At 46.7% G+C, this 71,249-nt stretch overlaps 2 protein-coding genes across 2 annotated transcripts in view; both read left to right on the forward strand.

The window, feature by feature from the left end:
- The first annotated feature begins 1,083 nt into the window (after positions 1 to 1,083).
- Positions 1,084 to 40,425, forward strand: LOC123345261 (butyrophilin subfamily 1 member A1-like). Its single transcript, XM_044982011.1, has 10 exons — positions 1,084 to 1,276; positions 3,680 to 4,295; positions 14,104 to 14,215; positions 17,534 to 17,881; positions 20,347 to 20,628; positions 26,933 to 27,037; positions 28,446 to 28,466; positions 29,975 to 30,001; positions 37,229 to 38,395; positions 39,422 to 40,425. The coding sequence occupies exons 3-9, from the start codon at positions 14,137 to 14,139 to the stop codon at positions 37,750 to 37,752; spliced, it is 1,386 nt and encodes a 461-aa protein (XP_044837946.1). The 5' UTR covers positions 1,084 to 1,276; positions 3,680 to 4,295; positions 14,104 to 14,136; the 3' UTR covers positions 37,753 to 38,395; positions 39,422 to 40,425.
- A 15,410-nt stretch (positions 40,426 to 55,835) lies between these two features.
- LOC123345267 (butyrophilin subfamily 1 member A1-like) overlaps positions 55,836 to 71,249 on the forward strand; it is a 17,514-nt gene continuing 2,100 nt past the window's right edge. Inside the window, exons 1-6 of the mRNA XM_044982017.1 lie at positions 55,836 to 56,199; positions 59,784 to 60,065; positions 63,994 to 64,098; positions 65,866 to 65,886; positions 67,532 to 67,558; positions 70,486 to 71,249. The exon at positions 70,486 to 71,249 is cut by the window's right edge and continues 2,100 nt beyond it. Coding sequence (XP_044837952.1) covers positions 55,836 to 56,199; positions 59,784 to 60,065; positions 63,994 to 64,098; positions 65,866 to 65,886; positions 67,532 to 67,558; positions 70,486 to 71,009 — 1,323 coding nt within the window. The 3' untranslated portion in view covers positions 71,010 to 71,249. The remainder of the gene's footprint in view (positions 56,200 to 59,783; positions 60,066 to 63,993; positions 64,099 to 65,865; positions 65,887 to 67,531; positions 67,559 to 70,485) is intronic.

A 71,249-nucleotide genomic window follows, 5' to 3' on the forward strand; every position in this document is an offset into this window, starting at 1 on the left:
TAGGGTGAAGAGGGCACAGTGCAGGGATTAGGGATGCAGGAAGGAAGTACAAGGGTAGGAGTGAAGGGGGTGTAGGGATTAGGGGCACAGGAGGGGAATGCAGGGATTAGGTACAAAGAGGGCACACATGGTGTAGGGGTTAGGGGTGAAGGGAGGGTGGGGAGCCCACTGGGACTAGGGGCAATGCGGGGAACGCCAGGCCCACACATGCCAGGGGCACCAAAATGCAAGTTCACCCAGGGTGCCATTTTCCCTAGGCCAGCCCTGATTGCCCATTCCCAGCTTCTGGCAAACAGAGGCTAGGGACACCATCCCTGCCCGTCCTGGCTAACAGCCATTCATGGACCTGTCCTCCATGAACTTATCCAGTTCTTTTTTTGAATCCAGCTATAGCCTTGGCCTGCATCAACATCCTCTGGCAAGGAGTTCCACAGGTTGACTGTGCCTTGTGTGAAGAAACACTTCCTTTTGTTTGAAACCTGCTGTCCGTTAATTTCATTGGGTGACCCCTAGTCAGGGCCAGCTCCAGACCCCAGCGCGCCAAGCGCGTGCTTGGGGTGGTGTGCCGCGGGAGGGCGGCAGGCAGCTCCGGTGGACCTCCCGCAGGCATGTCTGCGGAGGGTTCGCTGGTCCCGCGACTTCGGTGGAGCATCCGCAGGCGTGCCTGCGGGAGGTCCACCGGAGCCGTGGGACCAGCGGACCCTCCACAGGCACGTCTGCTGGAGATCCACCGGAGCCGCGGGACCGGCGACCGCCAGAGCGCCCCCTGCGGCATGCCACCGTGCTTGGGGCGGCGCAATGCCTAGAGCCACCCCTGCCCCTAGTTCTTGTGTTATGAGAAGGAGTCTAACACTTCCTTATTTACTGTCTCCACACCCGTCATGACTTACTAGATCTCTATCAGACCCCCCCCTTAGTCCTCCCTTTTCCACGCTGAAAAGTCCCGGGTTTCTTAACCCCTCCTCAGGTGGGAGCAGTGCAGGGCGCTGGCTGGGATGCAAGTGAGGGCAGCGGCTTCAGCGGACGTTACTGAGCATGTTCCGGTCCCTGCAGCCGGCTCAGGAAACAGCGAAGCTGTAAATACCGAACTGAGGGGAATTCTCAGAAATCACGTGACCGCCGCGCAGCTGTTTTCTGCTCAGCCACAACTGCAAGTAGCAACCGGCCCGGCCCAGCCTCTGCTGCGTCCCGCAACGGGGAGAGGGGACCCCACTGCCCGCCCCAGGCCTGGGCTGGGGAGGGGTGAAGAGCCCCAGGCGCTGCCGCAGGAGCAGAGGTGAGGCTGGGAGGCGGATGTGGGGGTGGAACTGGTGGGGGGGTTGGGGCAGATGTGTGTGGGGGGGCAGTGGTGCAAGTAAAATTACCCCCCCTTCCTCACCCCACCTCACGTTACCTGGGGCCGGCGGGAGCTGGGAGCGGTAGGACAGACCGTGCCTGGAAGGGCAGGGGACGGGTCCGGGATTTTGCTCCTTTCCCCGCTAGGAGGAGCAGCAGCAGTACCGTTCCCAGTCCCCTCCCCCCCACACCTTCTCCTGACGGTCGGGGGGCGGGTCGGTGTCTCTCCTGTGCGGGCTGCTGCAGCCTGACCGGACCGGCCAATCGCCCTGCTGTGGGGGGCTGGGGAAAGGGTAGAATCAAGGTATCAGTTTTGGGGACAGAACTGCTGGGGGGGATTGATTTGAGGGTCGGGGGCAGGTTATTTGCTGGGCAGGGGGCCGGGCAGAGGAGGGGGTGGGAGCTTGTGCCCTGGGACAGAAATCACCTTGCTCGGTAAAGGTGTGTGTGGGGGGGGGGGCAGCTAACTGTGACCCACGCACCCCAGGCCTGGCAGGGGGAGTTCAGACATTGACCGCCCCCCCAAAACCCAGCATCAGCTTGTTTTATTAATCTCGTGCTCTGGGGGGCTTATTACACAATCCTTGGGAGACGTGGGGCTGACTCGTTAGTTCTGAGCAGTGCGGGTTACCAATACTGCACCTTTTATAGAAGCCTCCACTTCTCTAGTCCCACCGGCTCAGCGTTTCAGGAAGGGAAACACCTACCTGGCCGCCTTACAGGGGGCTGGGATAGGGCTGGAGATCCAAAATTGGGGTCATTTGACCAAGATACAGCCCCCGCTCTCCAGAAAAAATAAGCACTTTTCTTAAGATTGACAGATTCTACCCACAAATTTCTGCACACACATGGGGATCAAATCATGGCTGTGAGCGGGCTCTAGAGAGTCTCTTTGACAGTCAGCCCCAGCTAGTGTGTGGCACCCATCAGGAAAAGCTATATTAAAAAATGTTACATTCAATAAAGAGTTAATTTCTCCTGGTAGGCGGAGCCTAATGACCACACAGCAAATGAATTACTCTGCACACATGCAGAGTACGTATGAGAATTGCTCACCATCTAGTTTTCATACCCCAGGACAGTGGCTCTCAACCTTTCCAGACGACTGTCCCCCTTTCAGGAGGCGGATTTGTCCTGCGTACCCCCAAGTTCCACCTCATTTAAAAATGACTTACAAAATCAGCCATAAAAATACAAGTGTCACAGCCACTAGTACTGAAAAAGTGCTTCCTTTCCAATTGATTTTATAATTATATGGTAACAATGAGAATTTAAATCTTGTATTTACATTTCAGCGTATAGTATATCGAACAGTATAAACAAGTTATTGTCTGTTTATTTTAGTTGGCATTGACTTTGCTAGTGCTTTTTATGTAGCCTGTTGTAAAACTAGGCAAATATCTAGATAAGTTTGTTGTACCCCCTGGAAGGCCTTTGCATACCCTCAAGGGTATGTGTAACCTCAGTTGAGAACCACTGCCTTAGGTGGCTGAGCAGAACTTAAAAGTGGTTAGTAAATGGAAGTAACACTTGTGTATTATAAATTCAACACCTGCTGCTGGCAGAAATCTGCAAATGAAATCTAGGTGGGTTGTCTGTATAAAAAGGGGCTTTTTTTATGGAGTACAGCAGAAGGTGCACATGCTATTTTAGAAAAGAAAAGAAATGACAGATGTGTCTCCTGACCGTTCTGTATATGTGGATGGGCTATTCTATACGTATCGTGCGCACACGACATTCTGTCTCCTCCGAAGAGTAAAACTCCCCAGCCTGAAAAGAGTTCTTTCCCCTCATTGTTCTGCTTGTTGCCTTGTTGGGGAGCTGGTGGGTATTCCCACTGATTCAGTGTATTGTTTTCCAGAGACATCCCTGCATTGTGCCTGGTGATCAGTAGCCTTTATTTCAGAAGTTCCAAGACTGGGGGCACACACCCCTAGTGGGGCATGGAGGAAAGTTGGGACAGGGGGGCATGGCAGGGTCTGGGCCAGCCCCCAGGGGGCGGGGAGAGAGCACCACCTAGCCCCACTCTGCTCCCAACTCTGCCCCGGTCCTGTCCATAGCTACATCCCTAGCTCCTGGCCCCGCCCCCAGCCTTGGCGTGGTCCCACCCCATGCCTCAGCCCCTGGTTCTGGTCCTGCTCCTGGGGGGTGCAGACAGAGGTAAGGGAGGGGCATGGCCCTCAAAAGTTTGGGGACCTCTGCTTTATTTGGAAGAATGCTGATGTTAGACATGGGATGTAGTTCATATGAACAGTAATTGTTCCAACCTGTGTTGTCTTATGCCAAGATCACTCTATAGCTGACTATCCTCATGTTACTGTATAATTTCTCCTTTTGGTTACAGATTGACTCCTGCCTGAGAACAGATATGGGCTGGGCTTCGATCTTTAGACCTTGCAGTAATAAAAATATGTCCATAAATGCCAGATGAGGAACAAGATTATATTTTTATGGGTTTGCTAAGGGAAGTTTTGTTCTGGGAGTGAGGTGAAAAAAGAGTTGAAAAACAAAAGAGTCAGTAAGGTTTTGAAGAAAAGCAAAAGAGGCTCCTCAAACCTGTTCCCTTCATCTGACGAGGGATACCTGGAAAAGAGCCTGGTGGATAATCAGCTGAACATGAGCTCCCTGGAAAATAAGCCTGTTGCCGTCATGGAAACTTACCTTTCGGTAGGACTGTGTGTGCATCTTTAAGGGCTGAAGAACAGGACAGTCACTTCTCCGTGTTTATTTTCTGAGTGGGTCGGAGCATCAAGAGAGACACTTCTGTTCAGTGGAAATCAAACCAAACCCTTCAATTCAATCTGCGAGGAGAAGTGGCTCTAAATAACTAATTACGCAGGCTCATAAACGAAAATATTTGCTTGCAATGGGAGAGAAGAGATGAGGATTTAAGAGAAGCTGTAAGAACCGATGAGATCATGAAAACGCTGGGAAACGTCTGCCTGGGATCCATCAGATAGGTGAGCTTTGGTTACTTCTTAGTTTGTTTGTTTATTTATTTATTTATTTGTATTGTAGTAGCACTGGTGAACCCCAGTCATGGTCAGGACTCATAGTGCTAGGTGTAGTCAGGGGCGGCTCCAGGCCCCAGCACTCCAAGCGCGTGCTTGGGGCGGCATGCCGCGGGGGGCACTCTGCTGGTCGTCGTAAGGGCGGCGGAGGAGGGTCCGCTGGTCCCGTGGCTCTGGTGGTCCACCAAAGCCGCGGGACCAGCGGACCCTCTGCAGCCACGCCTACGGGAGGTCCACCGGAGTCGCCTGCCGCCCTCCCGGCGACCGGCAGAGCGCCCCGCGCGGCATGCCGCCCTGCTTGGGGCAGCGAAATGTCTAGAGTCGCCCCTGGGTGTAGTACTAACACCGAACAAAGTGATTCCTTGTTCTTTAGGGTTCAGCACCCCTGTTCTCCCTCTGGGGTGTCTGGACCCTGATTGTCATCATACCATCTTTTTTTTTTTCTTTTTCAGTCCCCCCCCCTTTTTTTCTCTCCCCCACCCTAAAAGAAAACCTCAATAGAAGTAGTTTGCATAAAGACAGATGTTCAAGCAGAGTTGAAGTTCTCAGGGGAATAAGGAAAAGCGTGTATTGATTTATCATTATTATTATTATTATTTTATTATATTATTGTGGACTAAGGTTTTCAGGAAGCTGAGGTGTGAAAATTTCAGTTCTAGGGGTTTTTTGTTTTTTGTTTTTTTTTCCCCCCTGGTTGAATAGTGTTGGTAATAGCTATTTTAAAAATATATTTTATCTCTTGTCATTAAACACAAATAAACTTAAATACACACATCCCAGGGATTGTCACTCATAAATGTCTCTTCCTGTGAAGGCAAATCCGTTAGAAATGGCTGCCCCTCACCATGGCTATTGGAGAGACATGACCACTGGATTCTAATGGCTCCACCTTAGAAATTGATGCTTTCTCCTGTTCCACAGTTTTGGGGGGTCTGGGGTCCCTTTCCCTTTAAAGGAACTGGTACCTCCCAAGTCTGGGCAGCTTCTACAGTAGACAATCTGATGCCCTGGAAGTGTGATGGAGAAGCCAGAGGGCCCTGCACACCAACCTCACAGTCAGCAGTGACTCTCAGCCAGCAAGTAAAACAGAAGGTTTATTAGTGGACAGGAACATAGCATAGAAGAGATCTTGTGAGCACAGAAATCAGTGACTTTCAGCAAAGTCCATCTTGTGGGGGATCCCAAGCTGGATGCCTCAGACTCCCCCTCCCCAGCCCTTGGAGTCCCCAACAGCAGACCGCCCAGCTTCCAACCAGGTGACCTCCCACATACTTGTTGTCCCTACTCCTGGTTTTTGTCTCGCTTCCTGGGCAATGTGTCACCTGGTCACATCCCCTTCCTGGTTCTCAGATTAGGAAGGGCACCGTCCATCGCTTATTTGCAGGCAGCTGGAGTAGCTTCACCTGCCACTGAGGGACTCAGCAAAAACCACACACCCTTATTCCCACCACCTAGGCATTGGTGTAATACACAGGGAAACTGAGGTACACACAGTGTTCATGCAGAACAGTAAGACTCTCATACAACACAACAAGGGGGAAACTCCACTTTGTCACAGGGAGTTTTGCTGTAACCCTTTACATTTTCTTTTGGCTGGGGTAGGTGCCTGCACCTTAGAAAGGTCTGGCACTGGCATGGGTTTCCGTGGAGATTTTGGTTTTGGCTCTAAAGTGACTTGTTCTTTCATTATTGCTTCTGGCTCAGTTGAATTCAAGATATCAAAGTTACTTGCTGGAATTTCAGGTTGCAAAGACTTTTGGTCTGTCCTGAGAGATACTGATATTTCAGATTGCCTCCTTACGGGTCGTCGCAGCAACTTCGATAGTTCCCTGGGCTTCTTGTAATAAGTGGCACAATTGCGAATGGGTCTGTGACATGTCTGGCTTACTGCTTCTCTGGTGAACTATTTGTAACTGATTTTCCTTTTTCTTGCTCTCGTGACAGCTACTAATGGCTGTTCTTTCCATTCCTTGTTTCAATCTTTCAATATTTAATCCCTCGTCAGAATGTTCACCAAGATTGCCTGTGACGGTCTCTTTCCTTGCCTCACTGCTGACTGTGGGGTTTTTTTTCCACCATATTCCCCTTCCTCCCCTTGGCCCCGAATCTTCTGTGTCTGATTCTTCCTCTATTCCTAACTCTCCAGATTGTTCAATATTTCTTCTGCACTTCCTGTCTGATTTTTTCGCTCTCAATCTGTAAGTGGGGGTGAGATTCTATCTCTGCTTATTGCGAGACCTGGGGAAAACCAACCCACAACACCATAGCTACTGGAATATTTGGAATTATATTCACAACATATACAGGTGGCAACTCCATCTTTATACAGGCATCCTCCCTTATTTTCTTGGGGTTGTTGGCCCATTCTCACCTTCAGTATTTATTACCTGACGACGGTACATGTCCTCCAGAATGTCACAGGTTTGTTCTAATACCTGTGTTCGGTGAGCCAGGTCCACTCTTCTCACTTCTTGCCCCAAGGAATACTCTTGCCCCCATTGCTTTGTCTCTCCAAATGATAATTTCATAACCAGCCTTTTGTAACTGTTTAATGTAAGTCAGGTCTCTTGCAAGACCATCCCTCTGACAAAGGAGTATGGAATTTGCTTCCCTTGTTTGACAAAGCTGCTCTTATAATGTTTTACTGGTTTCCTGCTCTTTGGATAAGGCTTGCCTCGCCTCCTCCAGTGGCTCTACTTTTCTCTTAAATCTTCTTCCCCGAATATTACATGCCACATATACACAATCCATGGCTAGTCCTGTCACCTCTTGAGCTTTTTTTAAAAAAAGAATTCCGTCTCAAAGAAAATTCCGTGGATCTGTGTGTGCCCAAAGTACTCAATTACTTGCTTTTCTCACTACCCCTCCCGCATGGGTTTTAATGTAGTTTCGCACAAAGGCCTCCAAGGGCGTTTGTGGGTCTGTCACAGCAAATGCCTGAATGGATATTTTATTCTGTTCCATGCGTCCCTTAGAAAAATAGTAGAACGCGTCCCGTCCTTGCTCCTATTAAATATTTCATAGTGATTTCCTCTGCTGAGAAGGGCTTGTGGTGCTGTCCTTACTTTTCCTTCAGCCATTTACAGCTGGAATATACCGAGACAGGAGCCTAGCGACAGGTGGGTCTGAGTGGGCCGCGGCCCACCCGCTTAGCATCCAGGCCCACCCACATTGGGGCCGGAGCCCCCCAAATCCATAGGCTGGGACTCCTGACCCAGTGTCTGTCAATCAGGCCGTGTCTGCCTCCTGCCGTCCCCAGCGCTAGTTCTGTGGGGGGTGTACCTCGTGGGGGCAGGCTAGCACTGGGGCAGCAGCTCCTGGCCACGGTCAGGAGGGGGGTACAGCTCCATGGGCACATCCTGCTTTCGCCCCCTGGGCACACCCCCCTCCACCCCACAGGTGCACCCTGCAGCCTGTGTGCCCCAGGCAGCCTCATCTTCGGGTGCCTGCTAAGAGGTATGGAGGTAGGGGGAGGTGGGTCCCCCCCTCCTCCCCAGGGCACCAGATCCCTCCTGTGCCCCGATCCTTCCTGTCCCCTATCCCCCGTCATTGCCTGTTCACCCGAAAGCTGGAGCCCATCCACTTTTCCTGTCCTAGCTACGCCACTACACCGAGAGGAGGGGTGATGACCAAGGTACCCCACAGAGTTTTCCTTGATCCGCCGTCGGTGGTGCAGTCCAAAGGAGTCCAAAATTTGGGCGCTTATTAACAAGTTTGAGGAGTTTATTAATGACGCCAAACCACCTGACTCACGCTGCCACGCCTGATAGGGTTTCTACCCACATGTGAGTGCTGGGACCCTCCCACACAACTCCTATTTCCTTATTTTGGTACTCTGCGCAAATTTTCCCTGAGCTCAGTGCTTACCACATCACACAGACAGACAAAACGACATAAAATGAAAGGCAGCATACAAGAAGTGTCCCTTTTTGTCCATTATGACTTTTGATCTATTTTCTCGGACTTCTCTTTCCGTTGGTTTTCTATATTCTTTATGGCCCCACTTGTTGGATGCCAATTCTGTAGCCTTTTTATTCTATTTCATGTTAATTTGATTATACCACCATAGGTGTGGCTCTGGCAGCTTCAGTCTCAAGTTCAACAGACTTCTCTGTTTGATCTAGAACTCATAGGAACACCTGACACCAGAGGCAAGTAAGACATACAATCACAAGTACAAGGTCCACTATCTTTTAGCAGTTGTCAACAAAGTTATGAATGTCACAGCATATACAATTCCTAAATATATCCATGCACCAGGTATAACTACAGTCATCCTCCTAGATGGTGTTACAGTCTGATGGCTCTCTCATGGATTGATCATCAGTACGGGGCTGGTTCCTGCTGGAGTTTTCCCATAGGAAGCTCAATTTTCCTACCCTGGGCACCCTTTTTTTTTTCTTTTTAGAATGTGATTCTATCTATACCTACATTCTGCACATGTACATGACAGTGTCAACTCTCTTTTCCTTATTGGTCTGTCTCTCCTAGAAACACAAGGGAACCTGAATTCTACAGGATGTGTAGGTTCTCTTTATTTGCATTAGCATTGATGCACCACCTGTATTCTGTGGTAAAGACACATTTTGGAGACCGAGATGTGCTTTTATAGCATTGTTATAATTTAAAATTAATCTTCCAGCTATTACCACTTGGTATCTCTTTTCCCATAATCTTAGGGCATCGGGTTATTTCTCGGTCATTTATTTATGTTAGCATTTCTTATCTCCAAGGCCTAACGTAGCTAAGCTAAAGTCTTACAGGCCTCAGCCTACTAGTTCTTGTGTTTCAGTTTGTCTGTCTTGTATCTAATACATTCCCTCTAAATACTGATCAATCTTATATTTTTATAATCCTACAAATTAACTCTATTTAATGAATATATAATATGATGTCGATTAATCGTAGCATCACACAATAAATGGATAATAAACTAAAATCATTGGCTGCACTGGGCTGCAGGGAGGTGCCTGTCTCTGCTTAACTCCATGACTGGGAACGCCTCTCCTGGAGTCTTGTGTCGTACGTGCCTGCGTCTGTTCTTCTGAAGAAAGCATTAGGCGCCTGCCTCATTCCACACAGAATAAACAGAGGCTTATAACTTTTAACCCAGTACTTTGAGCACTCAACTGGGTTGACATAAGGCTTCTTCAACCTCAACTGGTGAAGCTGTTCCACCTCCAATAAATAAATAGTCATTGGGCCATAGAAAAATGATTTTTAGCCCAATGATTAGGGCACCTACCTGAGAGGTGGGAAACCAAGTCCATTCCCCCTGGTCCAGGGACTCTAAACCTAAATCTGGGATTAATGCACCTAAGGACCTTTGTGGATGTGGGCCATAGTGCTTCACTGGGTACGTCTACACTACGGGATTATTCCGAATTTACAGAAACCGGTTTAGTAAAACAGATTGTATAAAATCAAGTGCACGCGGCCACACTAAACACATTAATTCGGTGGTGTGCGTCCACGGTCCGAGGCTAGTGTCGATTTCTGGAGCGTTGCACTGTGGGTAGCTATTCCGTAGCTATCCCATAGTTCCCGCAGCCTCCCCCGCCCCTTGGAATTCTGGGTTGAGTTCCCAGTGGTTGATGGAGGGGGGAGTGGGAAATCATTGCCGCGGGTGGTTCTGAGTACAGCCTCACCCCTCCCTCCCTGAAAGCAGCAGACAACCGTTTCGCGCCTTTTTTCCTGGGTGAACTGTGCAGACGCCATAACACAGCAAGCATGGACCCTGCTCAGCTCAATACTGCAATCGTGGATGTTTTAAACACCTCGCGCACTCTCGTGCAGTATATGGTGAACCAGGACCTTCAAACCGAGGCGAGGAGGAGGCGGATACGGCAGTGTGGCGATGACAGTGATGAGGACGTGGACACAGAATTCTCTCAAACCGCGGGCCCCTGCGCTTTGGAGATCCTGATGGTAATGGGGCAGATTCTATCCATTGAACGCCAATTTTGGGCCCGGGAAACAAGCACAGACTGGTGGCACCGCATTGTGTTGCAGGTGTGGGACGATTCCCAGTGGCTGCGAAACTTTCGCATGCGTAAGGGCACTTTCATGGAACTTTGACTTGCTTGCCCCTGCCCTGACACGCCATAATACCAAGATGAGAGCAGCCCTCACAGTAGAGAAGCGAGTGGCGATAGCCCTGTGGAAGCTTGCAACGCCAGACGGCTACCGGTCAGTCGGGAATCAATTTGGAGTTGGAAAATCTACTGTGGGGGCTGCTGTGATGCAAGTAGCCAAAGCAGTCACTAAGCTGCTGCTACGAAAGGTTGTGACTTTGGGAAACGTGCAGGCCATAGTGGATGGCTTTGCTGCACTGGGATTCCCTAACTGTGGGGAGGCGATAGATGGAACCCATATCCCTATCTTGGCACCGGAGCGCCAGGGCATCCAGTACGTAAACCGGAAGGGGTACTTTTCAATGGTGCTGCAAGCACTGGTGGATCACAAGGGACGTTTCACCAACATCCACGTGGGATGGCCGGGAAGGGTTCATGACGCTCGCGTCTTCAGAAGCACTACTCTGTTTAAACGGCTGCAGTAAGGGAATTACTTCCCAGACCAGAAAATAACAGTTGGGGATGTTGAAATGCCTGTCGTTATCCTGGGGGACCCAGCCTACCCCTTGATGCCATGGCTTATGAAGCCATACACAGGCAGCCTGGACAGTGGTCAGGATCTGTTCAACTACAGGCTGAGCAAGTGCAGAATGGTGGTAAAATGTGCATTTGGCCGTTTAAAGGCGCGCTGGCGCACATTACTGACTCGCTCAGACCTCAGCCAAACCAATGTCCCCTATGTTATTGCTGCTTGCTGTATTCTCCACAATCTCTGTGAGAGTAAGGGTGAGACCTTTATGGCGGGGTGGGAGGCTGAGGCAAATCATCTGGCCGCTGATTATGTGCAGCCAGACACCAGGGAGATTAGAAGAGCACACCAGGAAGCGGTGCGCATCAGAGAAGCTTTGAAAACGAGCTTCATCACTGGCCAGGGTAGGGTGTGACTGCTGTGTTTGTTTCCCCTTGATGAACCCCCACCCCCCTTGATTGACTCATTCCTTGTAAGCAACCCACCCTCTCCCTTCAAGTACAGCTTACTTATGCAAATAAAGTCACTCTCGTTTAAAAATCATGTATTTTTTATTAATTCATTATAAAAAGAGGGAGAGAAGTAAGTGTGTGGTTTGGGAGGAGGGATGGAGAAGGCCACTTAAAAAATTTCACAGTAATGACAGCCTTCTGGTTGGGCTGTCCATGGGGGTGGATTGGGCGGGTGCACGGAGCCTCCCCCCACGCCTTCTTACACGTCTGGGTGAGGAGGATGTGGAACATGGTGAGGGTTGAGGGTGGTTATACAGGGGCTGCAGCGGCACTCTGTGATCCTGCTGCCGTTCCTGAAGCTCCACCAGACGCCGGAGCATGTCAGTTTGATCACGCAGCAGCCCCAGAGTTGCATCCCGCCACTGCTGATCTTCCTGCCGCCACCTCTCATCTCGGGTGTCCCTCCTGTCCTCACGTTCACTGGCATCTTTCCTGTAATTTGATACCACGTCCTTCCACTCATTCAGATGAGCTCTTTCCTTGTGTGTAACTTCCATAATATCCGAGAACATTTCATCTCGCATCTTTTTTCCTCCGCCTTATCTGGGCTAGCCTTTGGGATGGAGCAGGGAGGCTTGAAAAATTTGCAGCTGCATGAGGGAGAGAAGTATTTAAAAAGATACATTTTACAGAACAATGGTTATACTCTTTCACAGTGAACAGCACTATTCACCTTACATAGCACATGTGATTTCCCTACAAGGTCGCATTTTTCATCTTAATACTGAGTGCCTGCAGCTCTGGGGTTATAGATCTCTCAGACACAGGTCCGGGCATCAGAATTCAGCTTGCATGCGGCCATCGTAAGCCACTGTCTTTCGGCTTCTGCAGTGATTTACCCCTCCCCCCAACGCATGGCTAATACCATGCTAGCTCCCTGCTAATCAACACCCTCCCCCCCCCCCCCCCCCACTGCGTGGCTGGTAGCTTGGGGAAGATCCCTGCTGACCAAACACAAAAAAGATCATCGGTATTTCACTCCTCCCCTCCCCCCGCTTGGCTACGTGCAGGAAAGGATTTTTTTTAAGCTGCTGCAGTCCACGAACCCAGTAGGAAAATGGCCATCCCCCTTACTTAAATTCCTGATTTTCAACCAGGTTACCCTGAACGATATCACTTTGCTGAGGATAACACAGCGAGATAAAGAACGGATGCTTCTTGAATGCCAGCAATCACCGGGACCATACGCAGCTATGCTTTGCCATGCAATGATACCTGATTACTTGCTACATGCATGGCGTGGTAAAGTGTCCTACCATGGTGGGCGGAACAAGGCTGCCTTGCCCAGAAACCTTCTGCAAAGGCTTCTGGAGTACCTCCAGGAGCACTTCATCGAGATGTCCCTGGAGGATTTCCGCTCAATCCCCAGACATGTTAACAAACTTTTCTAAGTAACTATACTGTCTGCGAATGCATCCCAAGTCCTCAGGGCAAATCAATCATTAAAAAACGCTTGCTTAAAAAACAATGTTTGATATTTGCAAAGGTACACTCACCAGAGGTCCCTTCCATGGCTTCATTGTCTGGGGTAGTGGCTTGGGAGGGTAATTCCGTCAGGGTGAGAAAAAGCTCCTGGCTGTTGGGGCTCACGGAGTGCTGGGTGCTGTCTGCTAGCTCGTCCTCCTCTTCTTCATCTTCCCCATCCACATAATCCTCAGCCATGGCAGAGATTACAACCCCCACCTCGGAATCCACGGACAGGGGTGGGGTAGTTGTGGCGCAGCCCCCTAGAATTGCATGCAGCTCAGCGTAGAAGCGGCATGTTTTTGGCCCTGCCCCGGACCTTCCGTTTGCTTCTTTGGTTTTCTGGTAGGCTTGTCTGAGCTCCTTAACTTTCACTCTGCACGGCAGTGAGTCCCTGCTGTGGCCTTTATCCGTCATAGCCTTAGAAATTCTTTCAAATACTTTTTCATTTCGTCTTTTGGAACGCAGTTCTGTTAGCACTGAATCCTCTCCCCATATACCGATCAGATCCAGTACCTCCCGTGCAGTCCATGCTGGGGCTCTTTTTCGATTCTCAGGAGACTGCATTGTTACCTGTGCAGATGAGCTGTGCGTGGTCACCTGTGCTGATGAGCTCTCCACACTGGGGAAGCAGGAAATGAATTTCAAAAGTTCGCGGGGCTTTTCCTGTCTACCTGGCCAGTGCATCAGAGTTCAGAACGCTGTCCAGAGCGGTCAGTGGTGCACTGTGAGATACCGCCCGGAGGCCAATACCGTCGATTTGCGGCCACACTAACCCTATTCCGATATGTTAATCCCGATATTAGCGCTACTCCTCTCGTCGAGGAGGAGTACAGAAACCGATTTAAAGAGCCATTAAAATCGATATAAGGGGCCTCTTAGTGTGGACGGGTGTGGCGTTAAATCGGTTTAACGCTCCTAAAACCGGTTTAAACGCGTAGTGTAGACCAGGCCACTAACTTCTGGTTCTACTGCATGGAGCATTGTTAAGGGTCCTTGCTAAGCAACTGTGGGGAGATGCAGTTGATGACAGTGCTATAAAAACGTCAGGACATTTGAATCAGGATTTCCATATCCGTGTGTCCAATGAGCTGTTTACGTGCTGCACGAGATTTATTTAGTTATAACATAATCCTTATTATGCACACTCTGTTTATTCTCATTTTGTCTTCATCAAGTTACAATGAAAATGAAATTATCGTCTCTCCACCATGGTTCCACAGCAAGAGTCTCTCTGCCTGGTTTCATCATTTTTCTTCATTAATTTACCGATTCACAACGTGGTGTCAGGTAGGCAATACCACTCATTCATTGCCCCCCCCCCCCCAACACACACCCATTACTTATTCCTTTGCTTAGCTGTTAAGGTGCATATAGGGACAAAATTATACAACAACATTACAAGTATCGGAAAAAGAACATCACTTTAGCCTACTTAATTCTACCACTTGATCAATGCCTAGGAGAAATCATGTGCCAGATGCGATCCCATTTCCCTTTATGGTTTTCTGGTCTTCACTGAAATCACCAGCCTTTTATTGAGGAATACCTGGAACATCACACAACCTGAAGACACTAACAGGGTTTAAAAAAAAAAAAAACCGAGATAAGTTCATGGAGGACAGGTCCTTCAATAGCTAGTAGCCAAAGGCTGGGAGTGGGCGGCAGGGCATGGATCACTTGATGATCACCTGTTCTGTTCATTTCCTCTAGGGCACCTGGCATTGGTCACTGTCAGAAGACAGGACACTGGGCTAGATGGACCGTTGGTCTGACCCAGTCTGGCCATTCTTATGTTATGTTAAGCCTGCTCTGTTGCCCCTGCACCCGGGATGCCAGTACATGAAATTGTGTGGTAGCTCTGTAATGGTACTTGGGGAAGAATTTGGTGCTGAGTTATTCTGAACACACACAATAGCAGTGCTTGTCAAAGAAGACTAAGGTGCACTGATTGAAAAGTTCCTCTTGTTTTCTCTCTGGTATGAGAAAATGTGAAATTTTGCTAGAGGAGGATTAGATGCTGTGATGTGTCTGTAGCCACCTGCAGAGGGCAGAGAAAATTATATATGTTCAGATTGGATGAGTAATCTAGGGCATCAATTTCTAGACAAATGCAACGGCAAATCTTCTGTTTTTCACCTCTTAAAAATATTTAAATTTCTGCTAGAAAGAATGACCAGCTTTTCTTTAACCTGTACTGCATATTTTCCCTGTAAGTACAGCAGCTGCAAAAACAGAATCAAAATCATTGCAGCACAGAACAATTGGAGGTACAGCGATGAGAGTACCTAGGTCCCCCGACGGAACAATGAAATTCCATCAGAAGGAAATATTTGCTAAATCAGTCTCTCAGAGCCTCTCTTTGCCCATTTGGAAAATGAGGACAGTAATACTTACCTAGCTGACAATTCATTCATGCTCCTCTGGAGTACAGCTACCATAGCCGGGCTGGGGGGGGGGGGAGAATCTAAGTAGATGGACACCCACCTCCTCCGCATCAGCTGCTGCTGTCTCATGAGTGCAACTACCAACTAAGTTGAGGAATAGCCGCAGTGCGTTCACCACCAGTTCCTGAGGGCCAGCTGAGTTTGCTGAGTCTGCTCGGTGCTGTCAGGTGACTGCAAACCACACTTGGCTCAGATTGCAGAGTCAAAACCAAACTAACAGCATTTTAATATTTTGGTTTCAACCAGGGGTGAAAGTAACTTACAGGACTTACCAGTACGCTGGAGTCCTGAGCAGGGATGGGGCCTCAACCGGAAGGGCTGTGGTCTTGACCAGAAGAGGCGGGGGCTCCAGCTGTGGTAGTGGCGGCTGGAAGCCCTGGGCCCTTTAAATTCCCGAAGGAGCCCAAGGGCTCCTGGCTTGCTGCCACTACCCCGGGGCTCTGGCAGCGGAGCTTGGGTGGCCGTTTAAAGGGCCTGAGGCTCCGGCTGCCGCTACCACCCTGGGCCCTTTAAATCTCTACCCAAGCCCCACTGACAGCGCTGGGGTAGTGGCAGAGGGGCTCTGGCAGTGATTTAAAGGGCCACGGGTGCCCAGCCACTGCTACTGCAGTGGAGCCCCCGGCACTTTAAATTGCCTCCACTACCCGGGGGCTCCAGCAGCGGGGCTCTTGCGGCAATTTAAAGGGCCCATACAGGCTTACTTTCACCTCTGGTTTCAATGCTTGAAACCTAGTGGTATAAGTTTTGGGTGGATCCTCCCTCCTATTTTTTGTCTCTGCAGAAAAGCCATTGTACAACTGGTTGAGATTTTAAGGACAGGTCATTGTGCGGGAGATGAAACTAGGAAACCGCTTGAGAAAATGAGCACCAATTAGCACCAAGCCCCGAAGAGCCATGGCCAGTTCCAAGTTGACTATGTACAGCAGAAGCTCAGAGTTGTGAACCCCTGGGGAACGGAGGTTGTTCGTAACTCTGAACAAAACGTTATGGTGGTTCTTTCAAAAGTTTACAGCTGAACATTGACTTAACACAGCTTTGAAGAAAAATGCTGCTTTTAACCATCTTAATTGAAATGAAACAAGCACAGAAGCAGTTTCCTTACCTTGTCAAATCTTTTTTATAAATTTTCCCCTTGCTTTTGTAGTAGTTTACATTTAACACAGCACTGTACTGTATTTGCTGCCTTTTTCTTTTTTTTTCTTTGGGGGGTGGGGGTGTCTCTGCTGCCTGATTGTGTACTTCTGGTTCCAAATGAGGGGTGTGGTTGACAGGTCAGTTTGTAACTCTGGTGTTCATAACTCTGAGGTTCTACAATATGTAAATTTTAGAAAGGATTGAAAATTCAGCTTGAATCAGAAACCAAGTGGCTTCATAATATGAGGCCAGCTCTGATCAAATGTAACCATTTATATTTTTTTAATCGATCACCTTAAGAACATAAGAATGGCCATAATGGGTCAAACCAAAGGTCCATCTAGCCCAATATCCTGTCTTCCAACAGCGGCCAAAGCCAAATGCCCCAGAGGGAATGAAGAGAACAGGCAATCACCAACTGATCCATCCCCCGTTGCCCATTCTCAGCTTCTGGCAAACAGAGGCTAGGGACACCATCCCTGCCCATCCTGGCTAATAGCCATTGATGGACCTATCCTCCATGAATTTATCTAGTTCTTTTTTGAAGTCTGTTATAGTCTTGGCCTGCACAACATCCTCTGGCAAAGAGTTCCACAGGTTGACTGTGCGTTGTGTGAAGAAACACTTCCTTTTGTTTGTTTTAAACCTGCTGCATATTATCTTCATTTGATGACCCCTAGTTTTTGTGTTATGGGAAAGACTAAAGAACACTTCCTTATTTACGTTCTCCATGCTAGTCATGATTTTATAGACTCAATCATATGCCCCCTTAGTTGTCCCTTTTCCAAGCTGAAAAGTCCCAGTCGTATTAATCTCTCCTCATACAGAAGCTGTTCCATACCCCCTAATCATTGTTATTGATCTTTTCTGTACCTTTTCCAATTTCAATATATCTCTTTTTGAGATGGGGCGTCCTCATCTGCATGCAGTATTCAAGATGTGGGCGTGTCATGGATTTATATAGAGGCAATGTGATAGTCTCAATTTGTTAAAGTTTATTTTCCTTGTGTCGTGGTACTTTTCACAGCCCAGTTCACAGTCATCGGACCGGATCAACCTGTCATTGCTATTGTGGGTGATGACATTGTGTTACCCTGTCACTTGTCTCCCCCGACGAGTGCTGAGAACATGGACGTGAGATGGTTCCGGTCCCATTACTCTTTCCTTGTGCATCGCTATCGTGATGGAAAGGATCAGACTGAATCTCAGATGCCAGAATATAAAGGAAGGACAGAGTTTCTGAAAGACGGCATCAGAAATGGAAGCATTGCTTTGAGGTTACATAATATCCGACCCACAGATGAGGGACGATACGTGTGCTATTTTGAATCAACTTCCTTTTATAAAGATGCCCATATGGAACTGAAGGTGGCAGGTCAGTAGTTTGTGCTTGTATTTCCTTTAGCAATAGCATTTGATTGTTCTTTTTTCTCATTTGGAGCTCAGTACCAAATAAGCTGTAAGCTTTGGACATGTGTGTTTCTAAACTTAAGGTGTTCTTTCTACTCATTTTGGTTCACCTAAGAGAGGAAGAGGTACATCCTCCTGGGTGGCTAGCCATGAGAGAGTTGCTATATCTTGAGAACCCCAAGGACAGCAAAGGAGCCAGCATGAGCCTCACACCACAAGGCCCCATTCCTCTAAAGACTTCTCCTGGTCAATCAGCATTGTGTTAGCCTTTCACTTATTCAGCCAGACCCAGTTCTCTCTGTGTCCCAAATGCTGTCAGAAACTGAGGCAGCAGAGAGACAACCGAATAATCATTCAGTGAGAGGTGCAGACGAATATAAAAAGCAAAGTAATGGTGCATCTCTTAATCAAAATATCTCATATCACAGTCAAGTCCACTGTTTTTACGTACATGCTGAGGGCCTGATCTAAAGCCCTTAGAAATCAACGGGAGGCTTGCCAATGTCTTTCAAGCTGAGTGTAACATCTTCAGTAAAGTTTGGCTCAAGCCTCGAATCAGGCGAGGTGAAAATAGTTTAGTTGTCTAGGACAGTGGTTATCAACCAGGGGCCCTGGGGGACCGCAAGCAGGTTTCAGGAGGGCCACCAAACAGGGCTGCCAGTAGATTCGCAGGGGCCCAGGGCAGAAAGCTGAAGTCCCACTGCATGAGGTTGAAGCTAAAACCTGAGCAACTGAGTGTTGCGTGGCCCCATGTGGAGTGGGGCCCCAGGTTATTGCCCTGCTCCCTACCCCCTAACGCTGGCCCTGGCTTTTACAGTATATTCAGGAAAACAGTTGGTGTGGCAGAGGTGGGCCGTGGAGTTTTTATAGCATGTTGTTGGGGGGCCTCAGAGAGAAAAAGGTTGAGAACCCCTGGCATAGGTTGCTTTCATTAGGCAGGAAGAAAATGACTCTGAACTACGCTATAGGAACCTGTTTACCCATAAGAAGCAGCAGAGATGAGCTGTGGTCCCTGATCATAGAGGCCACTGAGAGATCTATTGAAATCTGCAGGACGCCTTCCTGAATACGTCATTAAAAGAGATTCAGTCACAGATACCACCACTTTTTCCATCACCAGTCTCATGCTCAGCTGCTACAGATCTCAGGAAATTGTGAAATCATGATGTGACTGTAGATGTCTCCTCAGCACTTTCTCAGTAATTTACCCTCTACAATGGAGTTGAAAATGGGCACTGATGGATAAGATTGTGAATACTAAGACTCCCGTTATGAAGAGAGGTCTGATTTCTTTGTGGAAGAGGGATGGCATCAGAGACGACGCGTGCGGGGTGGGGCATGTGAGGTCGCATCCCCCCCCATTTGCTACTTGGCTTGTACTGAGCATGCTCACACAGACTGAGCATGCTCAGTAACACTGCTGAAGCCGGCTGCCCTTACTCTGCCCTCCCACTATTGGCAGGCATGGGTCGTCTCTGTCTGGCATCCTATTCTTTCAAAAGAGTGGCCATCAATAAGTGGCCTAATGGCCCCCATTAGTTTGGCATCATCCAAGAGCAGGTGTTTGTTCACTGCTCTCTCAGCACATCCTGAGCATCTGTCAGCAACAGTGGATGAAACTAAGGGGCTGTCTGCATTGCAGCCAGGGGCGTTGATAGTTCCTCATGTAGATATACCCATGCTAACTGTCCTGTAGCTAGCTTGCTAAAACTAGAAGTGAGAATGCCAGGGCCCGGGCTTTAGAGCAGCTTTCACCACCCTGGGAACATACCTGCTGGAGCAGGTGGCAGTGAAGCCCATGTTGTGGCATCCTCGTTTTTACTTTTAGCGAGCCAGTTAGTGCTGATCCAGCTACCTGTCCTGTTCTAACCCTGTCCCCCTAAGCCAGACAGGTGCCTTTTTAACTAACTTAACTTATGCACTTTATGCCATGTGGCACAGAGGGCCTTCACCGCTGCCATGCATCTTTGTTGGTTTATTGCTTCAATCTGAGCTTCTTCCCAAGTCACTTTGGCTTTCGATTCTGCTTCTGTTGAGCATTCCCATGCATTTGTTGTGCTGAAGGTTTAAATACTTGATATAAGTTCTAATGTTAAAGAGACAAGTTGGGCCAGGTAATATCTCTTACTGGACCAACTTCTGTTGGGGAGAGAGCCAAGCTTTCTAGTTTGCACAGAGCTCTTCTTCAGGTCTGGGAACCTAACTCAGAGTGTTCCATCTTGTATTTACCTGTGACACTCTCGGTTAGTTTCCCAGACTTGAAGAAGAGCTCTGTGTAAGCTCAAAAGCTTGTCTCTCTCCACAATGGTAGTTGGTGCAATAAAAGTGTTACCTCGCCCGCCTTGTCTCTCTAATATCCTGCAGCCGACATGCTACAACACCACAGCAGAATATAAAATTGAAACAGTTTTTTATTCCACTCTCCTCCAGCTCTAGGTGCTGCTCCTCTCCTCTCTGTTGAGGGTTATCAGGATGGAGGGATCCGAGTGGTGTGCCAATCAGCTGGGTGGTACCCAGAGCCTGAGGTTTTCTGGAGAGATCTCACTGGACAACATGTACCGTTGCTGTCTGAAACAAAATTCCAAGGGGCTAATGGCCTGTTTGAAACGCAAACTTCTATAATCATAACAGAAACCTCAAACCAGAACATCTCCTGTTCTATTAGGAGCACTCTCCTCAAACAAGAAAAGGAATCAAGAATTTATATAGCAGGTCAGTTGCGGTCCAAGCCATAATGTGACCATCAACACGCACACCCGCAATTGGCTAACAATGTTAAAGTGTCTATACCAATGAAAACTATCTTACAAACAGCCACTAAGCATTATCATGTATGTAAATGAATAGTGTCTGAATGGTACATAAATATTCAAACAGAGGATGTTGTGCAGGCCAAGACTATAACACGGTTCAAAAAAGAACTAGATAAGTTCATGGAGGATAGGTCCATCAATGATAGGACAGGATGGTGTCCCTAGCCTCTGTTTGCCAGAAGCTGGGAATGGGCAACAAGGGATGGATCATTTGATGATCACTTGTTCTGTTCATTCCCGCTGGGGCACCTGGCATTGGCCACTGTTGGAAGACAGGATACTGGGCTAGATGGACCTTTTGGTCTGACCAGTATGGCTGTTCTTATGTTCTTATTGTTCCTAATTCCTTCCCAAGCTATTGTCTCCCCACAGCTGAACAGTAGCAGATTTCATGGCCTCACAGGTTTGCTGCCCATTGGAGGAGAGATCACCCAGACTCTGCCTTGGTGATATTCTTAGTGCAGCATGTTTTATTTATGCTACATACATGAATCCTTGAAGTGAGATGGTCACAAACAGCATGCAGGGTGAAACCCTCTGTCAGAAATTTCAGCTGCCTTGTTCCCCGAGAACAGCTCTGCTCTAATAATTCACTCTCCTTAACCATGCGTTCAGGTGACTCCAGCTATAGCAGATAGCTTACCTCCCTTCTGTGCTTCAAAACAAATAAAGTTCTAACCTAGTTTAATCAATGCAAACAACCTACACAGAATGTGTGGTGTGGATTCACTAAGAGTGGGTATGTGTCTGGAAGGTGGGGGCCACTGACACACAGTGACTATGGCAAGAAGGGCGGCATTTCCAGTCTGTACAAGGAGCAGTAGGTGAGACAGAGTGCCTTTTGGCTTCATGGCAAAATGGAGGCATAGCAGAGGGAACACTCGCTGCCACAGCACCTCCTGCTGGTTACCTCAGGAATTAGCTCAATTCCAGCTCTTGGAGTGCCCTCTGCTGGCTGGTGTTTCACCTGCTGCAGGCCCCGTGTCCCTCCTGGACCCCTGTGCCCCTTGTCTTGGGGTGCTGCCCCACACTTTGCGTCTTCTTTCTAGGGGAACCCATTCCCTTGCCTCAGTGGCTACTGCCAGTTGTCATCTAGCCCCCTTTCTCTGGGACAAACTGCAGTCTGTAATGGCCACTCATCATTGGCAAGGCAGTTGGACTCTCTGCCTCTCCCCGGGCTGCCCCTCTGCAGCCCCAGTACCTGCTTACGCCTTCACTAAGGCCTCATCCTGGGGAGTTGCCAGGCTGAAGCTCCTTCGATTCTCTTGCCCTTCCCCAGCAGTGCTCTGCTCCAGGTACCCTGTGCTCCCAGGCAGCCAGGTCCTTCCCACTCCAAGGCTGGAGTCAGACTCCTCCAGCTCCTGCCCCCCAGCCCTCTTATCAGGGCCAGCTGGACCCTGATTGGGCTGGCCACACCTGTGGTCAGCTACTCCCTCAGCTGCTCTCACTCCTTATCCCAGCTGCATCCTTCTCCAGGGCTGCTTTTAACCCCTGTTCTGCTGGAGTGGGGCAGCCGCTCCACTACAGGAGGATGAGGAGTGGTGTGGTTTCCCATCTCCGTGTACAGAATAAAACCAGTTTAACTGGTCAGAATAAATGTTCATTGCCAATTTAAACCTTCTAAGGGAATTGAATCATTCATGAACTGTCCTGATTTCTAGGAATGTATTTGTTATTCTTAACTGTTTGCTGGATAGTTTGAGTGAAACTGACTGCCAGCCCTCAATCCACAGTCACTTTTCCTGGTGTGTTATGATAGTCATAAAATCATAGAATATCAGGGTTGGAAGGGACCTCAGGAGGTCATCTAGTCCAACCCGCTGCTCAAAGCAGGACCAATCCCCAGACAGATTTTTGCCTCAGATCCCTAAATGGCCCCCTCAAGGACTGACCTCATGAGCCTGGGTTTAGCAAGCTGATGCTCAAACCACTGAGCTATTCCTCCCCCATGTTGCTGTCTATTTGCCACACCTGTTTTCCAGCATCTAAAGTTACATTTTAAAAAACACCACTCTAACATGTATGGTTCTGAATTAAACCTTCCAAATGTGATTTCAGTGTAATCAATGCATTGGTGCCTGCCTGTGTCTGAAGAGAGCCTGAAACAATAGCTCCGAGAGGTGTGAACTGCCCCTGTTTATTTCAGTGGGACAGCCCTGCTGAACTCTAATAAGCATACTTTGATGAGCAGATTTCCCTAGAACAGGGATCCTTTCCAGTGTACCTTCAAACCAACAAATAAAACTAAGGAATTCTCTTCACTGGAATCTTTTTAAAGTAATGTTAAGATTGTAAAGTTCTTTATCTGCCGATGAAAAGCACTATATTAGAGCAAGGTTATTTATTATTATCCCTCGGTATTACATCATGGGGATTTTTTTAAAAACAAAGATCCTTCACATCATAGAAAACCTTTAAGCATAGAAAGGGGAAAGCTTTAATTTCTCCCCATGAGTGTCCAGGAAATCATGACCATGAACCAACTCCTTAGGTTTGGTAGTCAGGAGTTTTGTTAAACTCTCCGCAGAATTCCTGTCATTTAGGTGCTCAAATGTCCTAATTCTCCTTTCACTTTCCTTAGAATTCTCCCAGCACCTAGGCGTGTATCTTCTGGAGGTCGACAACAATCATAATCTAGTGAACTCCTAACGTATTCTTGAGCTACTCATTCACATCCTTAAGGATTCCTCCAAGTGCTTCAGTAATCACTGGGATTGATTTTTGTTCTCGTTTTCCATAATCATTCATGGCAAATTATGAAGAACTCTGTTCTCTTATTTCTTTTCTTTTCTATTTTTATAGCTCTGTCGGCTGGTATGCCTTTGTCGTCCGTCTTTTCTACAACAGCTATATCAAACCTGTTTGCCTGCACGGTTTGGTCTGTGACAATTAGCAGATCCCAGTAAATCTTTGCTTCTTCATTTTCTAGAACATTTTCAGTTTGATGTTCATAACACTGCATAGTTCATTTGAATATATATTTGCCACAGAGACTCCAATGCAGATGCTTGGCAACCTCATTGTGTCTATTCATATATTCTCTCCCAGCCAGGATCCTGCAGGCCCTCAACACATGCTCCACCATCTCTTTCTTTTCAGAACACATTCTGCGTCTTGGGGAGCAGTTCTGTTCAGTCTATTAAGTTTCAAATGTAATTAGGCCTTAAGGAGTACTCTTGAGCACCCATAATGCATCTGTCTCTTTTTTGAGGATAACCATCTACAAGCCATTAATTTGTTAATCTTCTATGACTGATGGGTTTGATCTCTCTCCAGGCATTGCTTTCTGTGTACATATTTTGGGTCTTTCTCTGGTGATGTTGTTTTCTCCTTTCTCTTATGCTTTCTTGGACTGGGATACGCGTTCAGCCACCACCTGTTGTTGTGACCAGATGGGCTTTTACTCTAGCTGACTCCTTATATATTTTGATGTTGTAGTCTTCATTGTCTGTTACTTCCTCTACCCCCATACACAAGACTTTTCCTCCATCACATCATTGGATGTAAAGCTTGTCCACATCTTGATTAACATTTATTAATCTATGTATTACGAGGAGGTTTTTTTTCTTGTTTCCCAATTTTTTTCTTCTGTGCTTGATTCCATTTTATCACTCCTGCCATGTGCCATATTTACGGTATCATCCATACATTGAGTAGTTTTTATTCGTATGTAATATTGTTTCCTCACGTCTTCTGTGACTTTCTTATGTTGTACCTCTGACAGTTCCTTGATCCTGAGATATTTGTAGGGGCCACGGTGAGCGAGATCCTGCATAGTGCCTTTGTTGACTTGTACACAATCAAACTGGACCAGTTTCCCCCTCTTTACAGATGCCGATGGACATTTAGCCGATCCAAACCATAGCTTTATGTTTCACTAAACTGTTCTACGCATCTCATCAATCTCTGTCTTTTGTGACTGTCCCTACGCTTTCAGATCATCCCTGTGCAGAAGATAGTTAGCTGGTGGTGGCTCTTTCCCGAAATGACAACTTCAATTTGTCTCCTGAGGCATCCTTGTGAGTTGCAGCACTGCTACCGCAAACAGCTGTGATGCTATGGAATCCTCTTGAAAGATTTGGACCTCATCAATGAGATTCCCCTCCAGGCGGAATCGAGGGTCCCAGTTAGCCATTCATTGCTGCAGAAAGAATATGATTGTGGGAGGAACCTTGCATATTCTCACTATCTCAGTGATCCACTAATGTGGGATTCTGTCATATCCTTTTTGTAGACTACCGTAGCCCATAAGGGCTGGTTTGCCTTCATTATATTCCACTGTAACACAAGGAACATACAGGCCTGGATCCTGTAAGTCAGTAGCTTAAGCAAGTTAGCATAAGTACAGTCAAATGTAGTAGGCCCTAGATCTTTGGCATAGCTAAATGGCCAGTTACCCTTTAGATTCTGGGGAACTAGGAATAGCTCCCTCAATAGCAGGAGTTGAAATCTAACAGTAAACAGCAGCCGCAGGAACAAGGAAGTGATCACTGCAAACTTGCCTGAGTAGGAAGTGAAGGGTAGGATAATGAGATAAATGGCAATATGTATGAATATGCTGACCTACAGGATAAGTGCACCCCGATATTATGAGGGTGAGGAACTCAGATTCAGGCATGGAAGGGCTAACCACCAGGTGCAGGCTGTTAGCTTTCCGTCATTGGACCCTTCAGCTGTATAGTTATCTACCATTAATCTTGGGCATTGAGGAACCTGGACCATCGGACTCGTTCGGCATGCCAGAGGCGGGGCTGGTCCTTTGTCTCTTACCACCAGGTCCTCAAGGAAGGGTGTGGGTAGGCAAATCTAAGAGCTCATGCAAAAAATGATACCACAGATATCCCCCAATGCTGTGTTATTCATAATTGTTTATGTGGCTTGGAGCTTTTCTGGCTTTCTTATTGATTTTAATAAAAATCTCTAAAGCTTTGCTTTGCCCACAGTGTGTGAGTCCTCACCCTACACCTCGAGGTTCCCTACAAGATATTGAACTCATTGGTTTGAGTTCAGTGTAGCCTGATTCTGGGACAAGAATCCTCTTGCCCTCAGTCTATTAATAAGATCAGCTGGCAACCAATACATGTATTATTAACAATTAAAAAGATTAGGCAACACTAATCATACCTCTCGCTAGCTTTTTCTTCTTTCTGTTTTGCATCCTTTGTGACCCTTCTGTTCAACATCAGGTGGTTTTGCATCCCTTTCATGTTTGCTGTGCAATTTTCTTGCTCAGGATGCAGCATTCGACTGTAAATTAGCACTGTCCAAATCTTCTTTGCTGGAGGTGCCATTATAGACGTTTCCACACAGTTGGTAAACACATGATCAGCCTGTAACTCTGAGGATCACTGCAGCTTTCTTTCTTCCTTCTTTCTTTTCTCTTTGTCACCATCCATCTTGGGCATCTGTTCTTCAAACATTTGTTAATTTTTTCCAGTAGGCAGTCATAGAGAGTGGTTTGTCATGTCATCCACAATCCATGCAGCCTACTTAATCCTCATGCTTTCTAATTTTTCATTCCTCTGTGTCTCATCTATTTCTTTCTCTGATATTTCTGTATATTCCTCAATCGTGTTTGTGTTTTTTTTCACATTTTCCCACTGTTTGTTACATGTTATAATTCTCTTATGTTGTTAGTAGTAGTAATTTGAGTACGTTGCTATTGAAGAACTCTCTAAAGTTCTGGGGGAAAAAAAGAAATTCATAATTAAGATTAAATTACAAGAAACCTACATTTTTGGAAAACTGGAAATTTGCAGGTAAGATAGTTAAGTCTTTTTTTAAGTCTAGTGTGTTTTTTTTGTTTTTTTATAAAGATAGTATAGACTCAAATCACTGATATGTGTCTGGATTCTTCACTTTAGCAAAGTTTTCTGTGTCGGTTATTTTTATCTTATGGGTTGTTTGTCAAAAACGGTTCACGTCAACTATAATTATTTTATGTGATATCACAGCATTGAACAATATCTCAGCAGTGAATCAAGCCAAGCCAACTTACTCACTGATACCATATATCACTGTTAAAAATGGTTCTAACCAAGATCATTTTAAGTCAGTTTCTGATCACTTTTATAGTTTAAACAGGGCCATCTCTGATTCCTCGTCTCACCCAAATTCTGCTGTACATGTATATATTTGTAATAAAAACCATTTGACCTTTGTCCTTGCTTCCAAAATAATGCCAATTCAATTTTTTTTTCCAGAACTTTTTTTCCCGAAGAAATCTGCCTGGATTGCCATTCTGTGCACGATCCTGGTTATTCAGGGTTTTTTTATTGGCCTCTTAATTTATCGCTTGAAAACAAAAGGTAATACATTAAATTAGGAAATAAACTATAGAGAGACATTCTTGTAATAAATAAATAAAAAGATGTTTTAATGTTATATAGTGATGGTGATGACTCCATAGTTAAGGTTGTTACTTTAGTTTCAAATTATTGCAAAGTCTTTTTTTTGTTCCCTTCTCTAAAATCTCAAAACAGTGATATCAGCACAAAAAAATTATTGCCCTAGAGCTGTGGGTAATCTTTGTTGTGCAAAATTGGAAGTGATTTGAACAAAGGATTCCCAATTTACAGCATCCTAAATATGGGATTGTTCATCCAAGCTCCATTTTTTTTTCTTTTACCATTTCTTAAGAACAAAACAAAGGAGAAACTTAAAATTTAGTTTATTGGACTTCGCAGCTGAGATCTAGTGTTCAGAACCAAAATACAGTTGTATAAAGTGGAAATATGCAACACGGATAAGGCCCAAATTATCATGTCATCACTGATTTTGAATTGCCTCTGGTTTTGTGTAATGAATCCAAGGGTATGATTGACTTCAAAATTAGCCCTGGCTTTCACTGAGATGTTGCTCCTAGCCCCATCTTCTATTCACACACAGCCCTCTGGCCTGAGATCACTGGTCCTTTCCACCCAGGCTAGCTCACACAGCTGGGGCTGTGCTTTCACTCAGGCTGGTATTCCAGTGAGGGCTCAGGCTAAATCACTAGAATTCTTTTGGTCTTCCAGTTCCTTCCCATAATTCCTCTAGTTGCCCAGAAGGACAGACAAGTTCTCCCAAAAATCACTGGGAAAGAATCATAGAATGACTCAACTTAGCATAGCCCAAAGAACCCTGGGATATGACCCCAGAAGCCCTAGTATTGCACAAGGGTGAATGCAACAATAGTGAAGACACAGTAACTTTCTGAGTATGTGTTTGCAGAGCAGCCACAGACCTGGGCTAGGCTAACCTAGATGCTCAGACCCAAGTGCCAGTCATTCAAGTTAACTCTGCAATGAAGATGTACCCTGAGACTCCTGGAGCCTGGTTTTAAGATCTGAGGAATCTCAATTCCAGCTGAAGTCGAAGGTTACTGTAGATGTTGAGCTCTTCTGAAAGTCAGGCACAGGGTGTATCATGCGGGGCATGTTAAAACTCAGGAACCCAAACAATGACCATTTTCACGGTGCACCAGTTTTGTGGGGCCTGGAGCCAAGAGATCTGGGACCCCATTCTGGGTCTTTTGCACATGCCTATTTTCATTCAGAGCAGAGTCACTTTATCTTGCATGTAGTGAACGCACAGACACCTTGTTTGGCCACTCTGCCAGCGTACCCCAGAGTCATGGGTAAATTGTAATTATAAAGGACATAGTCTTTTTACGGTGTATCTCTGGAGAAAATAAATGTAATAATAAGCGTGTATTTATTTCTGCTTATTTTTTAGAGATGAAGGCTGCAGAATATAGTAAGTGTTATTCCTTCTCCTTTCACAGTCTTCTGCACACAGCTGTATTCTTGTTTTCAGGGGGCGGGAGGGAGTTGCTTGGTTTGGGATTTTTTTTATTTCATTTGGTTTTTAATTGAATTTTTAAAAGGTATTGCGGGGTGGGTTAATATTAAATATGTGGAATTTTCACATTGAAAGGAAACTTTATTAAAAAAAAAAGTTATGTGACTAAAACCAGGAAGATTGAATAGAAATGACACGTCAGCCTTAATCTTGGTACTGACAATCTAATATAATAAAGGCATGAGATTTAACATATACAACGAAGGGAAAATATAAGGCCCTGATTCAGAAAAGTTTTATGCAAGTCTTTAAGTGTCTCCCTATTTAGGGCAGCCCTTAAGCACATGCTTAATTTTTAAGCATGTGGGTTTTTTTGTTTGTTTGTTTTTTTGTTTTTTTGTCACATTGAAGGCAATTGGGACATAAGCACATGTCAAAATTTTGCAAGTGCCTAAACCTTTCTTTTCTAGTAAGGACATGAGGCACTGAAGGTGGAAAGTTTATATTTCTAGAAATCAAAGATACAATAAATGCTTAAAGCATGTTATCAAAATAGTAATATTAGTAACTTTATTTCCTGTTATTTCAAATCTTTGGAAATAATCATAATGGATTCGGACCTGCTCCAACTGGGCTGGATACAAAGCCAGGGTCTTTTCCCTTCTCTCTCGTGAGATTTGGAATTGGATCCATAAGATACGATTGAGGATTTGCCATGGACATCAGTGAGCGAAGCGTTAGACCTTTAATGAAGGGGGTTATTTGTTTTTGTTTGTTTTTAAAAATGCTCTAAATTTATCTCCAGGTTAATTATGATAATATAGAAATATTAGTTATTGGAAATTTCTGTAAACTCGGTATTAAATGTGTAGCCTTTGAAAGAGAACTGCTCATGTATATGTAACTGTATATGTATTTCTGACATTATTTCATGGTAACTTTTTTTACTAGAACTTATAACTAGAGATGTTTGGAAAATGTACTGACATTTTGTTCTTTGAAAATTAGTTTCCGAAAAAAAGTCAAAATGTTTAAAAAATAATAATAATGGAACCAAAAAGCTTTAAAAAATGAAAATTGTCATTTCAAATTGACAGTTTAGCACGAAGTATGGTTTTATTGGTTTAAATGGAAAAAGTATCTGAATACTGATATTTTAATTTGAAATGAAACAAAAATTGTCTCATTTCTAAATGTTGATTTACATTTTTTATTTTTTATTTTGACATTTCCCCACAGAAAGAGAGTGTTTTTTCTCCTATGGGAATCATTGTTTTTCCTCCACAAATTACAATTTCAATTAAATATTCTTTGCAGGAAAAGTTCTCAAACACATTTTTGACCAGATTTACTTATAACTGTTTCCCCCTTTCCACTCCCCACATTTCATTCTGTATAATATCGCTGCCTCCTAATTCAGTGTTCATTCAGAGGAGTTCTCATTTCTTCTTCTTGATTTGCAGGGTGGAGAAACTGCCTCACAGAAGCAGGTAATAAATGTTCATATTTTATCAAAGTCCAAATCCCATCCCCCGAAGGGTTCCTAACATTCTGTTCACTTTTTTGACTGCCGCTGCACACTGAGCAGAAGTTTTCAGAGTAGAGTTGACCATTTTGGTTGGATGTATTCCTGGAGATTTCATCACATGACATAGTCTTTAATTAAAGATGAAACTTTAATTCCTGGAGAATCCAGGGAAATCCTGGAGGGTTTGCAACCCTATGTCAGAGAACTATCCACAATGACTCCAAGGTCTCTATCTTGAGTGGCAACAGGTAATTTAGAACCCAACATTTTGTTGGGATTACGTTTTCCCATGTGCAGTACTTTGCATCTATCAGCATTGAATTCCATCAGCCATTTTGGTGCAGGCAGTTTCCTGGCTCAGCAATCCCTTGGTCTGCCACACCAGCAAGCTGCGTGCCCAGGGAGTTCTGGCCCCGATCCGAAAACCCAGACCAAGGCACCTAACTCCCAGTTTTAGGCATCACTGTGATCCACAAAACCCCTGCCTGGCTGCCACCTGAATGGAGGTGTCTCAACTCAGGGACTTTCACTCAAAAATGTAGGCACCAAAGGCCTAAGCTTCTGTTTCTGGGCAGGCATGTCGCTGCCTCCCTCAGGCACCTGGGTGCCTATCTTCCCACCTAAGCCCCAGTGTGAGTCAGGAGCCAGGGAACACACTGGGGCCCAATCTGGTAGGCGGGCTCAGATGCCACCGTACTCAGTGTAGCCAGTGCTTAGGGTACTCGCCCACAGCAGCTCAGGCTCCATGGGGAGCTCTTATCACAGCCCAGCTCTGGTGGCATGGGGGTGGGACTTTGGGGGAAGAGGAGGGGCATAGGGTGGGGGCCATGTAGAGGAGAAGTAGCTTTAGGGGCCTATCTCTCCTGATTCATATAAGAAGCCTAGGCGCCTCACTCAGGATTTGGGGTTCCCTTTTTTTTTTTAACAGTCATTTTCTAGGTGCTTAAAAGTTCGGTGTTGTAATGCTGAGTGTCCCTTGGTGGAATGGGGGGCTCTGGTCTCTCTGCTTCCTCTCAGGGTCACTCTCACAACTGCATCTCTGGCTTTCTCCTTGTAACACCCACACCCACACCCCAAACCCCTAGCTCCTGCATCTGCCCAGGGCTGGTACTAGCACTCCAAGCATGTGCTTGGGGTGGCACTTTCCAAGGGGCGGCACTCCAGCCCTGTCTCCCCCACCCCTTTTTTTTTTGCTTGGGGCACACAAAGCCAGGAGCCAGCCCTGAACCAAGATGTTCCCTGTCAGCTGAGGCTTTCAGGCTGAGCTGGAACTGACACTGCAGTTCTGGTTTCAGTAGCTGGATGGCGCTCATGGCAGCCTGAGTTGCACAAGCTGGACTGCAGTTCAGGCTGCCCTGCCGCTGCAGAGCCCGAGCATCATCCCCCGGAGCTGAACCCCTTTCGCCGCCACAGCCCGAGCTCAGCTCCGGAGGATGATGCTCGGGCTCTCCAGCGGCAGGGCAGCCTGTGCGTGAGGAGCTGGGGAGGGAGGGATGCAGGGAGCGGGGAGGGGTCCTGCTGCTGCCGCCGCTGTTGCTGCTCTGAGCCCGAGCTGCCACTGCCTCCTCCTGCCCCTGGACCCAGCCCGCCGCACACCCCCGTCTCCCGCCCGCCTCAGCTCCACGCTGCCTGCCCTGGGCGGGGAGAGGCAGAGCCCGGCTCCGAGCAGGGCAGCGGGGGATACTGCCCCACCAGGGGACCCCTATGGCTCGGGCACCTGGTGTCTGTCCTCTCGGCTCTGCCTGCACGGGGCTGGGGAAGCAGCTGTGAGTGCCTGCCCCTCTCAGCCCTTGCACCCCACAACCTGCTCGCAGCCCCTTCACTTCTACCTCCCCCATCGCTCCTTCACTGCACCCCTTCCTCTTGTACTCTCCCTTACCCTGCACCTCTCCCCTTGTACCCTCCCCCAGCCCTCTCCTCCCACACCTCCCCCTTCCCCTGCACCTCTTCTCCTGCAACCCTCCTGATACCCTCTCTCCTCATCCACCAGTACATCACACCCCACTTCTCTGCCAGTGTAGAGCCCCCAGCACCCCCACACCCGTTCTTCTGCCTGAACTCTCTTTACTAGATCCCCATCCCTTTCCGGGTACAAGGTTTGAGGGTTAGTCCCTGTGCCTTCCGTGTGCATTTGGAGCACTAAATATGGGGTTGCGGGGGATGGGAGAGGGGTGAGATTTATACTAAAGTGAAATAAAAATAGGAGAAACGGTTTGATCCCCACTGCAAGTGTAAATGGGGATTGCTGTGGTGAATGAGGAGGTCACATTTAGGGGGGAGGAGCCCAGGGCTGGGGCGGCAGGAGGTGCGGGGGGGGGGAGAGAGAGAGAGCCCAGGGCTAGGGTGGGGGGCAGCCAAAATTTTTTTTTGCTTGGGGCGGCAAAAAACCTAGAGCCGGCCCTGCATCTGCCACAAAGGAAATCCCTCACACTATAAAATTTAGCTCTGTGCTGCATTTGTGGCCTTCCTTGTTTCCAGATGTTTTTACTATGTAAAGGGGCTTGATTGCTCCTTCCGTGGATGGTAACAGAGTGAGCTCAGCACACCCACTGGCTTTAAGGAGGAGGTCTATTTTTTTTAAATTCAAGACTACACACACACACACACACACACACACCCATCCATCCATCCATTTCAGCAATATCATACTGTTCTTTCCCCTGCTCTTACCTGAGGGGATCCAGCAATGATCCCTGAGCTCAGCTTCAGAGAAAGCAGAAGTGTGAACAGTGGCAGATCTCTCCTGGTTGGAAAATGGAAGGGAAATTTTTTTGCAAAAAATATTTTTAAAATGGTTTCATTTTGAACTGTTTAACATTTTTCTATTTTAGGATTTTATGAGGAGTTCTTTTTTCATGTTTTTTATTTTAAAATGGTCAAAATTGATTTGATTTTTTTTTCCATTCGCCAAAAAACAAGTTTTGGATAAATGAAAAGTTTGGATAACATTTGTGATCATTTAAAAATATTAATTAAAATCTGTTCATCGTCCAGCCATCCTTCCTCTCTCAGATATACAATCAAGAGAAAGGAAAGAAATTGATTCACTCTCCACCTCAGACAGCTTCTGTCACTAAGGGCTTGGCTACACTTACAAGTTGCAGCGCTGGGAGTTACAGCGCTGGTCATGCAGCTGTGGAAGGGCCAGCGCTGGAGTGTGGCCACACTGACAGCTACCAGCGCTGCAGTGTGGCCACACTTGCAGCACTTTCCAGCGCTGTATTGAGAGGTGCATTGTGGGCAGCTATCCCACAGAGCACCTCGTCCCGTTTTGGCGCCGTTTTGGCGCTGAGTATTGTGGGAAGGGGAAGGAAGTGTGCGGGTCATTCCGCTTCCTGTTTGCCAGCGCCCCGTGGTGCATCGCTTCACATCCCAGCATTCACTCTTTCCAGCAGCGTTTGGCGCCATTGTGAGTGTCTTTCTGTTACTCTCTGTGTGAATCGTGATTTCTGTGGCAAATGGAGCCTGATCTGCTGAGGACTCTGCTGATGAGTGTCACCAGCACAACACGTTTGGCAGTCCAGCTATTCCTTCAGCTCCAAAGTGACAGTGAGGATTCCGACGATGATATCAATATGGATTTGCCTGCCGCGTGTGACACTAAAGTGCTTGCGGCATTTACGGAAATGCTCAGCACCGTTGAACGCCGCTTTTGGGCTCGGGAAACAAGCACTGAGTGGTGGGATCACATCGTCATGGAAGTCTGGGATGACGAGCAGTGGCTGCAGAACTTTCGTATGAGAAAAGCCACTTTCATGGGACTGTGTGCTGAGCTCGCCCCCACTCTGCGGCGCAAGGACACAAGATTGAGAGCTGCCCTGACGGTGGAAAAGCGAGTGGCTATTGCAATCTGGAAGCTGGCAACTCCAGACAGCTACCGGTCGGTCGGGAACCAGTTTGGTGTGGGAAAGTCGACCGTGGGAATCGTTTTGATGCAAGTTTGCAAGGCAATTAATCGCATCCTGCTAAGAAAGACCGTGACTCTGGGGAGCGTGCAGGACATTGTGGATGGCTTTGCACACATGGGTTTCCCTAACTGTGGAGGGGCGATAGATGGGACGCATATTCCTATTCTGGCCCCCCCCCACCTGGCATCAGAGTACGTTAATCGGAAGGGGTATTTCTCTATGGTTCTCCAGGCGCTTGTGGATCACCGCGGGCGTTTCATTGACATTTACACAGGCTGGCCTGGAAAGGTGCATGATGCACGCATCTTTCGGAACAGTGGCCTGTTCAGGAAGATGCAGGCAGGGACTTTTTTCCCAGACAGGAAGATCACAGTAGGGGATGTCGAAATGCCCACTGTGATCCTTGGAGACCCCGCGTACCCGTTACTGCCTTGGCTCATGAAACCCTATACAGGGAAGCTTGACAGGAGCAAGGACCGGTTCAACTACAGGCTGAGCCGGTGCAGAATGACTGTGGAGTGTGCTTTTGGGCGTTTAAAAGCCCGCTGGCGTTGCTTGTATGGGAAGCTAGACTTGGGGGAAAGCAGCATCCCCGCGGTTATATGCGCTTGCTGTACCCTCCATAATATTTGTGAAGGGAAGGGTGAAACATTCAGTGAGGCATGGACCACCGAGGTTCAAGTCCTGGAGGCTGAATATGCACAGCCAGAGAGCAGGGCTAATAGAGAGGCCCAGCACAGGGCTACAAGGATTAGGGATGCCTTGAGGGAAGAATTTGAGGCTGAAAGCCAACAATAATGTTTGCTGCCTTGCATGGGAGTGAATTGCACTGCTTACACTGTTATGATATTATCCATAATAATAATATGATTTGTAGTGCCTCTTTCTTTACTGGGCTAAGGTATCTTTCACTATCTGCTATAATAAAGACTGTTTTCAAAGCCAAGAATTGTTTTATTGAAAAGAAAAAAACTTCCTTGACAGACAGACAGACACACAACATTTCATGAACACAAGAGGGCAGGGGTGTGGGTTGGTGAACTGTACAGTCACAAGTTTGCATATGCCCTGTCTGGATTGCTGTTTAATGAATCCTGCACTTCAGGGTTCATATACTGCATGGTGATGGGGGTTGAATGCAGAGGGTAAGGGTGGTGGTAGGTATCAGGGCTGGTTGGGGAACGTACAGGTGTTGGAGGCAGCTGGTGGTGGTAAGAACCTGGATGCTGGGGAAAGGTGGTTTGAGCTGACATTGGGGCACAAGGCACAAAGGACGGGGCGGGTGGGGGAGTAGCACGGTAGTGCTCTGCTTGCATGGCAACGAGTGACTCTATAGACTCCGCTTGGCGCTCCAGGATGCTTAGCAGCCGCTCCGTGGTTTTCCTCTTGGCCACTGCATTTCTCTTGCGTGTCCTGCTTTCTTTCTCTCGCCAATCCTTCAAGTCCTTACTCTCTCGAGCAGACTGATTAAGAACAGTTTTCAGCATGTCTTCTTTGCTCTTTCGGGGATTTTTTCTCAAATTTTGAAGCCTCTGTGATGTTGAACATCTGGGCAGTCCAGTAGTCAAGGTCACTGTAGAAACAGAAATGACAACATTTAACACGGGCAGCATTGTATCCACTATCTCCAGACATGAATTGTTACACTGAGGGAGTGAGTTCTTATTTAAGCATTCTTTTACCCACACGCATAACACTACAGAAGCCACGACATGGTGAGTGAGCAGTGCTTATATGGGGAGAAGTGGGGCTTGGGTGTAAGAGGGGAGCTGGTTGCTTCGGGTAATCTGGAGTGCTAGAGGGGTTGAGTGAAATGAAGATGCAGATGCAGGGGTGATCTTATCTCCCTATCTCTTCACTAAAGAGTCTCCCAACATTTTTCACAGGACTTAATCCTGGAAGATGTTTCCCTACTGCGAGTCACTAGGGAACAGCGGGGGGCTCTTTTAGAGCAATGTGGATTCCGCCCGGGACCCTATGCGGCTTGCCTGTGTTCAGAAATGGTCCCCCCACCACTGGCAGAAGAGTGGCGCGGACGCGTCACCGTCACTGGGACAAGGGACACAGTGGCTCTGCCTATAAACCTGCGCAGGCATATTGCCCACGCTCTGGATGAAGCTTTTGCTGAGATAACTGAGGCAGATTACCGCGACGTGATAGACCACAGCAACGGGCTATTCCACATCTAGAGGCTGGCATGCATGCATCCATAACCCCCCCTCCTCTCCAGAAACATTTCACCCAGAAAATAAAAGCCGCTTACCGGTAACACGCTCCTCTGCTTGTCCTTCTGCAACTGCTGGCTGCTGCGATTGCGTGCTTTCCTCCTGGCTTGAGAAGAGCTCCTGGCTGCATGCCTCCAGGGAATCTGCGGTTTCTTCCCCCATGCCAGGAGCTTCACTCGCGGTTTTCTCCCCCCCCCACGCCTCCGCCTCCGCCGCCTCCTCCGCCTCCTCCTCCTGTCCCCCAGCCTGCTCAGAAGTGTCCATCGTTATCCTGGGATTGGCAGTGGGGTCACCCCCAAGTATCTCATCCATCTCCCTGTAAAAACGGCAGGTCGTGGGAGCAGCTCCGGATCGTCGATTCCCCTCTCGGGCTTTGTAATAGGCACTCCGCAGCTCTTTAATTTTCACCCTGCATTGTACTGCGTCCCGATCATGGCCCCGATCCAGCATGGCCCTTGATATCTGCTCAAAGATATCGTAATTCCTACGGCCGGAGCGCAGCTGTGCCTGAACAGATGCCTCACCCCAAACACTGATGAGGTCCTGCAATTCACCAGTGCTCCATGCTGGGGCTCGTTTGCCGCGTGGAGGCATGGTCACCTGTAACTGATTAAAACTGATTGCACTCCACACCTGGCTGCAGCAAACAGGAAGGAGATTTTTAAATTTCCCGGGGCATTTACAGGGCGGGTCACCTGAGGCAAGAGCAGTAGAGTGCAAACTGATGTGCAGAGTGGCTGAACAGGAATTCTGGGATAACTACTTATTCCCTGGAGGACAGGTAAAGCGCTGGTGAGTGTCCACACCTGCTGGGCAGCGCTGGATCACCAGCGCTGCACTCCTTATACCCCTGCCGGGATGGGTTTTCAGCCAGCGCTGCAACCAGGGAGTTGCAGCGCTGGTTGTGCCCTGCAAGTGTGGACGGGGTGTTGTTGCAGCGCTGGAAAGCCTCCACCAGCGCTGCAACTTGTAAGTGTAGCCAAGCCCTAACACGATCAAACCCTCCCCTAGGGCTGAGCTCTGTCTCTAACACTCCGATTCTCTTACTCTCTCCAGAGAGGGTGACCCTGGATCCAGACTCAGCAAATCCCTACCTCGTCTTGTCGGAGGATCGGAAAAGTGTCAGACTGGAAGGCGCAGAAAAGAAGCTGCTCGCCAACCATGAGGGATTTCATTATTCTCCCTGTGTGCTGGCCTCTGAAGGATTCACCTCTGGGAGACATTATTGGGGGGTGAAAGTTGGGAACAAAGGAGGCTGGGCTGTGGGGGTGGCCAGAGAGTCTGTGAGGAAGAAGGAAGGAGTAGTGATCCTTAAACCTGAGGAGGGGATCTGGGCTGTAGAGCGACAGTGGTGGGGTCGGTTCTGGGCTCTCAGTAGCCCTATGACAGGCCTCTCCCTAAGTAGGAAACCTGACAAGATTCGGGTTTCTCTGGACTATGAAGAGGGGCTAGTGGAATTTTTCGATGCTGATAATGTGGAACCGTTCTATGCTTTCCACTCGGCCTCTTTCGCTGGCGAGAAAATCTTCCCTTTCTTCCGAGTTGGGGGTGCAGGAGCCCAGCTCAGACTGTGTCCATGAGAAAGGGTATATTATTCCACTTGGACTCGCTCAAATATGTTCTCATCAGCTTAGGAGATCTTTCATTACTAGAGAAGTAAAATACCTGCCCTGCCACAACGATTTAATAACTCCACTTCCATGAGAGGTGTAGAGTGAAGGTCGATGTAGTTATGTTGACACAGTGTCAGTGGAGACACTGAGTTACTGACAGTGACTGCAAAAACAACTAGGAGTCTTTGTGGCACCTTAGAGACTAACAAATGTATTTGGGTGTAAGCTTTTGTGGGCTATGCCCAAATAAATTTGTTAGTCTCTAAGGTGCCACAAAGACTCCTCGTTTTTGGTGATACAGTAGCCTCCGCTGTTGTTAGAATTGAGAAGCCCTTTCTGTTTAAATGATGGCGTTTCTTAGCACTGGTGATACAGACTAACACAGCTACCACTCTGAAACCTGTTACATTGACTGTTACTAGCTTTCAGAAGCCGGCTTACAATTTCCTCCCCCAGTTAATGGAAAGACACTGAGACAAGTGGAAATTGAAAAGCACATTCCCAGCTCCAGAACATTGTCAGGAGGGAGGTTTCCTCACTGAATAACCAGGCATCACCCTGGATTGAAAGAAAAAAAAAAAAGCCTTTTAAAAACAGGCTTGGAGCTGAGGTTTGTCTTTGACAGTACAATCAGTACAAGCGCTCCCAGTGAGGACGCGCACCGCTGACACAAGGAGCAAAGTGGCAAAGTGTAGACACGCACAGGCGACGTAATTACTGCGGCAGCTGTATGCCGACGTAAGTTAGGCCTACTTAATTTTGTAGTGTATACATGCCCTATGAGGAGTTGTGATCAGTTTCTTTCCGTTTGACGTTATGATTCTTGTGATTTATGTATCTAAGTAGGCCTATTAAATTCAATGGGGCTAACAACATATTTAAAGACACACAACTTGATCGTTTTACCTGCTTGGATCATCAGTTCGTAAAGGGAATCAAACGGAAAGGACAGTACTGTTCTTGGGCTACAGAAAAATATACTGATTCTAGTGATGAGGAAGGATGGGGTTGCAAACCGCAGCAAAATGCTCACAGAAAGTGAGGAAACTCTGAGGATATTGTCTGATTAAAAAAATAAAAATAGAAATGTGGACACAGGCCCCCGTTGTGACAATCAGGGTCAGCCACCCCAAGGGGAGAATAGAAGGTTTAACCCCAGAAAGAAGCAGTTAAACCAAGTGATTGCATACAGTGTCCGTACTGTAAAGCTATATTCAGCAAGGTCTTTTACAAAAGCTTGTAATGTTCGAACTTTGATGGTCATTGTCAGCTATGAAGACAGACTCTGGTTGTGAGTTTAAGTATTTATGTAGATAGAAAACTGGGATCACGATCTGTGGTGCAACTTTAGCTACACCTTATGGCAGAGTGGGAAGCAGTCAAGTGGGGAGGTGCCCCTCCCAATCCAATTGTGTACATGGAACTGGCCTCAAGTAACGATCCAGTGTCCAGCCTAAGGAGAGACCAGTGGTGAACTATCACAGTTAATGGAAAGACACTGAGACAAGTGGAAATTGAAAAGCACATTCCCAGCTCCAGAACATTGTCAGGAGGGAGGTTTCCTCACTGAATAACCAGGCATCACCCTGGATTGAAAGAAAAAAAAAAGCCTTTTAAAAACAGGCTTGGAGCTGAGGTTTGTCTCCAGAACTGGGGGACAGTCCAGAAGCAGAAGGCTGTTCCCTGAGTGACATTGTGATAATTAAAGGGGGGGAGGAAGGAGCTACCTTTGATGGACACCCAGCCATCCTGTTAGTAATAAAATCCCTGTTAGTAGCTGTTCTCTACTTGCTTTACCTGTAAAGGGTTAAGAAGTCTGACTGCATACATAGGTAAAGGGAAGTGAGAGGGCACCTGGCCAAAAGAGCCAAGAGGAAGGCTAGAACTTTTTAAAATTGAAACAAGACCCATTTTGTCTGTCTGTTGTTCTCTCAGGCGAAGAGAGACAGAGTAGCAATGCTGTAAGAAGCTTGCACCAGGTTTGAAAAATCAAATCATACCTAGAACTACTCATTTGAAACCCCAGATATGCAAGTAGATAAGGAAATGTCTAGGAAGACGTGATTAGGTTCATCTGTGCTAACCTTGGGTGCTTTTGTTTTGCTTGTAACCTTTAAGCTGGACCTCAAGAAAACCATTCTTGATTCTTAATTATTATATTTGCTCTTTTTAAATCTAGCAATAGCCTAAATTCCAAATGTATTTTCTTTCTTTTTGTTTTTAATAAAATTTACCTCTTTTAAGAACAGGATTGGGTTTTTGGTGTCCTAAGAGATTTGGCAATATGTTGTACTTAAAGTACTGCACAGGATCTTTTCAGGGGGAATAAGGCAAAACACCACATTTATTAGTAATACATGTATTCATTAACACTGTATCATATGCATATGATTATTTATATATATATATATATATGTGTGTGTGTGTGTGTGTGTGTGTACACACACACAAGCACACTCCGTCTCGTTGTTGTTACCAATTAGTTGCTCCCCCTAACTGCACTGGCCAGGTGAGTTAGATGGGGGAGGGGCGGAGCTGGGCTACTGCTGGTCTGGATCGATGCTCCCATGTTGACAAGACAAGACCTGGGGTCCTCTGTAAGACACCTCACCTTTATAGCAGCTTCCCTCTTATGCAAATTTGTACCAGATTAAAAATCTGTGTCTATGTCCATTGGTCCTTTGTTCTGCTTTCTTCCAATGCTGCAAAGAGGGTGTTTCCAAAAGAAGGTGCTGGCTTCTAACTTCTGCTCGTCTTTAATGAGCCCACTTGACAGGCGGCAGCTTTCCCGGGCCCCGGGCGGGAATCGCAGCCAGCTCCACTGGGAGCAGCCTGGGGCCAAACCTCCCCCTGCAGCCCGGGGGTGACGGGGGGGGGGGGCGGGTCTCTCTCACCTTCCCTCTGAGCAGTGTGTGGGTCACAGTTAGCTGCCCCCACTTTAAGGAACAAGGTGATTTCTGCCCCAGGGCACAAGCTCCCACTCCCTCCTCTGCCCGTCCCCCTGGCCAGCAAATAACCTGCCCCCAACCCTCAAATCAGTCCCCCGCCCCAGCAGTTTTGCCCCCAAATCTGACACCTCGATTCTACCCCTTCCCCAGCTGGGGGCAGGTTATTTGCTGGGCAGGGGGACGGACAGAGGAGGGAGTGGGAGCTTGTGCCCTGGGGCATAAATTACCTTGTTCCTTAAAGTGAGGGCAGCTAAGTGTGACCCACACACCCCAGGCCTGGCAGGGGGAGTTCAGACATTGACCCCCCAAAACCCAGCATCAGCTTGTTTTATTAATCTCGTGCTCTGGGGGGCTTATTACACGATCCTTGGGAGACGTGGGGCTGACTCGTTAGTTCTGAGCAGTGCGGGTTATCAATACTGAACCTTTTATAAAAGCCTCCACTTCTCTATTCCCACCGGCTCAGCGTTTCAGGGAGGGAAACACCTACCTGCTCACAGCAGCAACCAGAGCATGTTCCTGAGCTTAGGGGAGTGAAACTGTGCAGGGGGAGCCAGCCAGGGCCTCAGGGAACCCTATGGGATGTCTCCAGGCTGAAGCTATGGTGCCCTCGCTCTGCTGTATTGCGGAGAACCTGTCGTTCCGGAGTGTGTGCGCAATTTCTGCCCATCTGCATCCCCCTGTGCCTGGAGGAAGCAGTTACGGCCGTCCCCTGCCCTCAGCGCAGACCAGCTGTGCAACAGAGAAGCCTCAGGCCAACCAGACAGCTGGCAAATTCTAGGGCAGGTCCAGTGTAACCCACTTCTGCTGGGTGTGGTACGCTGTCCCATGTAGTGGCACCTACACCACTTAGGCATTAATGAGTGTGCTACAGGGCTGGCTAAGAGCCCTGTGGCTTTTAGCTCATGCGGTGGAGGCTCAGGCATTTAGCTCCAGAGGTCCCAGGTTGGATCTGGCCCACCCACGGCCGGGGTCTGTGGGCGTTACTCCAGCTCCGCTGTTGTTAGAATTGAGAAGCCCTTTCTGTTTAAATGATGGCGTTTCTTAGCACTTTAAACTCAGCCTGTATGCTTGGATTGTGTTGAAATATGATGTGCCTTACGGGGGGCTGGGATAGGGCTGGAGATCCAAAATTGGAGTCATTTGACCAAGATACAGCCTAAGATACAGCCCCTGCTCCCCTGAAAAAATAAGCACTTTTCTTAAGGTTGACTGATTCTACCTACAGATTTCTGCACACACATGGGGATCAAATCGTGGCTGTGAGCGGGCCCTAGAGGGTCTCTCTGACAGTCAGCCCCAGCTAGTGTGTGGCACCCATCAGGAAAAGCTATAGTAAAAAATGTTACATTCAATAAAGAGTTAATTTCTCCTGGTAGGCTGGAGCCTAATGACCACGCAGCAAATGAATTACTCTGCACAAGAATTGCTCACCATCTAGTTTTCATACCCCAGGACAGAGGCTCTCAACCTTTCCAGACGACTGTACCCCTTTCAGGAGGCTGATTTGTCCTGCGTGCCCCCAAGTTCCACTTCATTTAAAAATGACTTACAAAATCAGCCATAAAAATACAAGTGGCACAGCGACTAGTACTGAAAAAGTGCTTCCTTTCTCATTGTCACCATATAATTATAAAATCAATTGGAATTTAAATCTTGTACTTACATTTCAGCGTATAGTATATCGAGCAGTATAAACAAGTTATTGTCTGTTTATTTTAGTTGGCACTGACTTTGCTAGTGCTTTTTATGTAGCCTGTTGTAAAACAAGGCAAATATCTAGATGAGTTTGATGTACCCCCTGGAAGGCCTTTGCATACCCCAAGGGTATGTGTAACCTCAGTTGAGAACCACTGCCCTAGGTGGCTGAGCAGAACTTAAGAGTGGTTAGTAAACGGAAGTAACACTTGTGTATTATAAATTCAACACCTGCTGGTGGCAGAAATCTGCAAATGAAACCTAGGTGGGTTGTCTGTATAAAAAGGGGCTTTTTATGTTGGGGAAATATAATTGGAGTGCAGCAGAAAGTGCACATGCTATTTTAGAAAAGAAAAGAAATGACAGATGTGTCTCCTGACCGTTCTGTATATGTGGATGGGCTATTCTATACGTATCGTGCGCACACGACATTCTGTCTCCTCCAAAGAGTAAAACTCCCCAGCCTGAAAAGAGTTCTTTCCCCTCATTGTTCTGCTTGTTGCCGTGTTGGGGAGCTGGTGGGTATTCCCACTGATTCAGTGTATTGTTTTCCAGAGACATCCCTGCATTGTGCCTGGTGATCAGTAGCCTTTATTTCAGAAGTTCCAAGACTGGGGGCACACCACCCTAGTGGGGCATGGAGGAAAGTTGAGGGGGGGCATGGCAGGACCTAGGCCAGCCCCCAGGGGGCGGGGAGAGAGCACCACCCAGCCCCACTCTGCTCCCAACTCTGCCCCGGTCCTGTCCTTAGCTACATCCCTAGCTCCTGGTCCCACCCCGCCCCCAGTCTCGGTGTGGCCCCGCCCCATGCCTCAGCCGCTGGCTGTGGTCCTGCTCCTGGGAGGTGCAGACAGAGGTAAGGGTGGGGCATGGCCCTCAAAAGTTTGGGGACCTCTGCTTTATTTGGAAGAATGCTGATGTTAGACTTGGGTTGTAGTTCATATGAACAGTAATTGTTCCAATCTGTGTTGTCTTATGCCAAGATCACTCTATAGCTGACTATCCTCATGTTACTTTATAATTTCTCCTTTTGGTTACAGATTGACTCCTGCCTGAGAACAGATACGGGCTGGGCTTCGATCTTTAGACCTTGCAGTAATAAAAATATGTCCATAAATGCCAGATGAGGAACAAGATTATATTTTTATGGGTTTGCTAAGGGAAGTTTCGTTCTGGGAGTGAGGTGAAAAAAGAGTTGAAAAACAAAAGAGTCAGTAAGGTTTTGAAGAAAAGCAAAAGAGGCTCCTCAAACCTGTTCCCTTCATCTGACGAGGGATACCTGGAAAAGAGCCTGGTGGATAATCAGCTGAACATGAGTTCCCTGTAAAATAAGCCTGTTGCCGTCATGGAAACTTACCTTTCGGTAGGACTGTGTGTGCATCTTTAAGGGCTGAATGACTGTCCTGTTGCTGTTACTTCTCCGTGTTTATTTTCTGAGTGGGTCAGAGCATCGAGAGAGACACTTCTGTTCAGTGGAAATCAAACCAAACCCTTCAATTCAATCCGCGAGGAGAAGCGGCTCTAAATAACTAATTACGCAGGCTCATAAACGGAAATATTTGCTTGCAATGGGAGAGAAGTGATGAGGATTTAAGAGAAGCTGTAAGAACCGATGAGATCATGAAAACGCTGGGAAACATCTGCCTGGGATACATCAGATAGGTGAGCTTTGGTTACTTCTTAGTTGTTGTTGTTTATTTGTATTGTAGTAGCACTGGGGAACCCCAGTCATGGTCAGGACCTATAGTGCTAGGTGCAGTACTAACACCGAACAAAATGATTCCTTAGTCTTTGGGGTTCAGCACCCCCGTTCTCCCTCTGGGGCGTCTGGACCCTGATTGTCATCGTACCATCTATTATTTTCCTCCAATCTTCCCTTTTTCTCTCCCCCACCCCAAAAGAAAACCTCAGTAGAAGTAGTTTGCATAAAGACAGATGTTCAAGCAGAGTTGAAGTTCTCAGGGGAATAAACAAAGGCATGTATTGATTTATCGTTATTATTATATTATTGTGGACTAAGGTTTTCAGGGAGTTGAGGTGTGAAAATTCTAGAGTGTGTGGGGGTTGTTTCCCCCCCCCCCCCCGGTTGAATAGTGTTGGTAATTGTCTGCCTAGCATTGGGATAGCTATTTTTAAAATATATTTTATACCTTGCCATTAAACACAAATAAACTTAAATACACACATCCCAGGGATTGTCACTCATAAATGTCTCTTCCTGTGAAGGCAAATCCGTTAGAAATGGCTGCCCCTCACCATGGCTATTGGAGAGACATGACCTCTGGATTCTATGGTTCCACCTTTGAAATTGATGCTGTCTCCTCTTTCATAGTTATTTTGGGGGGTCTGGGGTCCCTTTCCCTTTAGAGGAACTGGTATCTCAAGTCTGGGCAGCTTCTACAGTAGACAGTTTGGGTGGGAAGAGTGACAGTCACAGGCCTGAAGCTCTGTAACTGCTCTGTATGAAGCCAGCCAGGACTCTGGGTAGTGTGACTCCCCTCGGGGCACGCTGCCCAGGGCAAGGAGCCTCTTCGGCTATGGCCTTCCTGGGTCTGACCTCAGAGCATTCAACATTCCTATTCACACCGTGCACTTCCCTTTGGCGGGTTACCTGGATGGGCCCCTTGGGAAGCCAGAGGGCCCTGCACACCAACTCTGCAGTCAGCAGTGACTCTCAGCCAGCAAGTAAAACAGAAGGTTTATTAGTCGACAGGAAGACACCATAGAACAGATCTTGCGAGCACAGAAATCAGTGACTTTCAGCAAAGGCCATCTTGGGGGGACCCCAAGCTGGATGCCTCAGACTCTTTCCCCCCCCTTCCCCCCCGTCCCCAACAGCAGACTGCTGTGACCTCCCACATGCCTGTTGCCCTCCTCCTGGTCTTTGTCTCTCTTCCTGGCCAAAGTGTCACCTGGTCTCATCCCATTCCTGGTTCTCGGATTAGGAAGGGCACCGTCCATCGCTTATGTGCAGGCAGCTGGAGCAGCTGCAGCTGGAGCAGCTTCAGCTGCCGCTGAGGGCCTCAGGAAAAGTCACACACCCTTATTCCAACCACCTGGGCATTGGTGTGATACACAGGGAAACTGAGGTGCACACAATGTTCATGCAGAACAGTAAGACTCTCATACAATATAACAAGTTACCCCACTTTGTCACAGGGAGTTTTGCTGGAACTGTTTACATTTTCTTTTGGCTGGGGTAGGTGCTGGCACCTTAGAAAGGTCTGGCACTGGCATGGGTTTCCGTGGAGATTCTGGTTTTGGCTCTAAAGTGACTTGTTCTTTCATTACTGCTTCTGGCTCAGTTGAATTCAAGATATCAAAATTGCTTGCTGGAATTTCAGGTTGCAAAGACTTTTGGTCTGTCCTGAGAAATACTGATATTTCAGATTGCCTCCTTACGGGCCTTCGCAGCAACTTCGATAGTTCCCTGGGCTTCTTGTAATAAGCAGCACAATTGCGGATGGGTCTACGACATGTTCGGCTTACTTAATTTTTTGGTGAACCGTTTGTAACTGGTTTTCCTTTTTCTTGCTCTCGTTCATTCCTTGTTTCAATCTTTTCAATATTTAATCCCTCATCAGACTTTTTACTGAGTGCCTGTGACTGTCTCTTTCCTTGCCTCACTGCTGACTGTTTTTTTTCCTCTTTTTTTCAGATTCCCCTTCCTCCTCCCAGCCCCGAATCTTCTGTGTCTGTGTTTGATTCTTCCTCTATTCCTAACTCCCCAGATTGTTCAATTTTTATCTGCTCTTCCTGTCTGATTTTAGCTCTGTCTGTAAGTGGGGGTGAGATTCTACCTCTGCTTAATGTTGGTTGTTTTTTCCCCAGGGCTCACCACACCATAATTACTGGAATATCTGGAATTATATTCACAACATATATAGGTGGCAAGTCTATCTTTATACAGGCATCCTCCTTATTTTCTTGAGGTGTTGGCACATTCTCACCTTCAATATTTATTACCTGACGGTACATGTCCTCCAGAATGTCACAGGTTTCTTCTAATACCTGTGTTCGGTGAGCTAGGTCCACTCTTCTCACTTCTTGCTCAAATGAATACTCGAGCCCCATTTCTTTCTGTTGCCACACGATAATTTCATAACCTGCCTTTTGTAACTGTTTAATGGAAGTCAGGTCTCGAGCAACACTATCCCTCTGAAAAAGGAGTATGGGATTTACTTCCCTTGTTTGACAAAGCTGCTCTTTTAATGTTTTACTGGTTTCCTGCTCTTTGGATACGGCTTGCCTCGCCTCTTCCAGTGGCTATACTTTTCTCTTATATCTTCTTCCCCGGATATTACATGCCACATGTACACAATCCATGGCTATTCCTGTCACCTCTTGAGGTTTTTTTTCTTCTTTTTTTAATAAAGAATTCCTTCTCAGAGGGAACACATTTAAATTCCATGGATCTGTGTGTGCCCAAAGAACTCCATTACTTGGTTTTCTCACTAACCCTCCCGCATGGGTTTTAATGTAGTTTCACACAAAGGCCTCCAAGGGCGTTTGTGGGTCTGTGACAACAAATGTCTGAATGGATATTTTATTCTGTTCCATGCGTCCCTTAGAAAAATAGTAGAAGGCATCCCGTCCTTGCTCCTATTAAATATTTCATAGTGATTTCCTCTGCTGAGAAGGGCTAGTGGTACTGTCCTTACTTCTCCTTCAGCCATTTACAGCTGGAATATACTCAGACAGGAGCATAGCCACAGGTGGGCCTGAGTGGGCCGCAGCCCACCCGCTTAGCATCCAGGCCCACCCAAATTGGGGCCAGAGCCCACCCGCCCCCCACTCTCCCCGCCAGAATCCACAGCTGGGACTCCCGACCCAGCGTACATCAACCCAGCCATGTCCGCCTCCTGCCGGCTCCAGCACTAGCTCCGTGGGGCATGTACCTCATGGGGGCAGGTGTGGGGGCAGGCTAGCACTGGAGCCAGAAACTGGGGCAGCAGTGCCTGGCCACCGTCAGGAGAGGGGTACGGCCCAGAGCTTGAGCTCCATGGGCGCTGCTCCCCCCCCCCCCGCCTGTGTGCCCCGGGTGACCAGATGAGAGGAAGAAAATATTGGGACACAGCGGCGGGGCGGGGGGGGGGGTCGCTGGCAGAGAAGGGGGCAGGGAAAAAAAGACGAGTGCTGCCGGCAGAGCAAAATATCAGGACCAATTGCCTCCCGACCAAAGATTGGTCAGGACGCGGGACAAACACCTAAATATCGGGATGGTCCTGATTTTACAGGGACATCTGGTCACCCTATGTGTGCCGCAGGCAGCCTCATCTTTGGGTGCCTGCTGAGAGGTAAGGGAGTTGAGGGAGGTGGGTCCCCCCCCTCCCTCCTGCCCCTCCTCCCTAGGGCACTCGATCCCTCCTGCACCCCGATCCTTCCTTACCCCTGTTCCCCGTCATTCCCCACCCAAAAGCTGGGGCCCATCCACTTTTCCTGTCCTTGCTACGCCACTGCACCAAGAGGAGTGGCGGGGACCAAGGTACCCCACTAAGTTTTCCTTGATCCTCCGTCGGTGGTGTAGTCCAGAGGAGTCCAAAATTTGGGGAGCTTATTAACAAGTTTGGAGAGTTTATATTAATGACGCCAAACCACCTGACTCACTCTGCCACGCCTGATAGGGTTTCTACCCGTACATGAGTGCTGGGACCCTCACACACAACTCCTATTTCCCTATTTTGGTACTATGCGCAAATTTTCCCTGAGCTCAGTTCTTACCACATCACATAGACAGACAAACAAAACAACATAAAATGCAAGACAGCATACAGGAAGTGTCCCTTTTAGTCCATTACGACTTTTGATCTATTTTCTCTGACCTTCCTTTCCATTGGTTTTCTATATTCTTTATGGCCCCACTTGTTGCACACCAATTCTGTAGCCTTTTATTTTATTTAGTCTTAATTTTATTATACCACCATGGGTTTGGCTCGGATGGCTACAGTCTCAGGTTCAACAGAGCTATCTCTGTTTGATGTAGAACTCATAGAAGCATGTGAAACCATAGGCAAGTAAGACATACAATCACAAGTACAAGGTCCACTATCTTTTAGCAGTTGTCAACAAAGTTATGAATGTCACAGCATATACGATTCCTAAATGTATCCATGCACCAGTTATAATTACAGACATACTCACTGTAACATTGCACTCTATGTGATTTTTATGAAAGTATGCTAATGAGTGTGAATATAATGTAACTGGAATATGCTTCATGCAAAAGATTTCTTGTAAGGTATCATTACATAGCTTATAATCTACTGAGTGTGGTCATCCTATTTGTATGCATGTATCATTCCTGTATCTGAAACTAGCAATATGAAATGTAACTCTGAGGGCCTATTGTATTTATGCAAAGTGTGAGCCATTAATGGTCGTTTGGAATCTTGATGGCTCCCATTAGCCAGGACAATTGACTGTAGATGGCTCTGTTTACTTGTAAGTCTTCCAGCACACCTGTGTACTGGCAAGTGGGTAATGAAGTCTTATGTACTGGCAAGTGGGTAATGAAGTGGGTAATGAAGTGACAGTGACATGTCACCTGAACTGGAATTCATCTTTAACCTGGTGCTTTTCCATTTAGAAGGAGAGGTGGGAACCCAGAGAGGGACAAAGGATTCCTGCCTTGTGCAAAAGCTATATAAGGGGGTGGAACAGAACAAAGGGGGCTGCAGTCATGAGAAATCCTCTAGCTACCACCTGAGCTGGAACAAGGGCTGTACCAGGGGAAAGGATTGTGCCCAGACTAGGAAGGTGTCCAGTCTGTGGTAGAAGTTTATTGAAACATTTCTGAGGGTGAGGTTTTTATCTGTATTCAGTTTTCTTACTGTATTAGGCTTAGACTTCCATGTTTAATTTTATTTTGCCTGGTAATTTACTTTGTTCTGTCTGTTATTACTTGGAACCACTTAAATCCTACTTTTTGTGTTTAAAATCACTTTTTACTTATTAATTAAGCTAGAGTATGTATTAATACCTGCAGGGGTGGGGGGGGGGGGAAACAGCTATGCCTATCTCTCTATCAGTGTTATAGAGGGCAAACAGTTTATGAGCTTATCCTGTACAAGATTTATACAGGGTAAAAAGGATTTATTTGGGGTTTGGACCCCATTAGGAGGTGGGCATCTGAGTGTTGGAGACAGGAACGCTTCTTAATCTGCTTTCAGATAAGCCTGCAGCTTTGGGGGAATGTGGTTCAGACCTGGGTCTGTGTAGCAGGCTAGCGTGTCTGGCTCAAACCAGGCAGGGCACTGAAGTCCCAAGCTGCCAGGGAAAACAGGTTCAGATGTAGTCTTGGCACATCAGGTGGGAGTCCCAAAGGAGGGTTTTGAGATCCAACCCATCACACTCACATCCTCCTAGATGGAGTTAGTCTGATGGCTCTCTCATGGATTGATCATGAGTACGGGGATGGTCCCTGCTGAAGACTCATAGAAAACTCAATTTCCCTGCCCTGGGCACCCTTTTTTAGAATGTTATTCTGTCTATACTTACATTCTACACATGGATATGAAAGTGTCAACCCTCTTTTCCTTATTGGTCTGTGTCCCCTAGAAATACAAGGGACCCTGAATTCTATAAGATGTGTAGGTTCTCTTTATTTGCATTAGCATTGATGCACCACCTGTATTCTGTGGTAAAGACGCATGTTGGCGACAGATATGCTTTTGTAGCATTTTTATAATTTAAAATTAATCTTCCAGCTATTACCACTTGGTACCTCTTTTCCCATAATCTTGGGGCATCGGGTTATTCCTTGGTCATTTATTTATGTGAGCATTTCTTATCTCCAAGGCCTAAAATAGCTAAGGTAAAGTCTTGCAGGCCAGCCCACAGGTTCTTGCATTTCAGTTTGTCTTACTTGTATCTAATACATGATTCCCTCTAAATACTGATCATTCTTATACTTCTATAATCCTACAAATTAACTCTATTTAATGAATATATAATATGACATGTTGATTAATCGTAGCATTACGCAATAAATGGATAATAAACTAAAATCATTGGCTGCACTGGGCTACAGGGAGGTGCCTGTCTCTGCTTAAAATCCATGACTGGGAACTTTTTCTCCTGGAGTCATGTGGGGTACATGCCTACCTCAGTTCTTCTGAAGAATCCATTAGGCGCCTGCATTAAGCCACACAAAATGGCCGGAGGAGGAGTCCATTTTATAACTTTTAGCCCAGTGGTTTGAGCAGTCAGCTGGGCTGACATAGAGCTCCCTCAACCTCAGCTAGTGAAGCTGTTCCACTTCCGATAAATAAATAGTCATTGGGCCATAGAAAAAGATTCTGTAGCCCAATGATTAGGGCACCTACCTGGGAGGTGGGAAACCAAGTCCGGTCCTGCCACTCCAGGGACTCTAAACCTAAATCTGGGATTAATGCATCTCAGGACCTTTGCGGATGTGGGCCATAGTGCTTCACTAACTCCTGGTTCTACTGCATCAAGCATTGTTAAGGTTCCTTGCTAAGCAACTGTGGGGAGATGCAGTTGATGACAGTGCTATAAAAACGTCAGGACATTTGAATCAGGATTTCCATATCCGTGTGTCCAATGAGCTGTTTACGTGCTGCACAAGATTTATTTAGTTATAACATAATCCTTATTATGCACACTCTGTTTATTCTCATTTTGTCTTCATCAAGTTACAATGAAAATGAAATTATCGTCTCTCCACCATGGCTCCACAGCAAGAGTCTCTCTGCCTGGTTTCATCGTTTTCTTCATTAATTTACCGATTCACAACATGGTGTCAGGTAGGCAATACCATTCATTCATTGTTTTCCCCTGACACACACACACCCATTACTTATTCCATTGCTTAGCTGTTAAGGTGCATATAGGGACAAAATTATACAACAACATTACAAGTATCGGAAAAAGAACATCACGTTAGCCTACTTAATTCTACCACTTGATCAAAGCCTAGGAGAAATCATGTGCCAGATGCCATCCCATTTCCCTTTATGGTTTTCTGATCTTCACTGAAATCACCAGCCTTTTATTGAGGGATGCCTGGAACATTCCCTGATTTTTATTTATTTATTTATTTATTTTATTTTAATTCATCAGCTGCAGCAAAATTATTACCAAAATTAAGACCAAAGTGCACAATTCAAAACACCAAGAAACAAATAGTTATGGTGCTTCTTCATGCCCATACATCATCACACAACCTGAAGACACTAACAGGGTTTTTAGAAGAAGGAAAAAACAAAAAACAAACAAAAAAAAAACCCCAACCCAAACGAGATAAGTTCATGGAGGACAGGTCCTTCAATGGCTAGTAGCCAGAGGCTGGGAGTGGGCAGCAGGGCATGGATCACTTGATGATCACCTGTTCTGTTCATTCCCTCTGGGGCACCTGGCACTGGCCACTGTCAGAAGACAGGACACTGGGCTAGATGGAGCTTTGGTCTGACCCAGTCTGGCCATTCTTATGTTATGTTATGCCTGCTCTGTTGCCCCCTGCACCCGGGATGCCAGTACATGAAATTGTGTGGTAGCTCTGTAATGGTACTTGGGGAAGAATTTGGTGCTGAGTTATTCTGAACACACAAAATAGCAGTGCTTGTCAAAGAAGACTAAGGTGCACTGATTGAAAAGTTCCTCTTGTTTTCTCTCTGGTATGAGAAAATGTGAAATTTTGCTAGAGGAGGATTAGATGCTGTGATGTGTCTGTAGCCACCTGCAGAGGGCAGAGAAAATTATATGTGTTCAGATTGGATGAGTAATCTAGGGCATAAATTTCTAGACAAATGCAATGGCAAATCTTCCATTTTTCCCCTCTTAAAAATACATACATGACTTAAAAATATTTGAAAAGCTGGTCGTTCTTTCTAGCAGAAATTTTTTAACCTGTACTGCATATTTTCCCTGTAAGTAGAGCAGCTGCAAAAACAGAATCAAAATAATTCCAGCACAGAACATTGGAGGTACAGCGATGAGAGTACCTAGGTCCCCCGACGGAACAAAGAAATTCCATCAGAAGGAAATATTTGCTAAACCAGTCTCTCGGAGCCTCTCTTTGCCCATTTGGAAAATGAGGACAATAATACTTACCTAGCTGACAATTCATTCATGCTCCTCTGGAGTACAGCTACCATAGCCTGGGGGGAGAAATCTAAGTAGATGGACACCCACCTCCTCCACATCATCTGCTGCTGTCTCATGAGTGCAACTACCAACTAAGTTGAGGAATAGCCGCAGTGCGTTCACCACCAGTTCCTGAGGGCCAGCTGAGTTTGAGTCTACTCGGTGCTATCAAGTGACTGCAAACCACACTTGGCTCAGATTGCAGAGTCAAAAACAAACTAACATCATTTTAATATTTTGGTTTCAACCAGGGGTGAAAGTAACTTAAAGGACTTATCAGTACGCTGGAGTCCTGAGCAGGGGCGGGGCCTCAACCGGAAGGGGTGTGGCCTTGACGGGAAGAGGCGGGGGCTCCGGCTGCAGTAGTGGTGGCTGGGAGCCCTGGGCCCTTTAAATTCCTGAAGGAGCCCCGAGGGCTCCTGGCTGCTGCCACTACCCTGGTGGCTGTTTAAAGGGCCTGGGGCTCTGGCTGCCACTACCGCCCTGGGCCCTTTAAATCGCTACCCGAGCCCCACTGACAGAGCCCTGGGGTAGCAGCGGCGGGGCTCCGGCAGTGATTTAAAGGGCCAGAGGCTCCCAGCCGCTGCTATTGCAGCGGAGCCCCCAGCACTTTAAATTGTCAACAGCTTGCTCCTGGCCGCCTCCACTACCCGGGGGCTCCAGCAGCGGGGCTCTTGTGGCAATTTAAAGGGCCCATACCGGCTTACTTTCACCTCTGGTTTCAACTCTTGAAACCCAGTGATATAAGTTTTGAGTGGATCCTCCCTCCTATTTTTTTTTCTGTCTCTGCAGAAAAGCCATTATACAACTGGTTGAAATTTTAAGGACAGGTCATTGTGGGGGAAATGAAACTAGGAAACCACTTGAGAAAATGAGCACCAATTAGCACCAAGCCCTAAAGAGCCATGGCTAGTTCCAAGTTGACTATGTACAGTAGAAGCTCAGAGTTGTGAACCCCTGGGGAACGGAGGTTGTTCGTAACTCTGAACAAAACGTTATGGTGGTTCTTTCAAAAGTTTACAGCTGAACATTGACTTAACACAGCTTTGAAGAAAAATGCTGCTTTTAACCATCTTAACTGAAATGAAACAAGCACAGAAGCAGTTTCCTTACCTTGTTAAATCTTTTTTTTATAAATTTTCCCCTTTTGTAATAGTTTACATTTAACACAGCACTGTACTGTATTTGCTGCCTTTTTCTTTTCTTTTCTTTGCGGGGGTGGGGTGAGAAGTTGCGGGGTGTCTCTGCTGCCTGATTGTGTACTTCTGGTTCCAAATGAGGTGTGTGGTTGACAGGTCAGTTTGTAACTCTGGTGCTCATAACTCTGAGGTTCTACTATATGTAAATTTTAGAAAGGATTGAAAATTTAGCTTGAATCAGAAACCAAGCTCATATAATATGAGGCCAGCTCTGATCAAATGTAATCATTTATATTTTTTTATCGATCACCTTAAGAACATAAGAATGGCCATAATGGGTCAAACCAAAGGTACATCTAGTCCCGTATCCTGTCTTCCAACAGCGGCCAAAGCCAAATGCCCCAGAGGGAATGAATAAAACAGGCAATCACCAACTGATCCATCCCCTGTTGCCCATTCTCAGCTTCTGGCAAACAGAAGCTAGGGACACCATTCCTGCCCATCCTGGCTAATAGCCATTGATGGACCTGTCCTCCATGAACTTATCTAGTTCTTTTCTGAACCCTGTTATAGTCTTGGCCTTCACAACATCCTCTGGCAAAGAGTTCCACAGGTTGACTGTGCATGTTGTGAAGAAACACTTCCTTTTGTTTATTTTAAACCTGCTGCATATTATCTTCATTTGATGACCCCTAGTTTTTGTGTTATGGGAAGGACTAAAGCAGGGGTCGGCAACCTACGGTACACGTGCCAAACACGGCAGGCGAGCTGATTTTGAGCGGCATGCAGCTGCCTGCTGTGGTCCTGGCCCCCAGCCCCACTCAGCGCCCCCGCCCACCGCTCTCCCCTGCAGGGGCAGGAGGCAGAAGCTTGGTTCTGCAGCAGCCAAGCTTCCCCCTCCCCCGCTTCTTCCCCCAGCGTGGTGCTTTCCTGCCCCGCCCCCTCTCCTTCCCTGCGCCAATCAGCTGATGGCCCTAGTGATGGGGAGGGGGAAGAGTGGCAGCATGTACACAGCTCCCCAGAGGAGACAGAGAGAGGTAGGGAGGTGGCCTTGGGGAAGGGGGTGGAACAGGGCACATCCCTTCCAGCCCCCTGCCATGAGCCGCTCAGGGCAGGGGTGGGCGCACCCCTACGAGCCGAACACCCCAGCCCTCTGCCCTGATCCCCCGCCCCCACACACACACACTCAGCATTCTGCCCTGTACCCCCCATACCCCCAGCCCTCTGCCATGACCTTTGAACCCTCCCACACATCTTTCTGCCCTGCATCCCCACAGCCCCATCCCTCTGCCCTGCACCCCCTACACTCCTAGGTCCTCTGCCCTGCACCCCCTACACTCCTAGGTCCTCTGCCCTGAACCCTCCCACCCCCGCACACACCCATCCTTCTGCCCTGCATCCCCACAGCCCCATCCTTCTGCCCTGAACCCCCCCCACAGCCCCATCCCTCTGCCCTGACCCTTCACCCCCCCACACCCAGACTTCTGCCCTGAACCCCCCCCCCAGCCCTCTGCCCTGATCCCTGAAACCTTCCCCCCCCCCACCCGGTCTGGGGTCCTGGCTGCAGGCCCTGCTCAGCCCGCTGCCGGCCTAGGTGAACAGAACCCCAGGCTGGCAGCGAGTTGAGCAGGCTGGCTGCATAAGATCAGCATTTTAATTTAATTTTAAATGAAGCTTCTTAAACATTTTGAAAACCTTGTTTACTTTACATACAATGGTTTAGTTATATATTATAGACTTACAGAAAGAGACCTTCTAAAAAGGTTAAAATGTATGACTGTGCGCGAAACCTTAAGTTAGAGCGAATAAATGAAGACTCGGCTCAGCACTTCTGAAATGTTGCCGACCCCTGGACTAAAGAATGCTTCCTTATTTACTTTCTCCACACTAGTCATGATTTTATAGACTCAATCATATGCCCCCTTAGTTGTCCCTTTTCCAAGCTGAAAAGTCCCAGTCATATTAATCTCTCCTCATGCAGAAGCTGTTCCATACTCCTAATCATTGTTATTGATCTTTTCTGTACCTTTTCTGATTTCAATGTATCTTTTTTTGAGATGGGGTGACCAGATCTGCACGCCGTATTCAAGATGTGGGCGTGTCATGTTATATAGAGGCAATGTGATATTCTCAATTTGTTAAAGTTTATTTTCCTTGTGGCATGGTACTTTTCACAGCCCAGTTCACAGTCATCGGACCGGGTCAACCTGTCATTGCTATTGTGGGTGAGGACATTGTGTTACCCTGTCACTTGTCTCCCCCGATGAGTGCTGAGAACATGGACGTGAGATGGTTCCGGTCAGATGACTCTTTTCTTGTGCATCGCTATCGTGATGGAAAGGATCAGACTGAATTTCAGATGCCAGAATATAAAGGAAGGACAGAGTTTCTCAAAGACGGCATCAGAAATGGAAGTGTCGCCCTGAGGTTACATAATATCAGACCCACAGATGAGGGACGATACACGTGCTATTTTGAGTCAACTTCCTTTTATGAAGATGCCCATATGGAATTGAAGGTGGCAGGTCAGTAGCTTGTGCTTGTATTTTCTTTAGCAATAGCATTTGCTTGTTCTTTTTTTCTCATTTGGAACTCAGTACCAAATAAGCTGGAAGCTTTTGGCATGTGTGTTTCTAAATTTAAGGTATTTTTTCTACTGTTTTTGCTCACGTAAGAGAGGAAGAGGTACATCCTCCTGGGTGGCTAGCTGTGACGGAGCGATTCTGGCGGGACCCAACTGAGAGTGCCAAATCAGGACCAATTGCTCAAACAGGGCAGTCACAGCCCCAGGCTGGGGTTTTTCCACCTCTAAGGCAAACCAAACCAGCCAGACAAAAAGGACTTTGGTCTCACCCCACTGGCTAACCACAAGTCACACAAGCAATTTCCTTAGACACTCCAGTCTCCCAGCATCACCACCAGTGCACTCGTCCTGGGGATGAATGGTTATGAAAACCAACACCCCAATAAAAGAAAAAGGTTCCCTCGATCCCAAAGGACCAAGCCCCAGACCCAGGTCAATATACACACCAGATCTTACCCACAAATCACGCTGTTGCCAATCCTTTAGAATCTAAAATCTAAAGGTTTATTTACAAAGGGAAAAAGGTAGAGATGAGAGGTAGAATTGGTTAAATGGAATCAATTACATACAGTAATGGCAAAGTTCTTAGTTCAGGCTTGCAGCAGTGATGGAGTAAACTGCAGGTTCAAATTAAGTCTCTGGAATACATCCCCCGCTGGGATGGGTCATTCAGTCCCTTGTGTAGAGCTTCAGTTTGTAGCAAAGTCCCTCCAGAGGTCAGAAGCAGGATTGAAGACAAGATGGAGATGATGCATCAGCCTTATATAGACTTTTCCAGGTGTAAGAATCTCTTTGTCCTCACTGTGGAAAATTACAGCAAAATGGAGTCTGGAGTCACATGGGCAAGTCCCTGCATACTTTGCTGAGTCACAAGGCGTGTCTGCCTTCTCTCCATGGGTCAATTGTGTAGCTGATGGTCCTTAATGGGCCATCAAGCCAGCTAGGCAGGGCTAACACCAGCTTGTCTGGGATATTTCCCAGAAGCAGAGCACAATACAAAATACAGACAGTACAGAGCCAATACTTATAACTTCAACTACAAAATGATACACAGACATACAGACAGCATAATCCTAACCAGCAACCCAGAACCTGGTCTTAGACACCTTAGATGACCCCCTTTACCTAAGATTTGGTGCCACTACAGGACCTTGGTTGCAACCCATGTTCTATATGGTCCCAATTTATATCAATAACGTCACACTAGCCATGAGAGAGTTGCTATATCTTGAGAACCCAGGGACAGCAAAGGAGCCAGCATGAGCCTCACACCACAAGGCCCAGTTCCTCCAAAGACTTGTCCAGGTCAATCAGCACTGTGTTAGCCTTTCACTTATTCAGCCAGACCCAGTTTTCTCTGTGTCCCAAATGCTGCTGGAAACTGAGACAGCAGAAAGGCAGCCGAATAATCATTCAGTGAAAAGGAGATGTGCAGACGGATGTAAAAAGCAAAGTAATGGTGCATCTCTTAATCAAAATATCTCATATCACAGTCAAGTCCACTGCTTTACGTACATGGTGAGGGCCTGATCTAAAGCCCATAGAAATCAACTGGAGGTTTTCCAATGTCTTTGAAGCCGGGTGTAATATCTTCAGTAAGTTTTGGCTCAAGCCTTGAATCAGGTGAGGCAAAAAGAGTTTAATTGTCTAGGTCAGTGGTTCTCAAACAGGGGGCCAGGGCTCCCTGCGGGGGCCATGAGCAGGTTTCAGGGGGACCACCAAACGGGGCCGGCATTAGATTTGCTGGGGCCCAGGGCAGAAAACTGAAGTCCCACTGTATGAGCCTGAAGCTAAAACCTGAGGAACTGAGTGTCGCGGCGCCCCGTGTGGAGTGGGACCCTGGGTAATTGCCCTGCTTGATACCCCCTAACCCTGGCTCTGGCTTTTATATGCAGAAAAACAGTTGGTTTGGCAGAGGTGGGTCGTGGAGTTTTTATAGCATGTTTGTAGACGGGGCCTCAGAGAGAAAGATTGAGAACCCCGGGCATAGGTTGCTTTCATTAGGCAGGAAGAAAATGATTGAACTACACTATAGGAACCAGGTTACCCATGAGAAGCAGCAGAGATGAGCCGTGGTCCCTGATCATAGAGGCCACTGAGAGATCTATTGAAATCTGCAGGACGCCTTCCTGAATACGTCATTAAAAGAGATTCAGTCACAGATACCAGCACTTTTTCCATCACCGGTCTCATGCTCAGCTGCTACAGATCTCGGGAAATTGTGAAATCGTGATGTGACTGTAAATGTTTCCTCAGCACTTTCTCAGCAATTTACCCTCTACAATGGAGTTGAAAGTGGGCACTGATGGATAAGGTTGTGAATATCCTAAGACTCCCGTTATGAAGAGAGGTCTGATTTCTTTGTGGAAGAGGGACTGGCATCAGAGACGACGCGTGCGGGGTGGGGCATGTGGGGTCGCATCTCTTTCCCCCCCCAATTTGCTACTTGGCTTGTATTGAGCATGCTCACACAGACTGAGCATGTTCAGTAACACTGCTGAAGCCGGCTGCCCTCACTCTGCCCTCCCCCTATTGGCAAGCATAGGTTGTCTCTGCCTGGCACCCTACTCTTTCAAAAGAGTGGCCATCAATAAGTGGCCTAATGGCTCCCATTAGTTTGTCACCATCCAAGAGCAGGTGTTTGTTCACTGCTCTCTCAGCACATCCTGAGCATCTGTCAGCAACAGTGGATGAAACTAAGGGGCTGTCTGCATTGCAGCCAGGGGTGTGGATAGTACCTCATGTAGATATGCCCATGCTAACCATCCTGTAGCTAGCTCGCTAAAACTAGAAGTGAGAATGCCAGGGCCCAGGCTTCAGAGCAGCTTTCACCACCTTGGGAACATACCCGCTGGAGCAGCTGGCAATGAAACCCATGTTGTGGCATCCTCGCTTTTACTTTTAGCGAGCCAGTTAGTGCTGATCCAGCTACCTGTCCTGTTCTAACCCTGTCCCCCTAAGCCAGACAGGTGCCTTTTTAACTAACTTAACGTATGCACTTTATGCCATGTGGCACAGAGGGCCTTCACCGCTGCCTTGCATCTTTGTTGGTTTATTGCTTCAATCTGAGCTTCTTCCCAAGTCACTTTGGCTTTCAATTCTGCTTCTGTTGAGCATTCCCATGCATTTGTTGTGCTGAAGGTTTAAATACTTACTCCTTATGCTGAATATTGATATAAGTTCTAATGTTAAAGAGACAAGTTGGGCCAGGTAATATCTCTTACTGGACCAACTTCTGTTGGGGAGAGAGCCAAGCTTTCTAGTTTGCACAGAGCTCTTCTTCAAGTCTGGGAACCTAATTCAGAGTGTTCCATCTTGTATTTACCTGTGACACTCTGGGTTAGTTTCCCAGACTTGAAGAAGAGCTCTGTGTAAGCTCAAAAGCTTGTCTCTCTCCACAATGGAAGTTGGTGCAATAAAAGTATTACCTCGCCCGCCTTGTGTCTCTCATATCCTGCAGCCGACACGGCTACAACACCACAGCAGAATATAAAATTGAAACAGTTTTATTCCACTCTCCTCCAGCTCTAGGTGCTGCTCCTCTCCTCTCTGTTGAGGGTTATCAGGATGGAGGGATCCGAGTGGTGTGCCGATCCGCTGGGTGGTACCCAGAGCCTGAGGTTTTCTGGAGAGAGCTCACTGGACGACATGTACCGTTGCTGTCTGAAAGAAAATTCCAAGGGGCTAATGGCCTGTTTGAAACAGAAACTTCTGTAATCATAACAGAAACCTCAAACCAGAACATCTCCTGTTCCATTAGGAGCACTCTCCTCAAACAAGAAAAGGAATCAGGAGTTTATATAGCAGGTCAGTTGCCGTCCAAGCCATAATGTGACCATCAACACGCACACACCTGCAATTGGCTAACAATGTTAAAATGTGTCTATACCAATGAAAACTACCTTAGAAACAGCCACTAAGCATTATCATATATGCAAATGAATAGTGATTGAATGGTACATAAATATTCAAACAGAGGATGTTGTGAAGGCCAAGACTATAACACAGTTCAAAAAAGAACTAGATAAGTTCATGGAGGACAGGTCCATCAATGATAGGCCAGGAAGGACAGGGATGGTGTCCCTAGCCTCTCTTTGCCAGAAGCTGGGAATGGGCGACAAGGGATGGATCATTTGATGATCACCTGTTCTGTTCATTCCCGCTGGGGCACCTGGCATTCGCCACTGTTGACAGACAGGATACTGGGCTAGATGGACCTTTGGTCTGACACATTATGGCTGTTCTTATTGTGCCTAATTCCTTCCCAAGATATTGTCTCCCCACAGCTGAACAGTAGCAGATTTCACGGCCTCACAGGTTTGTTGCCCATTGGAGGAGAGATCACCCAGACTCTACCTTGGTGATATTCTTAGCATAAATAAAACATGCTGCACCACATACATCAGTCCTTGAAATGAGATGGTCACAAACAGCATGCAGGTGAAACCCTCTGTCAGAAATTTCAGCTCCGACACCACGGCCTTGTTTCCTGGGAGCAGCTCTGCTCCAATAATTCACTCTCCTTAGAGAGATTAAGGCAGAGGGCAAACTCTCTGGCTCTTTGCCACAGCTCCCCGCCAAAGAAACTACAGCACAAAGCTAATGACTGAACAAAATGGACACTGTGTAGAATCAAGCACGTGGGTTTATTATGCACAGCGCTGTTGGAGTGTCACTTTGCTTATCAGGCTCAGAGACACTGCCAAACAATTGATTACAATGAATTATATAGATTTCCCCCCCCCCCCCATGGGTGGAAGGAAGTGACAGGGTGGGTGGTCCCAAGCCCCTAGATAGATCTAGCAGCAAGACAAGATAAGCACAGTAGCCAGTAGTCTAAAGATACCATGGGCAGAGACATTATGTATTCAAGTTAACAAGTAACATACAATTAGTACACAGGTGTTACACTTTATACAGTGTTTAAAGAAAATTAGAATTCAACATATATATTTTATACTGATTTGGGGTCATAGGAATGAAGTAGCCGTTCTGATTGTCCAACAGGTACATACCTGGGGGTTAAAGGAAAAAGACATTGAAAAGTACATGGCAATAGAAATTGTCTTTCTTGTTGCTCATTTGTGTTTCTAAAGGCAGACACTGGTATCTGGGCGGGAGAAGGGAGGAGGTCATATCTCATACTGACATGCTTTAACCTCTTCCATGAACTCAAGGTTGGTGTGTGGGGAGAGCATGGCAACCTCCTCTTGCAGAGGAATATACACTGACCTAGACACAGGGCTGACGTAGCCTGTATCAGGTTTTTACATAAACAGCACATGGATTTTGGCCCTTCAATGACATTAAAGCATGTCTTGAAAGACTGAACAGGGTTGTCAATCCAAGGAGAAGAACTTGTAAGACTATATTAATGGTGCATTCAGGTGCCTTCAGGTTTAATCCATGCAAACAGCTTACACAGATTGTGTGGTGTGGATTCACTAAGAGTGGATATGTGTCTGGTAGATGGGTGCCACTGACACACAGTGATTATGGCAGGTAGAGCAGCATTTCCAGTCTGTACAAGGAGCAGTAGGTGAGGCAGACTGTTTTTTTGACAAAATGGAGCCGTAGCAGAGTGAACGCTCACCACCACAGTGCCTCCTGCTGGTTACCTCAGGAATTAGCTCAATTCCAGCTCTTGGCGCACCCCCTGCTGGCCAGTGTCTCGCCTGCCGCAGGCCCTGTGTCCCTCCTGGACCCCTGTGCCCCTTACCTTGGGGTGCTGCCCCACACTCTGGGTCTTCCTCCTAGGGGAACCCATTCCCTTGCCTCAGTGGCTACTGCCAGTTGTCATCTAGCCCCCTTTTCTCTGCAGTCTGTAATGGCCACTCATCATTGGCAAGGCGGTTGGACCCTCTGCCTCTCCCCGGGCTGCCCCTCTGCAGCCCCAGTACCTGCTTAGGCCTTTACTAAGGCCTCAGCCTGGGGAGTTGCCAGGCTGGAGCTCCTCCGCTTCTCTTGCCCTTCCCCAGCAGTGCTCTGCTCCAGGTACCCTGTGCTCCCAGGCAGCCAGGTCCTTCCCACTGCAAGGCTGGAGTTGGACTCCTCCAGCTCCTGCCCCCCAGCCCTCTTATCAGGGCCAGCTGGACCCTGATTGAGCTGGCCACACCTGTGGTCAGCTACGCCCTCAGCTGCTCTCACTCCTTATCCCAGCTGCATCCTTCTCCAGGGCTGCCTTTAACCCCTATTCTGCTGGAGTGGGGCAGCCACTCCACTACAGGAGGATGGGGAGAGGTGTGGTTTCCCATCTCTGTGTACAGAATAAAACCAGTTTAACTGGTCAGAAAAATTGTTAATTGCCAATTTAAACAGTCTAAGGGAATTGAATCTTTCATGAACTGTCCTGATTTCTAAGAATGTATTTGTTATTCTTAACTATTTGCTGGATAGTCTGGGTGAAACTGACTGCCAGCCCTCAATCCACAGTCACGTTCCCTGGTGTATTATGATAATGTTGCTGTCTATTTGCCACACCTGTTTTCCAGCATCTAAAGTTACATTTTAAAAAACACCACTCTAACATGTATGGTTCTGAATTAAACCTTCAAAATGTGATTTCAGTGTAATGAATGCACTGGTGCCTGCCTGTGTCTGAAGAGAGCCTGAAACAATAGCTCTGAGAGGTGTGAACTGCCCCTGTTTATTTCAGTGGGACAGCCCTGCTGAAGTCTAATAAGTATCAGAGGGGTAGCCGTGTTAGTCTGGTTCTGTAGAAGCAGCAAAGAATCCTGTGGCACCTTATAGACTAACAGACGTTTTGCAGCATGAGCTTTCGTGGGTGAATACCCACTTCTTGCATCTTTGTTTAAAAAAAATCCCTGTGATGTAATACTGAGGGATAATAACAAATAACTTCTTGCATCCGAAGAAGTGGGTATTCACCCACGAAAGCTCATGCTGCAAAACGTCTGTTAGTCTATAAGGTGCCACAGGATTCTTTGCTGCTTCTGAAGTCTAATAAGTATACTTGGATGAGCAGATTACTCTAGAACAGGGATCCTTTCCAGTGTACCTTCAAACAAACTAAAACTAAGGAACTCTCTCCACTGGAATCTTTGAAAAGTAATGTTAAGGTTGTAAAGTTCTTTATCTGCCGATGAAAAGTTCTATATTAGAGCAAAGTTATTTGTTAAAGCAGCAAAGAATCCTGTGGCACCTTATAGACTAACAGACGTTTTGCAGCATGAGCTTTCGTGGGTGAATACCCACTTCTTCGGATGCAAGAAGTTATTTGTTATTATCCCTCAGTATTACATCACAGGGATTTTTTTTAAACAAAGATCCTTCACATCATACAAAATCTTTAAGCATAGAAAGAGGAAAGCTTTAATTTATCCCCATGAGTGTCCTGTAAATCATGACCCTGAACCATTAATATGTGTTAGCAAAGTTTTCTGTGTGGGTAATTTTTATCTCATGAGTTGTTTATCAAAAACTGTTCACTTCAACTATAATGAATTATTATATGTGATATCACAGCATTGAACAATATCTCAGCAGTGAATCAAGCCAAGCCAACTTACTCACTGATACCATATATCACTGTTAAAATTATCTTGGCTAGAACCATTTCTAAGTCCGTTTCTGATCACTTTTTTATGTGTAAACAGGGCCATCTCTGATTCCTCGTCTCACCCAAGTTCTGCTGTACATGTATATATTTGTAATAAAAACCATTTGACCTTTGTCCTTGCTTCCAAAATAATGCCAATTCAATTTTTTTTTCCAGAACTTTTTTTCCCGAAGAAATCTCCCTGGATCGCCATTTTGTGCACGATCTTGGTTATTCAGGGTTTTTTTATTGGCCTCTTAATTTATCGCTTGAAAACAAAAGGTAATACATTAAATTAGGAAATAAACTATAAAGAGACATTCTTGTAATAAATAAATAAAAAGATGTTTTAATGTTATATAGTGATGGTGATGACTCCATAGTTAAGGTTGTTACTTTATTTTCAAATTATTGCAAAGTCTGTTTTTTGTTCCCCTCTCTAAAATCCCAAAACAGTGATATCAGCACACAAAAATTATAGCCCTAGAGTGATTTTTGTTCTGCAAAATTGGAAGTGATTTGAACAAAGGGTTCCCAATTTACAGCATCCTAAATATGGGGATGTTCATCCAAGCTCCATTTTTTTCTTTTACCATTTCTTAAAAACAAAACAAAGGAGAAACTTAAAATTTAGTCTATTGGATTTTGTAGCTGAGATCTAGAATGCAGAACCAAAATACAGTTATATAAAGTGGAAATATGCAACATGGATAAGGCCCAAATTGTCACGTCATCACTGATTTGAATTGCCTCTATTTTTGTGTAATGAATGTAAGGGTATGTCTTGACTTCAGAATTAGCCCTGGCTTTCGCTCAGATGTTGCTCCTAGCCCCATCTTCCATTCACACACACACAGCCCTCTGGCCTGAGTTCAGTGGTCCTATCCACCCAGGCTAGCTCACACAGCTGGGGCTGTGCTTTCACTCAGGCTGGTAATACAGTGAGGGCTCAGGCTAAATCACTAGAATTCTGATGGTCCTCCAGTTCCTTCCCATAATTCCCCCGGGTGCCCAGAAGGACAAGTTCTCCCAAAAATCACTGGAAAAGAATCATAGAATGGCTCAGCTTAGCGTAGCCCAAAGAACCCTGGGATATGACCCCAGAAGTCCTAGTACTGCACAAGGGTGAATGTGACAGTAGTGAAGACACAATAACTTTCTGAGTATGTGTTTGCAGAGCGGCCACAAACCTGGTCCAGGCTAACCTAGATGCTCAGACCCAAGTGCCAATCATTCAAGTTAACTCTGTAATGAAGACACACCCTGAGACTCCTGGAGCCTAGTTTTAAGATCTGAGGAATCCCAGTTCCAGCTGAAGTCAAAGGTTACTGTAGATGCTGAGCTCCTCTGAAAATCAGGAACAGGGTGTGTCATGCTGGGCATGTTAAAACTCAGGAACCCAATCAATGACCATTTTCACTGTGCACCGGTTTTGTGGGGCCTGGAGCCAAGAGATCTGGGACCCCATTCTGGTTCTGCCTCACCTTTTGCACATGCCTGTTTGCATTCGGAGCAGAGTCACTTTATCTTCCATGTAGTGGACACATAGACACCTTGTTTGGCCACTCTGCCAGCGTACCCCAGTGCAGTCCCTGGGGGAGGTTTGAAAACCCATGGGTAAATTTTTGACCATAAAGGGCATAGTCTTTTTACTGCAGGGGTAGGCAACCTATAGCACGCGTGCCGAAGGTGGCACACAAGCTGATTTTCAGTGGCATTCGGACTGCCCAGGTCCTAGCCATTGGTCCGGAGGGCTCTGCATTTTAATTTAATCTTAAATGAAGCTTCTTAAACATTTTTAAAACCTTATTTACTTTACACACAGCAATAGTTTAGTTATATATTATAGACTTAGAGAAAGAGACCTTCTAAAAATGTTACAATGTATTACTGGCACACGAAACCTTAAATTATAGTGAATAAATGAAGACTTGGCACAGCACTTCTGAAAGGTTGCCGACCCCTGTTTTACTGTGTATCCCTGGAGAAAAGAAATGTAATAATAATAATAATAATAATAATTTATTTATTTCTGCTTATTTTTTTTAGAGAAGAAGGCTGCAGAACGTAGTAAGTGTTCTCTCTTCTTTCACAATCTTTTGCTCACAGCTGTATCCTTGTTTGGGGGGATGTTGCTTGTTTTTTGGGGGGGGGTTAATTTCATTTGGTTTTTAATTTAATTTTTAAGGGGTGTTGCAGGGTGGGTTAATATTAAATATGTGGAATTTCACATTGAAAGAAAACTTACAACTTTTTTTTTATGTGACTAAAACCATGAATGTTGAATAGAAATGACCCATCAGCCTTAAACTTGGTACTGACAATCTAATATAATAAAAGCATGAGATGCAACATATACAATGAAGGGAACATCTAAGGGCCTGATTCAGCAAAGTTTTATGCAAGTATTTAAGTGTCTCCCTATTCAGGGCAGCCCTTAACCCCATGCTTAACTTTAGGCATGCATTTTTGTCCCATTGAAGGCAATTGGGATGTAAGCGCATGCCAAAATTTTGCATGTGCCTGAACCTTTACTTTCTAAGGACATGAGGCGCTGAAGATGGAAAGTTTATATTTCTAGAACTCAAAGATACAATAAATGCTTAAAGCATGTTATCAAAATATTAATATTAGTAACTTTATTTCCTGTTGTTATTTCAAATCTTTGGAAATAATCATAATGGGTTCAGACCTTCTCCAAGTGGGTTGGATACAAAGCCAGGGTCTTTTCCTTCTCTCTCATGAGATTTGGAATTGGGTCCATAGGGTACAATTGAGGATTTGCCATGGACATCAGTGAGTGAAGCATTAGACCTTTAATAAAAGGGGTTGTTTGTTTTTCTTTTAAAGATATACTAAAGTTATCTCCTGGCTAAGTATGATGATAATATAGAAATAAATATTAGTTATTGGAAACTTCTGTAAACTCATTATTATAAAATAAATAAATAAATAATTGGAGATTACCAATCTCCTAGAACTGGAAGGGACCTCAAAAGGTCATTGAGTCCAGCCCCCTGCCTTCACTAGCAGGACCAGTTTTTGCCCCAGATTCCTAAGTGGTTTCCTCAAGGATTGAGCTCACAACTCTGGGTTTAGCAGGCCAATGCTCAAACCACTGAGCTATCCCTCTCCTCCCCATTAAATGTGTAGCCTTTGAAAGAGAACTGCTCATGTGCGATATACGTGTTTCTGACATTATTTCATGGTACCTTTTTACTAGAACTTATAACTAGAGATGTTTGGAAGATGTGCTGGACATTTTTGCTCTTTGAAAATTAGTTTCCAAAAAAATAATAATAATGGAACCAAAAAGTTTTAAAAAATGAAAATTGTCATTTTAAATTGACATTTCAGCGCAAAGTAAGGTTTTGTTTGTTTAAATGGAAAAATTATCTGAAAACTGATATTTTAATTTGAAATGGAAACACAAATTGTCTCATTTCTAAATGTTGATTTACATATTTTTTTAACATTTCCCCACAGAAAAAGTAGGGTTTTTTTTCACCATAACAATCATCATTTTTCCTCCACAAATTACCATTTCAATTCAATATTTATTTTTCGCAGGAAAAATGTTCAAACACATTTTTGACCAGATTTACTTATAACTGTTTCCCCCTTTCCACTCCCCACATTTCATTCTGTATAATATCGCTGCCTCCTAATTCAATGTTCATTCAGAGGAGTTCTCATTTCTTCTTCTTGATTGCAGGGTGGAGAGACTGCCTTACAGAAGCAGGTAATAAATGTTCATATTTTATCAAAGCCCAAATCCCATCCCCTGAAGGGTTCCTAACATTCTGTTCGCTTTTTTGGCTGTTGCTGCACACCGAGCAGAAGTTTTCAGAGTCCATTTTGGTTGGACGTATTTCTGGAGATTTCATCACATGACATAATCTTTAATTAAAGATGAAACTTTAGTTCCTGGAGACTCCAGGAAAATCCTGGAGGGTTAGCAACCCTATGTCAGAGAACTATCCACAGTGACTCCAAGGTCTCTATCTTGGGTGTCAACTGGTAATTTGGACCCCAACATTTTGCTGGGATTACGGTTTCCAGTGTGCAGTACTTTGCATCTATCAGCACTGACTTTCATCAGCCATTTTGGTGCAGGCAGTTTCCTGGCTCAGAAATCCCTTGGTCTGGCACACCAGCAAGCTGCGTGCCCAGGGAGTTCTGGCCCAGATCCACAAACCCAGACTAAGGCACCTAATTCTCAGTTTAAGGCATCACTGGGATCCACAAAACCCCTGCCTGGCTGCCACCTGAATGGAGGTGTCTCAACTCAGGGACTTTCAGTGTAGAAATGTAGGCACCAAGGGCCTACGTTTCTGCCTCTGGGCAGGCACGTCGCTGCCTCCCTCTAGGCACCAGGTGCCTATCTCCCCCCCAAACCCCCATGTGAGCCAGAAGCCAGGGACGACGGCCTATTTTGTCTGTGGGGCCCAGTCTGGTAGGCAGCTCAGAGGCCACTGTACTCAGTGTAGCCAGTGCTTAGGGTACTCACCCACAGCGGCTCAGGCTCCATAGGGAGCTCTTATAATGGCCCATCTCTGGTGGCATGGGGGTGGGACTTTGGGGGAAGAGGAGGAACAGGGAGTGGGGGCAACAGAGAGGTGCGGGGCCACAGGGGGAAGAGAAGGAGCAGGGACTTGGGGCCACGGAGAGGGGTGGGGCCACAAGGGAAAGAGGAGAAGCAAGAGGCGCAGGGCCCGGGGGGGGGGGGGGGAAGAGGTGGAGCAGGGGCAGGGCCATGGAGAGGGGTGGGGCCACAAGGGAAAGAGGAGGCGCAAGGGCGGGACCACAGAAAGAGGCGAGCTTGATGTCCTCCCATGCCCTCCACTCCCCGGGGTTCCTGCACGGTTGGCCGGAGCACTTACCTGAGAGATGGGAGATCCCTGTTTTATTCCCTTCTCTTGAGCAGGCAGAGTTAGGGGTCTCCTAGAGCCCAGGTGAGCACCCTAATCACTGGACTAAAGGTTATAAGGGAATGTGCATTTTTCCTCACCCCCACTGTTTTGTGTAGAACTAGTCAGCCTCCGAGCACATCTACCAGCTCAGACAGGACAGGCATTCAGCTGCCTGCATCCCCCAGGTTCATGGATCACAAGCAACTGTCCAGACTTAGGCATGAGCGGGGTGGGGCTTAGCACACACCCCTCCCACGAGTTAGTTTAGGCAGCTCCCTGTCTAGCGTGCTGGCTTTTGTGAATCCCCTCCTTAAAGTGCATCTACCCTGCACAGTATTCTTGTGGCCATGCTTATGCTACACACACCCCTAGCACGGGTATAAATAGCAGATGTAGACGATGAGGCTCGGCTTAGGCAAGTAAAGACACCCATGTGCCCTGCGGGCTGTGTACCCTACACGGCTCTCTACATGCCCAAGCAAAACCTTCCCCACTGCCAGAGCCTTTCACCTCTGTAGGGAGCTGCTGGAGCCTTTCCCCACCACAAGGGAAGACTCAAGCAGTGGGGAAAGGCTCTGGTGGGGGAAGGAAGTGAGAAGTCGCCGACAGCTCTCCACTGCCAGAGCTTTCCCCGTTGCTCCCACCCTGCCAGAGCCTTTCACTGAAATGTGTAGCTACATGCCACAGTGTCAATACAGCCTGCTTTTCCCTGCAGCGTGTGGGTACATGTACCCTGCATCCTACTGCCAGTGGTGTGCAATGTCGATGTAGCTTTAGGGGCCTCTCTTTCCCCATTCACATAGGAAGCCTGGGCGCCTCACTCAGGATTTGGGGTTCCCATTGTTTTCACAGTGATTTCCTAAGTGCCTAAAAGTTCGGTGTGGTAACGCTGAGTGTCCCTTGGTGGAATGGGGGGCTCTGGTCTCTCTGCGCCCTCTCAGGGTCACTCTTACAACTGCATCTCTGGCTTTCTCCCTGTAATACACACACTGCAAACCCAAACCCCTAGCCCCTACATCTGCCACAAAGGAAACCCCTCACACCATGAAACTTAGCTCTGTCCTACATTTCTGGCCTTCCTTGTTTCCAGGTGTTCTTACTACGTAAAGGGGCTTGATTGCACCTCCCATGGATGGTAACAGTGAGCTCAGCCCACCCACTGGCTTTAAGGAGGTCTTTGGTTCTTTTTTCGTCTTAATTCAGGACCAACCACACACACACATGCTCTCTCTCTCTTCCCCCCGCCCCCCCCAGCATAATCATACTGTTCTTTCCCCTGCTCTTATCTGAGGGGATCCAGCAATGATCCCTGAGCTCAGCGTCAGAGAAAGCAGAAGTGTGAACAGTGGCAGATCTCTCCTGGTTGGAAAATGGAAGAGGGGAAAAAAAGTTTTTTGCAAAAAATGTTTTTAAAATGCTTTCCTTTTGAAGTATTTAACATTTTTCTTTTTAGGATTTTATGAGGATTTTTTTCATGTTTTTTATTTAAAAAAATGCTCAAAATTGTTTTTTTTTTAATGTATCCAAAAATTGTTTTTTGGCAAATGAAAAGATTGGATAACATTTGTGATCATTTAAAAATATTAATTAAAATCTATTCATCATCCAGCCGTCCATTTTCTCAGATATACAATCAAGAGAAAGGAGAGAAATTGATTCACTCTCCAGCTGGGACAGCTTCTGTAACTGACACGATCAAAGCCTCCCTCAGGGCTGAGCTCTGTCTCTAACACTCTGATTCTCTTACTCTCTCCAGAGAGGGTGACCCTGGATCCAGACGCAGCAAATCCCTACCTCAGGTTGTCGGAGGATTGGAAAAGAGTCAGACTGGAAGGCGCAGACGAGAAGCTGCTCGCCAACCATGAGGGATTTCGTTATTCTCCCTGTGTGCTGGCCTGTGAGGGATTCACCTCTGGGAGACATTACTGGGGGGTGGAAGTTGGGAGCAAAGGAGGCTGGGCTGTGGGGGTGGCCAGAGAGTCTGTGAGAAGGAAGGAAGGAGTAGTGAACCTTAATCCTGAGGAGGGGATCTGGGCTGTAGAGCGACAGTGGTGGGGTGAGTTCTGGGCTCTCACTAGCCCTACCACCCGCCTTTCCCTAACTAGGAAACCTGACAAGATTCGGGTTTCTCTGGACTACGAAGCGGGGCTGGTGGAATTTTTCGATGCTGATAATGTGGAACCGTTCTATGCTTTCCGCTCGGCCTCTTTTACTGGCGAGAAAATCTTCCCTTTCTTCCGGGTTGGGGGTGCAGGAGCCCAGCTCAGAGTGTATCTGTGAGAAAGGGTACGTTATTCCACCTGGACTCACTCAAATGTGTTCTCATCAACTTAGGAGATCTTTCATTCAGTTTATAAAGATCACTCATAGCTCCTCTTTTAACTTTGTACTAATTCCCTGTAAATGAAGACATTTTTGAAATAATGGATGTATTTTCTGCTCTTCTGTCTACTTTATTATTTCAGCTGCAATTCTGGGGGAGTAAGGTGGGGGTGAGGAAGGGTCTGCTTCCCCATTAGG

This window comes from Mauremys mutica, chromosome 12, assembly GCF_020497125.1.
Source record: "Mauremys mutica isolate MM-2020 ecotype Southern chromosome 12, ASM2049712v1, whole genome shotgun sequence".
NCBI classification, from domain to species: Eukaryota; Metazoa; Chordata; order Testudines; family Geoemydidae; genus Mauremys; species Mauremys mutica.

What these genes read in the sequence shown, in the direction of transcription:
- LOC123345261 (XM_044982011.1), top strand. Translation starts at nt 14,137, where the DNA reads ATGGTTCCACAGCAAGAGTCTCTCTGCCTGGTTTCATCATTTTTCTTC. An exon ending in TTATCGCTTGAAAACAAAAG is followed by an intron (nt 27,038 to 28,445) that starts GTAATACATTAA and finishes CTTATTTTTTAG; the next exon opens with AGATGAAGGCTGCAGAATAT. An exon ending in GATGAAGGCTGCAGAATATA is followed by an intron (nt 28,467 to 29,974) that starts GTAAGTGTTATT and finishes CTTGATTTGCAG; the next exon opens with GGTGGAGAAACTGCCTCACA.